The sequence below is a fragment of the Amaranthus tricolor genome, chromosome 2 (genome assembly GCF_026212465.1).
Source record: "Amaranthus tricolor cultivar Red isolate AtriRed21 chromosome 2, ASM2621246v1, whole genome shotgun sequence".
In the NCBI taxonomy this organism is placed as follows: domain Eukaryota; kingdom Viridiplantae; phylum Streptophyta; class Magnoliopsida; order Caryophyllales; family Amaranthaceae; genus Amaranthus; species Amaranthus tricolor.
In genome coordinates, this window is record NC_080048.1 from 27,100,731 (window position 1) to 27,172,819 (window position 72,089).

Consider the following 72,089-nt stretch of genomic DNA (forward strand, 5'->3'; position numbering starts at 1 on the left):
AAATGTACCCACTGTGGAGGTATAAGGCATACAAAAACGAGTGCTTTAAACTCGTAGGGTACCCAGAGTGGTGGCCAGACACAAAGAAAAAAGGGGAAAAGAAGCCGGCACGATTTTCCGATCAGCACCGGACCGGTAGAGCAGCAGTAGGTTGGGGTATGGAAGAACCCCCATTCATGGAGGAAAGGGAAAACCAAGGAGGAGCCATGCAAGTCACAAGTATCAGAGAAGGAAAGGGAAGCAACAGACACGAGGAAGAAGATGGAAACGACGCTCCCCCACAGAAACACAAATCAGGTCTAGGGTTAAAGGGAGTGGGGAGTGAAGACAAGTGGCCTAAACCCTTTATAAAGGGGGAAGGGTCACGTGCCTCACAAGCCACAAATCCTCCCATTCAATTTTCGACTCTTTTAATAATTTATCTTATCTCGAAGGAAATTGAATTTTTGATTGTGGTGCCACAGATACAATGTCTTTTGACCTGAATGATTTTTTGACTCATGACAAACCTAGGAAAGACATCATTAAAACTGCGAGTGGGGAAGGGATTAAAGTGAGCGGAGCCGGAACTATTTCTTTCACAAAAAATCTCACTTTAAAAAATTGTTTATTTGTACCTGACCTGTCACATAAATTATTGTCAGTGAGTCAACTTACGAGAGATCTTGATTGTACAGTTCTCATGAAACCCGAGTGTTGTATTGCAGGATGCTCAGACAGGAAAAATTATTGGGCGTGGTATTGAGAGAGATGGACTGTATTACTTGGAAGAAGAGACTCAAAAAGGCAAAGCGACACTTGTTTGCGGGCCAGAGGAAAGACAATTATGGCATCGACGTCTGGGACATCCTTTTATAGGGTATCTAGAAAAACTTTTTCCCAATTTTATAGGGTTAGAACCTGAGTTTAAGTGTGAAACATATATTCTTGCAAAGAGTCACAAACACTCGTATTCTAATAGTTTGAATAAAGTTGATGTTCCCTTTATGCTTGTTCATTCTGATGTTTGGGGCCATGCTCCAGTCGTAGGACTACATAGTTTTTCGTACTTTGTTACATTTATTGATGATTGTACCCGCATGAGTTGGATTTACTTCCTTAGACAGAAATCTGAAGTCTTTCATGTGTTTGTTGAGTTCTATAATATGATTTGTACCCAATTTCAAAACCAACCCCGCATGCTCCGAACTGACAATGGTAGAGAATACATCAATTCTAACATGGACCTATTCTTTAAACAAAAAGGCCTCATACATCAAACATCTTGTCCTAACACACCCCAACCAAACGGAGTGGCAGAACGGAAGAATCGCACACTTCTTGAGATGACCCGTGCTATTATGCTTGACTCTCGTGTTCCCACTCATCTTTGGCCGGAAGCCATCGCTACTGCCAATTACCTTACCAATAGACTTCCCACAAAGAGTCTCCAATACCATACCCTCCAAACCCATTTCCCTATACCCTCTACGCATATTCTACCTCCTCGTATATTTGGGTGCATAGTATTCGTTCATTTTCCAGCAAGGGTACAAAACAAATTTGAACTGAGAGCAGTGAAATGTGTTCTTATTGGATATGGTCGCAATCAAAAGGGTTATCGGTGCTATGATCCCTCGACTAGAAAAGTCTATACCACCATGGATTGCGAGTTCATCGAGAATGAGTACTACTATCACCATCTTCGCCGTCAGGGGAAGAAGTATCATGACGACGACGATCCCAGTTGGCTAGTTAGTCCCTGGTTGCCCAACCTTGACCCAAAAGATCAAGTTGACAATGCTACAGAGTCACCTCACCAAGATATTATGTGCACTCCTCTACCACTACCAATCCTGTCTGACCATCAGGTAAGTCATACAGCTCTTGATAACATTGTTTCAGCAAGCACTAACAGTGATAATGTGATAGTTGACACTTTGATCGAGGAAATTGCCATAGGCAACACTAATAGTGATGATGTTCATGTTGATGCTTTTACTGAGGAAGTTGCCACAGATACAATTGAAACAAGGGGTCATGATGCATCATATATGTTACCTCCTCGCTCCACTCGAGGGGTTCCTCCAAGAAGATATGATCCTGAGTATGAAGCACAACGTTCGAGATATCCCATTGAGAAGTCGTCCGGATCAGGAAATTTGTCACAGAGTGCCTTAGCATTTAAGGTAACTTTAGATACAACCAAGAGCCCAACCACAGTCGAAGAAGCCCTAATGTCTACACATTGGAGAAAGGCTATGGAGGAAGAGATTAGCGCTCTTAAGAAGAATGGCACATAGGAAAAATGCATCTTACCGAATAAAAAGAAAGTCGTCGGATGTAGATGGGTGTTCACGATCAAGTACAAGTCAGATGGCACGATTGAAAGGTACAAAGCTCGACTGGTGGCGAAAGGGTACACTCAGACGTATGGAGTTGATTACTCAGAAACCTTCTCTCCAGTTGCTAAGCTTGATACAATTCGAGTTCTGTTCAACATTGCAGCAAACTTAGACTGGCCCCTTCAACAATTTGATGTGAAAAATGTATTTCTGCATAGAGAGCTACAGGAGGAAGTGTACATGGAAGCCCCACCAGGGTTTACATCAGAGTTCTCAGAGAATGAGGGGTGCAGATTGAGGAAGGCTTTGTATAGATTGAAATAATCCCCTAGAGCGTGTTTTGGAAGATTTACCTCTGCAATGAAGAAATTTAGTTACAGGCAAAGCAATTCAGATCACACCTTGTTTCTTAAACGAAGAGGAGGCAGAACAACATGCCTGATAATTTATGTCGATAACATGATCATTACCGGGGATGATAGAGACGAAATTGCAAATCTGAAGGGAAAACTATTTCAAGAATTTGAGATGAAAGACCTGGGTAGGCTGAAGTACTTTCTGGGGATTGAAGTTCTTAGATCAAACAAAGGAATTTTCATATACCAAAGGAAGTATGTTTTAGACCTGTTAAGTGAAACAGGGATGCTGGACTGCAAGCCCATCGAGACACCAATGATAATGAACCATGGACTATAGATGATTGAAGGAGGGAAATTAGCTGATCGGATGCAGCATCAACGCATGGTAGGGAAACTAATCTACTTAGCTCACACAAGGCTTGATATTGCATATGCAGTAGGAGTAGTCAGCCGATTCATGCACAGACCACAGGTTCAGCATATGGACGCAATTCATCGAATTCTCAGGTACCTCAAAGGATGCCCTGGAAAGGAAATTTTATATCAAAAGAATGGTCATCTTAATCTTGTGACATATACAGATGGAGACTAGGCAGGTGATAGAGATGATAGAAAGTCAACTTCAGGCTACTTTACTCTGGTGGGAGGAAATCTAGTCACCTGGAGGAGTAAGAAACAAAAGGTGGTTGCTATGTCTAGTGCAGAAGCTGAGTTCAAGGGTGTAGCAAAAGGAATCACAGAAGTCCTGTAGCTGAGAAAGTTACTAACTGACTGGAATTCCCTCCTAAAAGGAGTTGCGAGCTATACTGTGATAATCAAGCGGCTATCAACATTTCAGAAAATCCAGTTCAACATGATCGCACCAAACATGTAGAAGTCGACAGGCATTTCATAAAGGAGAAATTAGAAGCCCAAATAATCAAGCTTCCACATGTTAAGTCCAAGGATCAACTAGCAGACATTCTTACAAAGACAGTTGGAACTCAGTTCTTTGAAGAGGTTTTATGCAAGTTGGGTGTTGGTGACCCTACGACCCAACTTGAGGGGGGGTGTTAGATTATGTATAGCAGTTACATGTATTACGGTTATTTAGCATAAGTAAGTATTATAGCAGTTACCAAAAGCAGTTGCTTATTAGAAGCAGTTACTTCAAGCAGTTTCTTTGAACTCTTGTATAAATAAACACCATTACAATTGAATGATAACAACACAGAGAATTATTAATCCAATATTAGGATTAAACCAGTAATCAATTAAACCAGAAATCATCTTTGTCATGTGCTTAATGTTTGCTCATCCACAAACTGATCAAGTTTTTGTTAAGTTTCTTCTTGACCCAATCTCAATCTCAATCTCAATCCCAAACCCAAACCCGATCTCATTCCCAGACCCGAACCCGTTCTTAAACACAAACCCGAATCAAATCTTAATAAACCCGTTCACAATCCCAAACGATGATTTTGTTTCGTTTATTTAGGTTTTGACGAAGACAGCTGTTAGTAAAAATTTATCGCCGTTCCGAAGACGTTAAGAGAATACATTTTTTTCACTTTTACCTCAAACATTATCAAATGGAATCTTATTGTTCATTGATATTCATGGTAAAATCTGGGAAATTATGTTTGAATTAAAAAAGTATTGTAGCAATACTTCGTTCCCTGCGCTCACTCATTGTTGGATTGATTTTGTTAGAGCAAAAAAAACTTAACACCAGGAGATTCTATTGTTTTCATGCTTAAAAAGTCAACCCTTCAGTATTATATTGGAATTCGTAGGGCTGTTGTTAATACAAGAATTCTCCCTGAAGATGTAGAAGATGCGATTCAGAAAGCACGGGAGATATGAAGAGTTTTGAGGTTGTTTATTATCTAAATTTGTGCTTGCCGGAGTTTGTTGTGCCCAAAGATAAAGTGGATGCTGCTTTGCATGTTCCTTGGAGACGTGAAATGCCGGTAATGATTGCGTATGATACGACAATAGCGAGGCCGAGAAAGTGTTGGCATAGTGGAAGACTTTTGAATGACATCGATCCTAAAAATGATATGATTAATTTGCCCGATTATAGGTGGCGGCTGCTTCAGGTATATTATTTATTTTTAGTAAGGTTTGAATTTAGGTTGACAAAGAAAAATCATTACCCCAAAGCCGCATCCAGGGTGGGGTTTGATATACCGCAACCTTATCCTTTATTAATAGTAAAACTAATTAATAAAGAGGTAACATGTTAGAAGTATATTATTAGTCGAAATAGTATCATACAATCTTTATTTATTTTTTTTACGTTGAAGTATTTTGCTAATTAATAAAGTTTTTTCATTAAAATTTTAATTTCGGAAATATTTCATAAAGCAATGAAAGATACATGATAATTAAAAATTATTTTGAGAATGACATAAAATCATTATGAGAATGTTATTGGAAGATTATCCAAATATGTCTTAAAGAGCTTTAATTAATACTAATGTAAACAACCAAATTTTTTCATTTAAAGCATTATATATACTAAAATTCTGAATCTATTTTATAAGAAATATTTTAATTTTATACTTATAATTTGTTTTTGCATCTCTGTTTAAAATTTATAATTATATGTACTTTTATACTAACAACTTTGTGCAATTGCACGAGTTATACTAGTAGTATATATATTTGTTATATTAGAATAGCATTAGTCAATTTTGTTTAATTTTAATTGTATTAGTATAGTGTACTATAGTCGCATAAGGTTTATCAAGCTAATTAAAATGAAATAATAAATTTTAATTCATAATTGATTAAATATTATTTGATATAAACGTCAAAAAATTAACTTTTAATGGAAAACTGAAGAAAAAGAGTCATAAATATTTGTTCCTATCAAAAAATGGTCAGAGAACACTAAGAATTTTTCCGACCCGAATATGTTAGGAAAAATAGACGGAAAATATTTTCCTATCAAAATATGGTCGAAAAAACATTTAAGAAATGAGGGCCGGTAATTCCCATCTCTTTTCCATTTTAAATTTCTCAAAAATCCCGACTATGATTGTGTTAGTTTGAAAAAGTTCGACTATTTGATTGTGCAAAAGGAAAATTAGTCGGAATTTCCAACAAACATGGTTTTGGTCGAAAATTCTGACGATCACAAAGTGCTAGTAAATTTAGTCCAAAATTTTCAACTGTCTAATTTAGTCGGTGTTCCAATATTAATTTAGTGTGTGTTAATGATAAAACTAATTAATAAAGAGGTTGTTTTCGATGTATTGACCTTATTTCGACTATTTTCCTACTAAAATGAAATTCCGACCATTTTGAACCGACTATCGAAAAATAATCGGAAATTAGTTGGTATAGCTCTATACTGACCGATTTCCGACTGTTTTGGGCAGTCGGAAAGTTGTTGTGTTTAAGGGGAGTGGATATAAAATGCAGTAAACTTCTTTGACCGCTTCTTCCCTTACTTCTTATTAACTTTCATAATATTCCCTTTCTCTTGTTTTACACATATAAAAAAAAAATTTAAACATAAATTTGTTTTATAAAATTACTTTCATATGATCCCATAAAAATATTTAATAATAACCTGGGAAATTTGCAAAGAAACACCTTTTAAAACCCCTTTTTTGTAAAAAAACACCTTTTATAATTTTTTTGTAAAAAAACACCTTTTAAAAGACTTTTTTTTAAAAAAAAAACACCTTAAATCAGTTTCCGATGACTTTTGTCAACTTTCCGGCGTTGACTATGCCAGTCAACGCCGGAAAGTTGACAAAAGTCACCGGAAACTGATTTAAGGTGTTTTTTTTTAAAAAAAAGTCTCTTAAAAGGTGTTTTTTTACAAAAAAAATTATAAAAGGTATTTGTTTACAAAAAATGGGTTTTAAAAGTTGTTTCTTTTAAATAATAAAAAAAAAAATTTAATTATTTTTTTTTTATTTTTGTTTTTATTATTATTATTATTATTAATTTTTTTAAAAAAAAATTTTTTTTATATAATAATAAAAATAAAAATTTTTTTCAAAAAATAATATTAATAATAAAAATAAAAATAAAAATAAAAACAAAAATTATAAAAAAAGTTAAAAAAAATTAAAAAAAATTAATAATAATAAAAAAAATAAAAGTATAAAAAAATATAAAATAACAATAATAATAATTAAAAAAATAATAATAATAATAAAATTAAAATTAAAATTAAAATAAAAAAAAAAAATTTAAAAAAAAAAGAAAAATTATTCTTTTTTTTAAAAAAAATATTTTTTAAATTTATATTTATTTTTAATTTTATTATTATTATTATTATTAATTATTATTATTGTTATTTTATATTTTTTTATACTTTTTATTTTTTTTATTATTATTAATTTTTTTTAATTTTTTTTAACTATTTTTAAAATTTTTGTTTTCATTTTTATTTTTATTTTTATTATTAATATTATTTTTTTAAAAAATTTGTATTTTTATTATTATATAAAAAAAAATTTTTTAAAAATTAAAAAAAATTAACAATAATAACAATAATAATAATAATAATAATAATAATAATAATAATAATAATAATAATAATAATAAAAACAAAATAAAAAAAATAATAATTTTAAAAAAAAAATTTTTTTGTAAAGAAACACCTTTTATAATTTTTTTTTTGTAAAAAAGCACCTTTTAAGAGACTTTTTTTAAAAAAAAACACCTTAAATCAGATGCCGGTGACTTTTGTCAACTTTCCGGCGTTGACTGGTTTTGCTTCACCCCACCAACAACAACCACACCTGCTTCACCACTTCCACGCACTTCACTACGTCTTGGTTTTGCTGGTTTTTCTAACCCTTCCTCAGTTCCTACAACTTTTTTAGACCCTGTCCTCAACAAACTTCAGCATCTTCAGTCCTTGTTTTACTCCTTCCAAGATGAAGTTCGTGTCACTCTTGCATCCATCACTGATCATCTCACTCAAATGGAGGCACGTCTAGGTGCTAAGCTTGATACAAAGGAGGTGCAGACCGAATTCGTGGACGAAGAAGAGCCTGCTGTCTGATCCCTCTCTTTATTAAGTTTTTCTTTTGTTGGTCCATCTATCAAACAAACAATTTATTTTGGTTTTTAATGTACCTAGTTGGGTATAAAGTTGTATTTTGATAGCTTTAAACATTGTTGCTCCTTCATTTTGCTATGGTCTGTGACATTGACTCATTGCATACTTTTGATTGCATTTCTTAGTACTTACTTTACTTTGCTGCTTCTTGCTTACCTTCTTTTACTATACATACATTGTTAGTGTTGTGGTTTGAATGTTCCTCTCCTTTTTAATTGATGTCAAAAGGGAGAATAATTTCACAAACTTAAGAGGCATGCTTGTATATGACATAGTTCCTAATTCTTCTTTAATGTTTTGCCTAAGCCTAAGAACCCAAGGAAAGTAGTGTATATGCTCTGATAATATGCTCTAATACAATTATGCTATAGTTTAGAAAATTAATGTCAGTTACTGTTTCGAATTGGTTAATTAGTTTGTCCCTATAGTCGTTTGCACTTAGTATCTTAGTAATTTATGTTAATTGTTTTTTGTATTATTTAAAAAATATATGTTTTGTTTTTTGTTTTAATAATTATGAATACTAGAGTAATCTGTTTTATTATATGTGCTTGGTAAATTATATTGTAATGAATTAATTTGTTAAGTTGTATGTAGAGTTGCATTAATATCTGGTATGCTCTATGACATTAGATTTACTCTATTTTATTTAAGTTTGTTTATAAGTTTGTCATCATCAAAAAGGGAGAATTTGTTGGCCCTTTTAGGTTTTGATGATGACTATACTTATCATAAACAAATGTGTTTTAGAGATTGTATGCAAGACGATATCCAGTCTTGATCAAGATTATTGATAGTGCCGATGACTTAATCCATGAACGTTGTACGTGTCAAATATATCCAAGGAAGTTAGATAAGGAAGATCACTTAGGATGTCAAATGTAGACATGAGGTCTACTGTTCCCAAGTTTGATGATCTGACGATACTTGTTGATGGAGATAGTGCTTTGTTCCCAAGATACAAGTCTGGAGAATTATCGTCAGCTGAAAATTACGCAGAATATATTTTTCTGATTTTTAGTTGATGTATTGGTTAAAATTAATTAGTTGCACTATTTATTTAATAAGTTAGTTGGCAAAATATTTTTATAACCATCTTAAAATTAACCGTACACTTTCTAAAAGTGGAGAAAACTTCTTATTTTTCTCCACAAAAATAGACTTGCAATATGGGTTTAATTAAGAAATAACCACTTTGCCTATTTTTTGGAAAATTAACCGTGGCTCTTTTACTTGCAAATCTAGCTTCCACTTATTCCTCCTTAATTTTAGGATTAAGGATGTAGTGGGTACACTACTGGAAAAAAACGTATCTGCTGCGTGTCATTTGCTACGGTTTTCCTGAGACGCAGCATTAAATAGAAAAAACATAAAAAAGCAAAAAAAAAAAAAATATAATACAAATGTTGCGGTTCAACTGATGCCCGCAGCATATAAGCACTTATATGCTGTGGTTTTTAAGCTCTTTTTGGACTTTCGCGTCTAAAGTAACTCAAACTTGGTTTGTTTTGCACGAAACATGGCACACAACACTTTTTGGTATATATTATTGTATTGAAGTGGTTAGAATTGAAAATAATAGTCATGCTAGAAATTACGTGCTAAGTTGTGATTTAATGGGTTTTTAAGCTTTTTTTGGACTTTCGCGCATAAATTAGCTCAAACTTGGTTTTGTTTTGCACGAAACTTGGCACACAACACTATTTAGTGTATATTATTGTGTTGAAGTGGTTAGAATTGAAAATAATAGTCATATGCTAGAAATTACGTGCTAAGTTGTGATTTTATGGGTTTTTAAGCTTTTTTTAAACTTCTACGCATAAAGTAGCTCAAACTTGGTTTGTTTTGCACGAAACTTGGCACACAACACTATTTGGTATATATTATTGTGCTGAAGTTTCTATAATTAAAAATAATAGTCATATGTTAGAAATTACGTGCTAAGTTGTGATTTTATGAGTTTTTAAGCTTTTTTTGAACTTCTGCGCATAAAATAGCTCAAACTTGGTTTGTTTTGCACGAATTTTGGCACACAACACTATTTCGTATATATTATTGTGTTGAAGTTTCTATAATTGAAAATAATAGTCATATGCTAGAAATTACGTGCTAAGTTGTGATTTTATGGGTTTTTAAGCTTTTTGGACTTTCGCGCATAAAGTAGCTCAAACATAGTTTGTTTTGCACGAAACTTGGAACACAATATTATTTGGTATATATTATTTTGTTGAAGTGGTTTGAATTGAAAATAATAGTCATATGCTAGAAATTACGTGCTAAGTTGCGATTTTATGGGTTTTAAAGCTTTTTTTGGACTTTCGCGCATAAAGTAGCTCAAACTTGGTTTGTTTTGCACGAAACTTGGCACATAACACTATTTGGTATATATTATTGTGTTGAAGTGGTTAGAATTGAAAATAATAGTCATATGCTAAAAATTATGTGCTAAGTTGCGATTTTATGGGTTTTTAAACTTTTTTGGCACTAACATCTATTTTCTCATAGTGCTTTCGACAAGCTGATACTACCGTTGAATGCGACTACTACTAGGGGTGTTTAAAACCGGATACCAGGTCGACCCGGTTCCGAAAAATCGGGTACTCGGTTTTCCAGATACTTAAAATCTTGTTCCGGATCCAACCCGGTTTTAAACCGGATCAGATACCGGATACTCGGTTTTGTTAAATTTTTTTTTTCCTTATTTCTTTTAACATTTTTTTAATATATAATTCAAATACTAAATCTCTATAAATACTTAACTTAATTAGTCATAAACTATTGAAATACAACCATTAGTTAATTGAAATACAACCATAATTTCATAAACTCATAATTCCATAAACTAAAAGCAAGCGATTAAAATTTATAAGTTGAAACTTCAACCTCCATTAATAATCTTCAACGACGTCAAGAGTTCAGTAACATTGACGAGCTTGCACAAGAAAAGCACCAAGATTATTTTAAAGAACATTGCAACACTTTGTTCACCAATAATTATACAATAAAAGAAATCCTACCAAACTGCAAAAAGATAAGACATCCAAAAGTCAGAAAAGAGAATGAGTGAGCAGCTTACACTTGATACATTTTTAAGCCTTTGAGCTTCATCAATCACACTATAATGCCATTGAAATTGCGTGAGAAAATTCTGGTCAATAAGTGCGATATCATATGTTGTCAAGAGCACGTCAAATGGCAACATAGATACCTGCATTATTCAAGCTCTAAACTCAACCATCATAACAAAGAACTAAATAAGTGTATATACTGTATTAAAAGTTATAAGATGTTCGATAAACATAGCTTGTAAAAAGACTCGTCACCATTCCAGCTGTACAAAAAACATAACATAACAAAACATACATCAGAATGTGAAGATTGTGCTTGAACGTGCTCATACATTGTCCTCCTTAGTAAACGCTTAGTAAACAGAGTAATAGGCTTATGGCAGTTATATCATATAAGCATGAATCATTACCAATTTACCATCATCAGTTCATCATCAGTTCATTCATGACCTTTCAGCTAAGATGGTCACAAGTCACAAGTCACAAGTCACAAGTGTTTGCAACTATATTCACCCCAGATTCCACAGAGATATGGCAGTTATATCATATAAACATGAATCATTATCAATTTACCATCATCAGTTCATCACAATTCACAATCAATTACCAATCTAGTGAATCTACCATCATCAATTCATCATATACAAGCAGAATTTTGTTATATATAATCTACCATCATCATATACATCAAAAACATTGAACAAGTTGAACAAATATCAGAATCAAATATCAAAGATAAATGGCAAAATAAAAATGATAAATAGCTACCGAAAATCTAAATGGTGGTGGGTAAGAATCCATGTAGATCTTCAATAAGTACCGAAAACGGCTAAATAAATCTGTGACAAAATCGAAAAAATCAAAAAAAATTAAATAAGTACCAAATAACTCACCCAATGGTTAAATCTGTGACAAATATCAGAAATAGGTGATGAACTAAAAATGCGAAAATGGTGATGAACTAAAAATAAGTACCAAAAAATTAAATCTGTGACAAATATCAGAAAATGCGAAAATGGCTAAATAAACTTACCCAATTAAATAACTGAAGAATTGAAGAAGAAGAAGATGACGTCTCAACGTGAATGGTGAAGAAGAAGCAAGATGACGGCGTGAAGAACTTAAGATTGAAGAAGATGACGGCGTGAAGAAAAATGAAGAAGAAGAACTGAAGCAGCAGCCAGCAAGAATGAGTTAATGATGGGATAGGCCCACGGTAGATTTAGGGTTTTTACTTTTTAGAATAAATTTTAAAAAAATTACAAACCGGATACCGAGTACCCGGAATTCCAAAATTCGCGATTCGTATCCGACTCGAATACCCGGTTTTAAAACCGGGTACCCGACCCGAATTATCCGAATTTGGTAAACCTGGTAATTTACCCGTTTTTAAAAATCGGATACTGGGTTTTGCGGATCAGGTTTTTCAAACCGGATATTTTTTAACACCCCTAGCTACTACACTCTCAAATACATGGACGATATCTTACAATCCGTTAAGGAGGTTGGAGTCGAAAACATTGACGTCGTAAGTATTTGTTACGTTCTTAAATTATAATATTATATACTCCCTCTTATTCACCACTAAAGTCCTATATTGGTTTTGCACGGATATTAAGAAATGCATTGGAGACCACAACAAATGTAAGGAATATATGTAATTAGATAAAGTAAACCAAAAGTTAGGGTTATTTACTTACTTTAGTAAGGGGTAAAGGGTTATTTATTTACTTTAGTAAGGGTAAAATTGGAAAAAATCATTACTAAAATAGAAAATGAGACATTAATGGTGAACTGACCTAATATAGAAATGGGACATTAGTGCTGAATTGGAGGGAGTATTTACTATTGGTACAATCTAATAATGTTTATGTATCATTTAATTTAATATTATATTATAGGTTTTATACGACATTCCAACGGAAACACGCCCTTTGAGAGATGGAGAAATGCGCCAATTGAAAGACAAGATTATCGCGTATCTTGCTAATTTTTGTTCTTGATTAATAATGTAATTAGTTTAGACTTAGGTCTTTAATTTGTATATGTACATATTATTATATATACGATCGAGAGTTTAAAAAGAGATTATTGGTGATAATTGGTGATTATCATTGGATTATTGGATTAATCATTGTTTACATTGTACATTATTAGATTATTTATTAGTATTAACCGAAAAAAGTAATATATATATATATATATATATATATATATATATATATATATATATATATATATATGTATAAATATATATATATATATATATATATATATATATATATATATATATATATATATATATATATATATATATATATATATATATATACATATATATATATATATATATGTATATATATATATATGTATATATATATATATATACATATACATATATATATATATATATATATATATATATATATATATATATATATATATATATATATATATATATATATATATATATATATATATATATATATATATATACATAGACCTGGAAAAATTTGATCCGACCCGACAAAACCCGAACCCGACCGACCCAAAAGCGACTTAATTTGAAACATGACCGACCTGATAATTACCCGACCGAAAACCGACCCGTTTTGACAGATTTAATATCAATTTTTAGAGTAATTTCAATGTTAGAATTCATTTCAAATAAAATTTTAGTTTTCAAAGTATCTCAACATATTGAGTATATCACTTGAACCCTAAAACTCATCAATAGATCTCAAAAAACACGTATTTAACATCTTTTTAGCCATCGTAATTATTTTTCTTTAAAAACAGGACGTTATAATCATCTTAATTGAATACATGTATCTTGTTAAATCAGTCAAATGAGTTTTTAATTCTTCTACATTTCAGTAAGCAAATCAATATAATTTATACGAACGTTTCGCACGTTTGAATGAGCTTTTCAAAAAACGAATGTCGCTACCCTAAATTATAAAACACGTATCTTATAAGACGAAATAAGTACTTAGTTAGTTGTATATCTTTCCAACATGAAAATTGTGAAGATAATTTTAACGTCATTTCTATCTAACGTTACAATTATAATAAAAAAAATAACTTTTATAAAGCGCGTATCTTACAAGTCTTTCAAAATAAGTATTAATTCCCCTATTTTTCTTGCACTTAAATGAATCTGACATATCAACTATTTTTTGAAAATCGTACATGTAATTTCTCTAATGATTTTTTTTAGACATTTTAATGATTTTTTTTTATGTTGAATTAGTCGATTGGATATTCTAATGTTTTATGGTAACCCGTTGGGTCAATCCGAACCTACCCGAAACCCAGAGTGATCCGACCTGAAACTGACCTGATCCGAAACTGACCCGACCCGAAAATGACCCGACCGAAATTGATCCGACCCAAAACCCGACCGATCGACCGTTTTCCCAGGTCTACATATACATATACATATACATATACATATACATATACATATACATATACATATACATATACATATACATATACATATACATATACATATACATATACATATACATATACATATACATATACATATACATATACATATATATATATATATATATATATATATATATATATATATATATATATATATATATATATATATATATATATATGCTGCGGGCCTCCACAAAACCACAGCATATAGTGCAAAACTATATGTTGTGGTTTTGTGGAAGCTTGCAGCATATAGACTTGCACTATATGTTGCGGTTTTAGGGAGGCCCGCAGCATATGGTTCACTTTTCTACTGCGCTATTAAACCGTAGCATTTACAATAGGCCATCTGCTGCTATCACTAATGCTTGGGGCCAAAACCGCAACATATTATGGCCAAAAAACCGCAGCAAATGAGGTTTTTTCTACTAGTGGAAGTTACTTCTTTTAATAAGCTACGTGAGCTCTTATATAAAAGGAGTTTAGTTTTTTAACCGGTTTTTTTGAGACGTGTCCATACGTGAGATCAAATTAACAAGAAAATATTTTGCTCCAAAAATTGCCAATTAATTTATGATATTTTCTTGTACAACTCTTTAATTTTATCCTTAGAGAATTGAGCCTTTGTAAAGGGTATCTGAGAGAATTGTTGTAACTAGACTTGGGGAAGTCTAGGGGAGAAGAGAGAAGCTTCGAGTGAAGCAAGAGAAGGAGAAGGAGAAGGAGAAGGAGAAGGAGAAAGAGAAGTTGGCCTAGTTGTCTTTATTGTTTTATGTAATTGTAACTAATTGACTAAAACATAGTAAGAGAATTTTGAAATCCCGGGGGGTCGTGGTTTTTCCTTCTATTTAGGCTTAGACGGTTTCCAAGTAAAATTGTGTTGTCTCCTTTTACTTTTTTGCATCAAGTTTAAGTTTTGATTCCGTAATCTAATTCCGCAAAAACAGGGCGAAAATACTTAAACTTATTAAACAACAATTAACCCACCTCTTTTTGTCATTCACCATCTCTAAACGTTTCTACAACGAAAAAAGCTTTTATAATGATATTATAGTCTTTTTGTTATTTAAGAATAAGTTTTGGTTATGGTCTTATATTATTTTTTCAGAAAATATACTATTTCCTAAAAACAAGAATTTCAAAATTTTACTTGAAATTATTAGGTTATTTCTAAAATCATTTTAAAATAGTAAATGAGTATATTTTGACCTATCTTTTACCATATCATCCACATGCATGTTATTGAATATACCTAAACAGTAGATTGAGGTAAATTGTGGTATAATGAAGGATAAGAGTGTAGATTTGTACAAAGGTTAGATTGAATGATAGTTTTACATGATTTGAAAGATACCCTAATTCTTAATACAATTTATATTAGTGAACATGTAACTAACTAATACTCCCTCCTATTCACCTTAAGAGTCCCATTTGACTTTTCACGGATTTTAAGGAGAGTCAAAAGTGGGACCCTAAGGGTAGGAAAGAGAGTGGTATTATGGGTTTTTAATGTAAGGGAGGAAAATTAGTATGAGTAATGAAGGGTATAATTGAAAATAGGATAAAGCTACTAAGGGCATAAAAGTCAAAAACTCATACCAAAAATATAAATGGGACAATTAAGGTGACTTGACCATAAAAGAAAATGAGACACATAAGCTGAATAAGAGGGAGTATATTTTTATATTGTTGTAATAAAAATATAGACGTCCTGTTATTTTAAGATGAACTTGGTGTTCTCATGATTGCTAGGTAAATTTTTTATTTTCAACCTGAGTGCACAGTTCAACATAGATAAACATAACATACATGTTGTATTCATATAGAAACATGATATATGATACAAATGTGCAATGGATTGATGTTGAGTAAGTATATAAATTCATTGCTTAATTTATGTTTATTCGACATTCATGCATCCATTGGTCAATTAAGGTGACATTCTCATTATATTTTGCTAGCACTGAGTGAATAAAATAAAATAATAATTATACTTATTTTAAAACTAGAAAATAAATACTTACAATACTTCAAATTGTAAGTTAACCACCAAACAAACACAAACCTTGCATTAAGTGAGCACGTATAATAGTTCATTAAAATTGTCTAAATGACCTTTTCTAAAGTTTAATGCATTTAATCGCTTTTATTGTGGAAACCTTTATATAAGGTAATAATATAAAATTTCTTTTTAACCTTATTTTATTCATTCCATACAACAGTAATGGATTGTTTTATTCTATTGTTTTAATCCATTATTTTCTTGGTAAATATTTCATAGATACTGACAAACCGATTAAATTTCGAGTATATATTAAGAAATCAGTTAGAATTATTTATAGGTGTGGAATTACACTATATAAATTTTTCAAGATTTATTCGAAAATAAGAGCATAATAAATGAACTAGTTGAAATTGAAAAGTAAGGGAGTAATGTAGTGGTTGTGACTTGTGAATTGTAAGAATAGAAGTTGTATTTGTATGAGGAAATGTGGCAAAAACGAAAAACATAGAAGAATAAGTGTATTTGTACAATACTCGTAGTCCAACAAGAATAGATAGACAAAATTTAGGTTGCCGAGAAGAGAGAAGGGAGAAGAGCGCCTGTATCTGTGTCTGTGTTTGCCATAACCAAGTTTGAAATCTTCTTCTCTTCCCTTCTCTTCTCCTTGTTACTACAGTGAGTATCCCTAATTTCGTCCCCCAAGTTTGAATCCTTTCGATTTTTGTTTTTTCATGTTGGAAAACCCTATATTTAGAGCCAAAGTATTTGATTTTTAGGGATTTGAAAACCAAATCAAAATCAAAAATGGATTTGGACAAATGGATCGCTAAGGTTAAAGAAGGTCAGCATTTAGCCGAAGATGAGCTTCAGCTTCTCTGCGAATATGTCAGTATTTTCTTGTCCTTTTTCATTTTCTTTGATATATACATGTATTACTCTAGCAAAATTTAAGATTTTAAGATTTAAGATTAGAGGTTGAAGATTAAAGATGTAAGATTTGTTTCTATTTATTTTTATTAGCCCTAATCAAATTGAACAATAACATGCTAATTGGTGAATTACTGACCATATGTTTGTCTGAATGTGCGATTGGAATTGGGCAGGTGAAAGAGATACTTATTGAGGAGTCAAATGTGCAGCCTGTGAATAGTCCTGTCACTGTCTGTGGTGACATCCATGGCCAATTTCATGATCTAATGAAGCTCTTTCAGACAGGGGGTCATGTTCCGGATACTAATTACATTTTTATGGTACTTTAATGCTTCATGGTTGATGAATGCTGTAAATTAGCTTGAATAACATCCCTCTTTGACCTTTAATTTGTCTAAATCTTTGTCAGGGGGATTTTGTTGACCGGGGCTACAATAGTCTTGAAGTCTTTACCATCCTTTTGCTTCTTAAAGCTAGGTGTGCCTTTCTTTTATAATGCTCTCCATTTCGGTTTGGATCCTTGTCTTTATTGCTGATGTGTGTGTTGAATCTTTAATCGAAAGAGGAAAAATCCCCTCTAAAAAGGATGTATTTCCTGTCACTGGAATCTGGATTACTGCTTCTACAACTGCACGTCGAATGTCCATTTTGAATATTTTAGAAGCTAAAATATAATATAAAAGAATAGAAATTTCTAATTAATCTGCAATGCAATGGTGTTTTAGTCTCTATATTTTATATTTCTAAAAATTCTTAAATCATTTCTGAGCTGGATAAAAAAGATTGAGCTGGAAGTTTCTCTGCTGTTTGCAGAAAATTGCTGTTTGCACATAGATTTCCTGATTGGAAACATAGTATTAGCCTATAAGGTGCTCATTTTGTGACACCAATATCCAATCCTGTTTCATGTTTTACTTTTTCAAAGATGTTAACTGATAATCATTTAAAAATCATGTTCACTTGACCTGTGCATCCCTACCGGATAAAGCATTCTGCTGCTTACCATTTCCCTTTGGATGGGTAGCCAAATTTGTAGACAAGAAAGATATTGTGGGTCTCAATTGTTTTGATATAATGCTTCTTTTAGTGAGTGCATTCTAAATAACTTTGCTATATTTCTGCCCTATGTGACTTTGACCCTTGTTATCATATTTAGTATTCAGACTTTGCCTCAATTTTTCTTGCTGTGATTTTTATACTCTTCCAATAATGCGTCAACTTTTGTATCTAGCTGAAACTTTCCTCATCAAATATGTACTTTCTGTCACGATTTATGAATATCAGATGGACTTTAGTTATTATGATGTTTTATGTCTAGTATTCTGATTTTTAATAAATATCTACATTATTTATATTGTTGTAACAAGGTATCCTTCTCTTTTGCTAGGTATCCTGCAAACATAACCCTTTTGCGAGGGAATCATGAAAGCAGGCAGCTTACTCAGGTAGATTTCTCTATTGTTATCCTAATTTCTTTGATTTCCTTTAAATGTTAGCTCTTGTGCACTATAATTCATGTATTTTATCTGCACAACTTTTATTCTCTGATTTGATTCTTTGAAAATTAAAAGTGGTTGATGTTGTGCCTCTGTATTTCAAAAGGTATAAATTTATTAAGTTCTAAGTATAGTTTATCTTTGAAGCACTTTATCTAGAAATATGTGGAATGTCGGACGAACTTCTTCCATAATTTTTTTGTCTCCCATTTGCCTATCATATGGATTCAGGAGATGGTTTTTTTGGGCCAATTGTTATTTTATTATAAAAAGTTGATGGCATTAGCAAGTGGGCGTTTTAATGAAGAAATATATGTTGAGGAGAAAATTGGATGATGGAACGTATTAAGGAGAATAACATTGGATCTATTTTTGGGACTGTCCCACTGGAGTATTGTGATCATTTTGGGACAAAGGAAATATTTAGATGGGATTGAGGCCTATTTTTGTGATCTTCAAAAAATAAATTTCAGGCTTAGCATTTGAAGTTTTAGAAAGGGATTGTAAGTTGCATGTTCATTTCATGTTACTGCTAATTAAGCTCTCACAGGATTGATTCACTTGCATTAGTATAGCGATTTATGGATGAACATAGTACAATCGAAAGTCTACTTTCTTTTTATTTCCTAATTTCAACTTTATATTGTCTTCGGCATTGTTGTTGTGTTTGATATAACTTGTATCAAGATAAAAAGTATATGTCTCTATCTCTGAAAAACTTACGTCCTTAAGTCCTTGTAAGATTTCACGATTTCTCATTTTCCTTTGAAGATGCAGAATCTCTCTACTCTTCTAAGTTCCAAGTTTAAAACTCTTTTGAATTGATCATTCATTCTTGTCGAGATTTGTTAATGAATTGAACTTCAACTATATAACTTGTGTGAAGAATTCATTTTTTGGTGATTAATTGATATTTTCTTTTCCTTTGTTGAGATTTTGTTCAAATGATGTTATTTTAAGTTGTTGACTTAGAAAATATTAAAGGCATCAATTAACTAGACTTTGGAGTCTTTGGAGGTTGGTACTTGTGATGAAGAAGTTGCAATTCTCCTTTTTATCAATAATTTGGTATTTGAGAGAGCTGTTTGTATGGGATAGGATTTTTTTTAGAGAGGTTGAAGACTTGCTTTATGGCCCTTTCCTTTGCCTCCATTAAGTGCGTATGGCCATGGAATATCATGTTCCTCTTTGAACTTGAAGCGATATGAGGACACTTTTGGTTGCTATTTCTTTGTTTAATTTATTAAAATTTTTTGTGGGAATTGTAGATTGAAGTTTTCCACAACCAACCATTGATTGTCAGCTGCCTAATAAAGGTTTATTTGGGATAGGTGTTTTTTTTTTTTTTTTTTTTTTTCTGAGAGGTTGAAGACTTGCTTTTATGGCCCTTTTCTTTGCCTCCATTAAGGGCTTTCTTTGCCTCCATTAAGGGCGTATGGCCATGGAATATCATTTGCCTCTTTGAATTTGGAGCGATATGAGGACACTATTGGTTGTTAGTTTCTTTGTTTAGTTTATTTACATTTTTTGTGGAACTCACGGCGGGTCTAGAAAAGAGCTCAAGTGATGTCACTAAAAAACTTACATTCAACAACATTATTATTAGAACAATTGTCCACGTCGAGTTTTCATATTTTGTAAGCGATGTATAATGTAACTAGTATAATGCCTGTGCAATGCACGGAATTTTTTAATTTTTCATATATATAAAGAAGCTTCCATTTGCCATTTTGGGGTGTTCCAATTATTGTTTCCATAAGGAATCTTCCTATTTATATTACAAATTTTGGACAAAAATAACTTTTTTTTATCCTTGTTTTAATATTTTAATAATGGTTATAGTCTCTATATATTTTCCACTGACTTCATTTTTATATTTTTTATGGCCCCCACATGTTTTCCGCTAACTTTTTAAAACATTTTTTTATTAAATCTGGTCGCATATTTTTCCCACTAACTTTCTTTAATAATTTTTTTTAATGTTTATGATCCTCACTTTTCCTCTATTAAATTTATATAATAAAATATTACATCCACTATCTAAAAGATTCGAGTTTTCTTAATTCTTGTGAACATTTCTTGTGGGAACTTCATAAGGGAACGGAGGGAGTAATTTAACTATTTTGATAACTAGTTCAGATTTAAAAAGACATTTAATAATCATATTAAAAAACTCACATACTCAATTAAAGTAGATATTATATATTATAATGTAAGTTTTTGACATTGGACCTCTAAATGCAACAATAGTAAAAATATATTTAATATATATACAGGTATTACTACATTTTGAGCTACTCTTGTAAGAATCGTCTCTCGATGAGACGACCTAAAAAAAAAGGAGTCCATATGATAATAATTATGATAATTGGGCTATCAATCTATGTATAGAAAACGTCTCACGGTGAGACCATTTCACACATAAACTTGTGCTACACTTTATAAGAAGTCCACTTAAATTACGTAATTTAAGTGGACTTCTTATAAAATGTAATATCTATATATATTATATGTATATGCATATGAAGATGACAAAATTTAATTCATTTGCAAAACAAACAAAGAAACACTTAATCTAGTTAGTAAACAATCATGATATTAATGCAAAAACTTTTTCAATAAAATATAGTTGTATAATTTAAAATATCTCAAATATTAGAGAAAACATCCATGTACACAACATAATCAGTGGAAGATTGTGGTATTTTGTCTTTGTTAATATTACTTAGTTGTGATAATTAAGGCTTGATTGTTAATTAGGTTTTGAAAATAAGGAAATAGGCCGAGATTAGGAAGATATTTGCAAGCTCAATTATGTAATTAATACAAATTAATGAATGGAGAGAATTATGCCTTTAATTAAGGTTATTCTTTCCCATTATTTTAGAATTTGAGTATTTAAAATTAAAGTATTTTAGGTATATTTTTTAAATCATGCCTAAATTGAGGTTATTCTTCCCCATATTATTAAAATATTGGAATGGAGAGAATTAAGAAAGTAATAATTTTTCATTTATGTGATAATTAGGCAAGAGGTTGAGTGGAGGAAGATATGTAAATTACTTAAAATTAATGAAGATGTTGAGTGGAGGAAAATACTTAAAATACTTAGAATTAAAGATATCTGCAATCTCATTTATTGTAATTTAAATTTTTTTTATAAAGATAATGGTGTTGAATAACAAAATTTTGTTAGTTTAGTTCAATATATTAAAGAATTGTAAAACTATAGTGAAAATTTGTAAGAATTGGAGATAGTACTATGCATGTTATATGTTTGAAAGACGAGAAGAGTAAAGAATATGAATATATTGATTTGAAAGAAGATATTTTTTTTAAATGAGGAATAATAATACTTAATGGCCAGTTAATGTATAAAAGATGATATTTTTTTAAATGATGAATGAATATGCTTGAAAGGTGAAATTAAGGAATATAATACTTGATAACTAGAAGTATTGTAGCTTCTTAGGGAAGTTTTAGACATTTTTTTAAAAATAATTTGTAGTTGGGCCACGTGGCAAGATGTTATGCATTTCAACTCTAATTCTCCAACCGCCATATGACAAGGTGGTTGTTGTATTTAAATATTACTATGATATATTGATAATTTTAATAACAAAATCACATGAAAAGTACCATAACAATTTAATAATAATTAATTATTAAAATAATAATCGACTTAGAATACAGTAACAGTTTAATAATTATAAGAATTAAGAAAGATGAATTATGAATAGAAAAAATAGGGACACTCTAAACTAGTATGACGGTGAACCATGGAGGGCAGGCTAGGCCGGGGCGGCTACTAGTGACCTGAATTTTCAGGGGCTGGTGGCATGGCGTTGGAGCAGGGGCATGTTGCCACGTAGTCATGGTGGTTTGGTTGTAGTTGAAATTAACCCACCACTAAGAAGAGCATGTGTTTTTTTTTTAAAAAAAAATAAAGTAAAATGGGAAAGTAAATTCTGCATGCTAACAAGGCAAGGAGTGTAGATGAGTGATTACACAACCAACTCAACCAAGTTTATTTTCTACTCTCTATTGTAGTACTATCAGTTTTTTTTAACATATTTTAAGTGCTGGCACTTATCTACCCGGACCACCCCTTACCTCCGCCCCTGGTGGGACTTGTGGATTGAAGTTTTCCACAACTAGCCATTGGTTGTCAGCTGCTTAATAAAGTTCCCGTGTGGAGTTTATGTACTAACCTACCTTGTATTTTAAGCCTTTTTTTAATGTGCTATAATTGTATCTATACACCAGGAAGAGGGAGTTTATGAAGAACTTAATTGTCTTAAATAACGTTAGCACCAGTTTGATGCTGTTTGGGGATGTCAGAACTCAGAAGGATGGTTTTATATGCTGCCCCCAGCTCCATTTATTTTTTGTCTCATCAAAGGATAATTCAATTTCTTTTTGAGAGCATTTATTTACTGCTCTGCTACTTATGAACAAATTAATTATGTTTCTTAATTTAAGCCAAAAGAAAAAATCTCTAAGGGTTCAGGGCTGGAAACCTTTAAATTAGCATGTCTGTTCTATTTGTTCATCTAGAAGATGGTGATGCGTTGAGTGTGACAATCTCAAAAGAAAGAAGGCCCCATGTTCCCACTATTTGATTTTAAAATTCGAGTTCGATTACCATTTAGTCATTGATCTGGAATTTAAATAGTAATCAGTAAATACTATATTCATGTGTTGCAGGCTTTTTAAACATCAGTCTCCAATGATAATGGCTAAAGCTTTCGTTAGGATTTGTGTCCTGTAAATTATCTCCTGGGTTGATTCTTGGGGGTAATAGTATATTGTGACCTGATCAGAATCAATGTTCCATACGTAGAGTAGCATTTCGGTGATTATTTGAGAAGTTTGGTAAAATTGACTTTGTCTTTCAATTCTACATAGCCTGTAAATATACTCCATATAATTTCACTTTTCTTGTTTGTAATTCTATTGTGCTTTTGCGGTCGATGTGTTTGGTTTCACGGAGTCTTCGTAGCCCACCATTATAATCGCGTCTTTTAGAACCCTAACTCACTCCACTATTAGAAACAACAAACACATCCACTTATCTCTCATTCTCACCTCACACCACAACCTTCAACACTACAAAACTCCGAAATCTGCCACAATCATGACTAAAAATTGCCAATAAAAAAATTAAAATCTCAAATTTAAGAAGGAATTTTCAATTGGGTGCGGGACTTGATCTATTTGTCCACCGAATTCCAATAAAGGAAAAAGAGGGTTTGACTATAGGTGGTTGAATTTGACCATAAGCTGAGTTTGGAGCTTTAATGGTATTGACTTTTCTAGTCATCTCAACCTGAAAGGTGGTCGATGGAGGATGAGATGGCTTTGCGGTATCGCTTGACATGGTAATAAGGAAGATGAGATAAATGAGAACATGGTAGGTTAATTGATTGATGAACCATGTTTGGCAGTTATAATTTATATTGGGTATGAGGGACATGGTATGAGAGGGTTTTGGTTTAATTCCATTCTTTCATCATATCTTGTTTGCATTCCTTTTTACACTCAAATCAAACGGCCCCTAAATTAATCTTGAATTGTTTTTCATAAATTCAAAATACAAAATTTTCATCTTTGATGTAGATAAGCTTTGAAATTTAATTTTACTCTGAAAATGAAAAGTCTGCAAGCTCATGAAGATTTCATCATACTTGTTTCAATGTTATAAAATTTAAAAAGTTATGTATGGAAGAACAGCCTTTAATTCATATGTTCAAATGCTGAGATTCTGATTTTTCCTTAAAATTGGTTATTGACTTCATGCGCTGTTTTCTTACTGTGGTTGTAGATTTGCTTGATTTTTTCTTACTTTTTTTTTTCTCAGGTATATGGATTTTATGATGAATGCCAGAGGAAGTATGGAAATGCCAATGCATGGAGATATTGCACAGATGTTTTTGATTATCTAACTCTCTCAGCAATCATAGACGGAACTGTAAGAATTTAATTCTACTTTACGTCTTATTTCCTGTAATGGGTCGGCTTCACTTTTTGGTTTTTTTTTGGGCGAGGGGGGGGGGGGGGGGGGGGGGGGTCAAAGCAGTGTAGCCAAGATCGTTCCCCTAGCCTGCGAACCTCAATCCAGATCGTTCGACCCGAATCGCGGGTCATTTGCAATCTGGATCACTTGGGTTCACGATTTGGAACGTGATATCAATCGACCCATTTTAATCCTTGAGTGGAATTTAAACTCCAAAAAAATGGAAGCAATTGCTATTAGGTTTACATCAATGGTGTGGGTATTCTTGATAAAGATGGAAGCAATTGCAATAGACCGGTAGCTATCAGCCGCCAACATATTGCTTTTGTCCCTTTTCTTGCTTTATTCTCTTTATTAGGGTTTTTATTTTTGTTTTTATATAATGCTTACATTTTAAGTGATAAGTTGTACTATTAGGTTTTGGGATGCTAATATTTAAAGCGCAATTCTAACCACATATTTAAAAATTTCAAAAACAAAACATGTCATTCAATTCTAGTATTTTTTCTCTTTTTTCTTTTTCCTTTTTCTATTTCTTTTCTTTTATTTAATCCCTTGTTTCTATAACTATTTATTTTAATTTAAAGTAATCGATCCCAAATTGTACTTCGACCCAATACAATTATAGACCCCTTAAATCTCGAACCAACATTTTTTTTATCCCAACTCGAAATTATTAAATTAGTGAATTGCGATCCCGATTCCGTTCGCCCGAATCGTACCTCGATCCTGGTAACAATGGGTCAAAGGTTTACTTTTGTACAAAGTTTGTATCTGTCTTCTTTTGTTTGGAGAATCATGCAGTTCTTCTATCCTTTTCATGTTCTCCTCTATCTTTATGACCTTGTGACTAACAAGAGTCTGTATGTAGTCACCTTTGCTATTTGTTGTAATCATTTGATCCTAAAAGTTTGATGGGGCAAAAAATTATAGTTTTGTGGTTTTGGATTTAAAATGGACTATTGTAAATTGACTAATTAAATTATGTGCAATTCTCATCTATAAGAAGTTGGAAATGATATTTACTATCAAGGGTCAATTGTTTCTCTTTGTTATCGCAAGGGTAACGTAGTGCACATCCAACCCGCAAAACTCACCTAGGTGTGTGCCACTCAATGGCTTTCTGGTCATGGAATGTTGTATATGATCCTGAAATTGATGTCAGGATCCTTTTGACTTGTTAAAATATTTCAAATCCTTTGATTATCTATTTTCGTTTCCCTCTGCATTTATTAATTTTACAGTATGACACTGCAGGTGCTTTGTGTTCATGGTGGTCTTTCTCCAGATATCCGAACAATTGATCAGGTTCCGTTTGTTGTATTCTACTTTCCAAAGTTATACTCCCTCCTATTCACCATAAGTGTCCCATTTGCTTTTTGCACTCTATCCAATGCACTTATTCAATCCTTAATATCTCTAATTATGTATAATTAAAAATTATGAAAAGTTGATATGAAGAATCCTTGCATTGAGACGAATCAAACAAGATCCCACTTGACTATGTTTTAACTTATAGGTTAATAATAAAATACAAATTAAGAGTAAGAGATGAATAGTATTCAAAAAGTAAATGGGACACTTGTGGTGAATAGGAAGGAGTATATGACAATCTGGTTTCTTAGTAATTTATCAAATACTGTGCCTTGCTTCTTTTTTCTCTTTTTGTTTTGACTCGTAAGAATGAAGCATTATTCTGCAACATAAGTTCATCAACCATTTGTATCAAGTACATGAGACCTATGGCATTTTTGAGTCTCGTGGAAAATTGTATTACTCTGTTGTGTAGATATGCATGAATCAATAGTGCTAAATTGTGGTTTGGTGAAATCAATTTTCATTTCTTTACGTGTCATATGACAGATAAGGGTTATTGAAAGGAATTGTGAAATTCCTCATGAAGGACCATTTTGTGACCTTATGTGGAGTGATCCTGAAGATATTGAAACATGGGCTGTCAGTCCTCGTGGAGCAGGATGGCTATTTGGATCAAGAGTTACTTCAGAGGTATTTATATTTGCTGTGTCTTTAACAGCCTTTTTAATGAAAGGACTAAGCTTTGAGCCTTTTTATGCAGTTCAACCACATAAACAATCTTGATCTAGTTTGTCGAGCTCATCAACTTGTACAAGAAGGTCTCAAGTACATGTTTCAAGATAAAGGCCTTGTGACGGTAAATTGCTGCTAACACTGTCTATCGTTTGGAATTTGTAGAACCTCATTGATATGTTTGTTTTTGATTTTACACAGGTGTGGTCAGCTCCAAATTACTGTTATCGTTGCGGGAATGTTGCTTCTATTTTGAGTTTTAATGACAACATGGTGAGTTTACACAGATGCATGATTCAACAGATTTGACTTGATGTGATTTTGTGAGGCAGTTGATCTAGATGACTTGATTAGACAATCTTGAGTAAAATAACCTGACTGCTTGATGTTGACTTGTGGTTATTATGAATGATGCTGCTCCTCGCCTTGTTTTATTTTCTATCATTTGACTGTATTATTGACAAACTTGGCCGATAAAATCATTTACTCTGATCAGATGTATGGTGAATATGAAATATTCTTTAATGTTGAATATCTCGCTCTTATTTACTTCCTGGGGAAGTTAACTTTAATTGGAAGTCTATTCACCTTTTGACTGGGTTTTATATGCATTTCATTCACCCGAATCATCTTTTTTGTACGGACTCGCATCCAAACTCCATAAATAGTCAGTGTTTCCTGGTTGTATGTTTAGTTTCATGGTACGCCATATCCTTAAAACCTTTTTCTGAGGTTTTGGGTGCTTTTGTTGACTAAAATGGCTTATATTATATCTGATCCACCCTCCATGAATAATTGGGTCAAGTTCATAACTCCTCAGTTAGCTCTGAATAATTAGTGTCAATTATGGTTTTAAATGTTTTAATGTCATGTTTTTACAGGAAAGGGAAGTGAAGTTCTTCACAGAGACAGAAGAGAACAATCAGATGAGGGGGCCAAGAACAGGGGTTCCATATTTCTTGTAGGCATTGTCATTCAGAATCTAAAAAAGACGGTTTGTATAATTATTAATTGATGTGATTTTTGAAATTCAAAAGTTTTAGGTGAGGGTGAATTATTGGTAAATGACCTTCTGCTGGCTCGCTCATGTTGTCTCTGTCGGTAAATTGCTAATACGCCAGAAAAAATGCCCTCTTTTTTAGTCTTGCTTTGTGACTACTCGGATCATAAGTATTTGTTTATTTCTCATGTTATATTTCATCACGCTCCTAATTTTATTGACAAACTTTCTGAACTAATGACGCTCACTTTGTAAAGTTTTCCATTGGTTATAATGGCGGAAATATGATCATTGTGTGATGGCATGATATAACCATAGTTATTTGTCAAACTTTACTTTGATACTTGAATGCGTTGATCCCTTCTTCATATCCTCAAGTTCATTGACATGAGATTAGACAACTAATCTTTTCCCCTTGTATATACTCAGCAATAGATTTAGATTACAGTCCAAGATTGCACTTACAGGAATGTAGTCGTTGCTTATAGGTTGATAGAACATACTTCCTCTTTAAGGTGTTTTTTAAATTTCTCCCAAGAATCTATTTGGTTCCTACCTTCTTTAGTCCTTTGTTTTTGTACACCATCTAACCAAGTTGTAGAGGACCTAGTTAACGTTACTTGAAAATTTGAAATGATTAAGACAAATTATCAACAAAATGAACTAAATAAGATAAGTTTCAACTTATTTTCAAAAGTAAACGTGAAATTTTCAAATCTGTGGTTTGGGGCTGTTCGCAGTTAGTACTGCGAACAGGTCAAAAAAAAAACCACAATAGTTGTTTGCAGTTACTAACTGCGAACAACTTTGACTTTTTTTTGACATGTTTGCAGTTTAACCTGTTTACGGTGGAAGCTACTATGCGTATTTGTGGAGCTAGTTGTTTGTAGTTACTAACTGCGAACAGGTCAAAAAAAGTCAAAGCTGTTCGTAGTTAGTAACTGTGAACAGCTATTGTGTTTTTCTTTGACTTGTTCGCAGATTGCGAATAGCTCTAAACCACAGGTTTTGAAATTTTACGCTTGCTTTTGAAAATAAGTTTAAACTTATCTTATTTGGTTCATTTTGTTGATAATTTTTCTTAATCATTTCAAATTTTCACTTTACCTTAGGCCAAATTATATTGTACAACAAGAATGTCCTTTAACTCAAAATAATGGCCAAAACTGTTTTCCCATTCTAGGTAATCTTTTGGGTTTCAATGCATGCCATAAAACTCAGAATAAGGGATTTTTTTGTGATTATCTCAATGGTTATTTGATTAAAAATCATGCCCTGCAAAAAGAGGAAGGAGGCTTCTTTTTAAGGCACCTTGAAAACAGAAATCATTTTGAGTATAAAGAAAAACGCAGATAGCCAACTTGGCAATCCACTCCAAAGAAACTTAACTAACTATGATTGGCTCTGATGTTGAACACTATGCCTACAAACAAATTTGGTTATTAAGTAAAATACACGTGCAAAAATAAACAAGGTCCTGATGTACGTAGTCCATGGATAATAAATGATTGAGCTTGTAGTTGTAGGGCTTCCATTTCAGTAGGCAGGACTGATAATTCGGTTAGGTCAATTGTATCGACTTGTGTCCCTTTTGATGTAGGGTGACTTGAGCTGATGGAGACCTTGACTTGATTGCTTCCCTTGTGGCCTGAGATTATATGGGTCAGTTTCCTTGTCTTCTGTTGGTTCTAGGTTTATTGTTCAGTTAAGCTCTAGACTTTTAATGTATTACTTGTTTGTATTTTTGTATTCTTAGTTTCACACTGAAATCTTATAGCTTAATTGGATTAGATTAAGAGTTAGAATCAAAGGTAATTAAGGTACATCGATTGTCATAAAAGAGTTTTGCAAGTCATTCTAATGTCTGATGACCAAATTTTAATGATATTTTAAAATTTACGGCTATAATTTACAAATTACCTAAATTTCAAGGTTATTTTTAATAGATTATTCTATTACATATGCTCTTCCTAATTGCCTTATCGCCCATCGTACACTAATCATTTACTTTGCCTCCATTATCAACTGTTAAACTTAATTAGACAAACACTTATATCTTGAAGGCCGAGGTGCATGCATAAGTTGCCTGCACATCAACTAGTATTTAACAAGTTACAACCACAAAGGGGCCAAATTGGCAGTGACCTAGAATGAAATAACAAGGAAAGATAATGGGGGCAGAAGTAACTCCTTCAAACAAAACAAAAATCAAACTACTCAACCTGATAGCTAAAATTGATCATAAAAAAAGAGAAAGGAACCGCAAAATTGTGACAGCGCTGTAGTATGAAATCAAAATGCAGGTCGAGCAGATTCATTTATGTTTTAAGTATCAACATCAACTTCTGAATCAGATCCAATCATCTTTTCAAGAGCTTCCATGTCTCCAGATTGAGAGAGTGTGTGTATACGTAGCGTGTCTGCGTCTTCACTGTATAAATTAACAGCAGAAAAATTAACAAATAGAAGCGAAAAGGGCAGTCAGCTACAACATTAAAGCACAAGGCTTACTCTGTAACTCCAAAGATTTCCTTCACAATTAAAGAGCCGTCCCTTGAACAGAACTCCGGAAGCTGCATCAAAGTAAAAGCATAGATATTTGAACAATCAAGGACAGAAACATGAATGTTCATTTTCTGTATAACTGTTGGTCTTAAACTCCTATCAGCTATCACAGATAGGGAAGACATATATTGAGACTTGAGATCAATGCAATAGAATGTGTAAAAAAAAAAAAAAAAAAAAAATCACTTGTCAATTTATAATTACTTTCGAAGTTGCATTTATCACTATACGGGCTACAAACAAGCTTTAGGGCAGTTGCAAAGATGATTTATAACATTTTAATAAGAATTTACAACTTGACAAACAAGTCAAAACTGAAAACACAATTATAAAAAAATGAGGAAGGCAATTAGCTGAAAGATGATTTGGTAAACCAAACAAAATTTGACATATGATACCGAGTTAGAGTTACCAAGACAAGTGATAACTGAAATATATTTCAAAATGGAGAAAATTTCAGCATCATATTTACTTGAGGTAGACGTCACATGGACAAGTAGAATTCCAACTAAAGTTAAAAACATCCAAGGCTAATTTAGCAACTACAACAAAACCTTCAATCCCTGCATTTGGGGTTGGCTAAACTAACCAAAAAGAATCAACCTTGGAAATGGTTGGTAGAAAACATCATACTTGAGGCAACCCCATCTGATACTATTCTACAACCAAGAAAAAACATTCCAACGATCATAGACATATATTCTACTCCTTCATTCATTCCCATCTATTTTCATATGCTCATGCAAATCTCAAGACTTGAAGTCATTCTTCACTCCTTTTATTCAAGTAATCTTCGGCCTGCCTTTTCCTCTTTCAAGTTCCTCAAATTATCCTATTTTCCATCTTTGTAAATGGTGCAACTTCAGGTGTTCTTTGCACATGACCAACAAATACATTGTAAAAGATTTTTTTTCATTTATCGTCAATATCTACGACACCAAGACCATTTTCTCATATTTTCATTCATTAAGTCTACCCTAGTTTTTGACTTTATAAACATATAAACTTTCAAGAAGTAATTACCTCTTCAATACTAATAATGACTATCACTATAGCAAGAGTTAATATCTTATCAAACCAAATTAAAATCTAAGTTCAACTAACCAAATGTTAAATGATTACCTTTTCCATGTGCATTTTATCTAAATTTTAGATTAAAACTCATAATAAACCCACAAAGTGATGAAACATCAACATTATTATATAAAATTCAATGAAGTATTTAGTATCCATTGCCCAAATCTATTTGCAAAATCAAACCGCGGAACGAAATTAATGCTAAAATAGAAAGGAAACTACCAATTTGAGAACTGGTGAGGGAGAAAAATGAACAAAAAAGGTTGACACTATAGGCTATGTAAATGCATTCATGTACGTAAGGAAATGTATTGAGAACTCGCATCAAAATTCCCTAAATCTTGGTTGCATCAACCCTTTTTTCTCTTGGGAAATAAGTATCTTACACAAGGTGATTAGGTTACTAGGTGCACCATTTTTTTGTTTAGATGAGAAAAAAAACAAGGCCAAAGGTTGAGGTAGTGCATTAGTGCATCATCTTTAGCAAACACAACATCCAAGGGGTTCAGGAAACAAAATGACCAAACAACTAAAAAGTAATAGTAGTTAAAAGAAATGAGGAAAACTTAAACCTTATCTTCAAGAAAAGTCAATCACCACCACCAAGAGAATATCATTAGCCCAAAGCCATTCTTAACTGACCTCTTAATGCACCGCTCATAAAATAGAAAACGATACCTATATATTTGTAGGATTAATCTCGCATCCATATTCACTTAATCCTCCCCCATTACTAGCGCACACTTTTAAGTATGCGGTAAATGAAGTAATTAAAGTTCTAGACATTTAAGATCATATTCCGCCATACTATTTTAGCAATAGTATCGAAACCACTCGGATAAATAATTTAGAAGTAAGAGCAAGTAGATAGAAAAGGGAATCGATCTATATAAATCTGTCTTCCAAATGCATCTACATTAGTCTATGTTCTTTCTAATGACCTTTGCGTTTCACCTGTCAAGGCCTTAGGCAGCTACGACCACAACGATCGGCCAAAATATTCAATATGAAAACTTATTATAACAGAAAACTAGTAAAAAAATGATTTTAATAACAATAATCTCACCTCAGATAAATAGAAAACCTTTCCAAAAAGTGCTTGTACTGCTAGCTTTCTCTTAAAACCCCTTTCAGTATAACCTGAAGCGTCCATGACAACAGGGCCTGAAAATAACAAGTCAGGATTTTTAATAGAAACACAGTTCTAAAAATACATGGAAAGGCACTCTTAACAAGATAAACAACATAAGACAAAAGCAGTTGTGTCCTACTAAGGGTAACACATACACAGTTATAGCGACATATAAACAACAAAATTAAGAGTCGTAATTGCGGATTCTAGGCTTATATAAGTCCACATTATGCTCACAATGAGTTCCTTGTAATGTTGCAATTGATGGGATGATTATAATGCAAAAGCATATTAATATATTGTATATTTCAAGATTTGAACTAATTATTAAAAATGTTAAATGTCAATCCTTTTGCAATATGACTTGCACTTTAGAGTGTCTTTTCACTTAGAGGAACTTAACGCTTGTTTGGTTTAAACTAACTAGTATAGGAATTTGAAATTCCTATGAAATGTCAAAATAGATTGTGTTTGGTTGGTAATTTACAATCCAAAGGAAGTAAATTCTTTAAGGAATATAATCACCATGGTACCATCTTGGTAACTAGAACTTCCTATGTCAATTGGAAATTCGAAGTGTTGCCAAACACAAAAGTCAATTTTCTAGAAATTTTACGAGAGAAGTTATTTCCAAGGAAAATGTACTTCATGTGTCAACTAGGTCCTTCGAAGAGGACGTTGGCTGAAGATAACATGGACAACATGCATGATGAATAATAAGAAAAATTGGAGTTTTGAAGAGGCCATGAAAATATATAGGAATGCTCGAGGAGACGATATGTGGACGAGCACTTGAATAGATGTCCCTAATTTTGATGGGCCACAGATTCATAATTCGTTGGTTTTGGATAATAATAGACTGTATCAAAAATGCTCTTTCAACCATGCGCACTCTCCCCAAACCCCTTTCCCCGCAGGTGGGAGCCATGAAATGGCATTGGAGTTATGGAATGTTATATTGTAGTTGTAGATTAGTATTTGATGGGGTCGAACAAAAAATAGTTAATTACCAACAATCATTCAATCCATCCATATTGACCAACCATATCTTGCACAAACCCCACCCATTGACGTTTGAACAAAGGCAGCATCACATCAAAATCCTTTAGATCTAATTTTCTTTTTAGCAATTAGTAAATATCATATGCTTCCTCTTGTTTTAAATAGTTCGTTACACTTACATAGTAGCCACTATTCATAAAGTAATATTGTCTTAAATCTTGTTAAGTGGGATCTTTTTTATACTAAAAATATTGAGGGTCAAAATTAAGCAATCAATAACTCAAATTACTTAACAAAATATACATTATATCTAAATTTAATTCAAGTTAATATCAACCTTATACATGAAAATAAACTTTATTGACCCTTTAGGGCGACAACCCACTATGCCCTTGTTAAGCGATGTCCAGGGATATGTGTCCAACAATTGCAAGTTTAGCACAAAATTTGAAAATCATGAACCGTGTAACAAAAATCACAACCCTGATGCCAATATTGAATAATGCCACTTTGAGAATTAGGTTATTAAGCACATCACCAACATCCCTTCAGGGTAGAATAACATTCTCAAACATTTGGGATAGGTAACCTCTTGTCACATTCCTGTGCAAATGAGAAATCGGTAATGCCAAACGCTGCACATTCTTAGTCTAACTACACCAATGATATAGGTGAGATTTGCATCCAAAAACCACAAACTACGGGTGTGTCACAAATAAGTAGGTAGTCACCTATATTCTTGTTTACCCCACTATTGACACTAAGAAATACAGCCATTCCTCTGGAATTATAAACATCCACATTCCCTTAGCAACAACAAAAAAAAGAAGATACTGCTATATCTAACTCCCAACAACGATCAAAAAGTCTTTAACAATCCAAAGACAAGAAAATCAAAGGATGTAAACATCCAACATATGCCAAACAACATCAAGTACTAAACTAGGGAAAGAAGCCAAGACTAGAAATAATATATTGAAATTGATGGTTTCAAAATTCAATTCAGGGAGGAAATGATCAAGAAAGTAGCAACTAACATTAGTACCATCAAGTATAAGTATCAAACAACAGCTTATTATTACATGGAAAAGTAGGGTAAAATAATTAAAAGCAAGAGAACATTCTACAGCAAGTACCTTTGTCCTTCACAATTCGTCTTGATATCTCATTTAAAACTTCAGCAACCTGGGAATCAGTCAACATTGAGGCTTTCCTTAGTTGAATTAAGTCTGCAACTGTGTCTCCGTTGAATGGTTTATCATTCAATGCATAACGTATGTACTTCCTCACAATATCCTCCATGGAAAAACCTGTCTGGATGGTATAAAAAAACATCTTTCAGCATAAAACACAAAACGTTTTAGTATGCATAATTACCACAAAAGTTCTTATCAAAATTATAGTATAACAAGTTCACAACATATGTAATTCCAGACACTATCTACAAGAATCAAAATGTTAACAAGAAATTTTACAAAGCTAACAGTTATCATAGTGCTGATTGTCATAATACTGAGTCGCAGGTTTTATAACTTATTCTACTAAGTAGTGAGAGTGACACCTTAAAGCTCATTATTCTGATACAAATTTTGAATCAGCTGAAGGCTAATTCACATTAATCTAGCTTTCAGTCTTACATTATAGCAAAGTATTTTTAGCTCCAACCAGTTTATTTCGCTGCCACTATGTTCCCTTATTTTCAAACCTAGTTCTAGAGATCTTCCGTCGAATTTCAAAACCAATACATCCATGATTGCATTCTTCTGTGTTAAGTTCACAAAATTGTTATCATTATTACAAAATTTAGCTAAGTTCACAAATTATCAATTACTTTTACTATCTTTTCCAACACTGCACATACTATTTAGCAAGTTATCCTGTGTACTTACAAGTCCTAGAGATTAAAAAAAAAATGTTTGATAAAAGGTTTGAGCTTATCGCTGCACAATGTCTTTATGGAACAAGTGGTTATGATTCAGATATGAAAGGCCTACAACGCAAAAACAATATCAAAAAGCCTATTAGCAAATTAAAATAACAATTGGTGTTAATTTATGGGTAAATCTTTAGTTCATATTTAACTAAAACTACCTCAATTTCTTTTTGTTAGGCCATATGTACTAAATCAACAGTCCATTACCTCAATGTTATACCTTGGGTCCCACTTAGGTGGAGTTTAAGGATCGGATGTATCCAATATTACTCTTGTCAGTGAAAACAAAAATGTTGTTTTTAATTAACTCATGGTATCAAACATCATTTACCACACATAAACAAGCATAAGTGATTTGATGAGTCATTTTAATACACTTCATTATAATTTGAAACCATAGTTACATGAAACGTGGAACGTAGCCACGTTCTTGCGTCCCTAATCACCACAAAACTGGCCCCAAATCGCTCAAGGTGACGTCTCGATGTAGAAGACCTATTTTAAAAGGTACTTTGGCATTCATTTACAAATTAAAGAAAAAAGAAGGGAGAAAAAAACGAGATGAAACCTAGAACACTAAAAAAATTCCACTTCAAAACAATTTCTTTAAGCAAAAAAATCCTTTTAAATTAAATTTGTTTTCAAATATATTTGTTATGCATAAAATATCTCGTACCCAAACGTTCCAAAGTCAATCTAGATCACGTTCCTTGTTTTCGTTCCCGTTTTGCATTCCAAACCGAGTGTCGACTCTAGGTCAAAGTGTTTGAAACCATAGATTTTTTTTATTTTTTGCTCTATCGAAGAAAGAAAATAACATGTGTAACAAATAAAATTTTGTCCATATTAAAACTTGTTAAATTAAAGAGGATGTTAGGCATGTATACCTAAAACTGGATAAGAGAAGATAGGAAATAAGTGGGAAATATAAATCATAAATGGATTAGAGGTGAGAAATATACGGCAACCAAAAGTGGGAAAAATATCGGTATATTATTGGGTGAACTTGAGTGCTATATAAAAATATTGTAAGAAGTGGGCTAAGAAAAATAAATGGACCAAAATGGTAAGGTTAACAAACACAAAGGTAGTAAATGAGCTGCTTGTACTATGTATACTCACGTGTGTTCTTATGTTATTATCATGGAAAAGATCAAGTGTGCATACATAATGGTCTTTTGTACAACAAGATGGTAGGTAATAAGCATTGCTTTGGGTTTTATGAGACATGTGCAGCATCCGATTCATATCTTCCTAAAGGCAAGTATACCAATTTCTAGTTGGTTCTTTTGTATTTGATTTACAAGAATGACTAATTTTAGGAGTCAATGTCCCTTATTTCGATGAGATTAAAGATTTAAATTTTTGTTATCAAGTGTAATGGTCAATACAAAAATTGCTCACCAAATCATGTGCACTTCTTATATATGTAAAGTTACAATATATGTTTCCTACCAAAGCTCAATTGAAACCAAACTATTTGTTATCACAAACAACGTTAAGGTTGCTTACATCCAATCCCTAAACCCTACTTAGATGGGAGCCACTTAAAGGCATCATGTAATGGAATGTTGTTATTGTTGACTAATTCAGGAGTCCTATTATATTTTGTAAGTAAGAATTTTCAATAGTTCTTATTTTTATTAAGGAATTGATTAATATGAGTCCTAATGATATCAAAGTAGTGACTAGTAGCTTATGCTAGAGACTCATTAATTTATTGATACTTAAGCAACACTTTAGGTCAACATAATGTGTGATTCTTCCAACCACCTAATCATTAGTTGTTCTAAGCAAACCTAAACAACGGCCCATCAATTGCATCATTAGTTTAAGCGACAAATTGAAATTGGATTGGGTCACTGCCTCCACAAACTACAACTATAAACGATTCTTTCATGGCCGTCCTAATCCATTAATAAAAATAATGGTGTGTATTGAATTGATGGAGTTTGCATGTAAAAAACCATTGGACTCAAAATGTAGTCACGTAAATATTTAGCAACCTTTATTTCTATATAAAGTTAAAAGGTTTCAAGAAGTATATGTTCATCTTTTTAACTATAATCCAAAGAGTTTTTTAAATTGTTCAAATTACAATGATTAAGTGGATATTTTCTTGTTGTCACTTCACCCCGTCGTGGCCACAAAGTGAGCTGTAAATTCGAACTCATGCAAGATGCCCCCTTTAGGGTCACTATAATGACTGTTGTTTGCTTTGAATCCTATTTTCTATTGTTTGATAATCACGTGATCAAGGACGAAGGTCAATGATGTCAATAGCATCATTTAAATTGTAAAAAAGAATAGTAAAAATGAGTTAGAGTTTGAACCCAAAGGTGAATTCAAAAACCTACCTAAGTGAGAATGCCATTATTTTTAATCCCTTTTATTTTAAAAATTCTGGTGTATTTTATAGATTTAGGATTTAGGCGTGGGTGCGTCTATGTGTGATTCGTCTTCGTTTTCTTCATTAATTCAACAGTCATCGCATCCCATAGATTTGCCAACCTCTGAGACTTCGTTAAAGCGATATGATACGAAAAAGCACAATGGTATGTTTATATAATTTTTACAAATTCTCAAATGAGACAGTCTCACAGTGAGACTATTTCTATTGGGCCAGCCCAATGTATAGTTATTGTTTGAAAATGATTATTTATAATTTTAAAGTGATCACTTACAATTTTAAAGGATCACTTACAATCCTAAAGTGATCACTTTTAATAGTCTTAGAGTGATCACTTATAACTTTAAAGTAATTACTCACAGTTTTAAAAGTGATCAATTAGAGAAATAGGTTGATTATATAGGATCGTCTCATGGTGAGACGGTCTCATACTAGACTTGTTGTATACTTTTAAGTTTATTTTTTTGTACGTAGAAAGGAGCACCGGAGGTATGAATTCAGATTAGTAAAAGTTTATATTATTTGGGTCTTTAATTTTTTTATTATATTATGCTACTCTTAGTATAGTATTATGTTCTAAGTGAATTTGGTATTGAATACCTAATTATACAAGTCAGTATTTTGAATAAGGATTATGGATTTGATATCGGAATGTTGGATTGGTGTTAAAAGCGGTGTTTGGAACTTAAAAGGGGAGTTTATCCTAGTGGAATGATTGGTATTCAAAATTTTGATTAAAATTTTAAAAAAATAGATGTGTACTGTTTTTTGGTTATAGGGTGGGCTAAGGGAAGAGGATAGGCTAGCCAGAATCAAACCAATGTTGTTTCTCGGGAAAGCGTTACATGCTCCTACCGAGAAAAGATTTGGTATGCATGTACAAGTTGTGTAAAAAATTAAATTTTCTGCCCCATTACTCAAACTTTCATATTCATGCTATCTAGAATTCCTTAACATCATAAATGATCTTTGTTTAGTTTTCCTTTCCCTCCTGTATCAGGCATGAATTTACAAAGAAGCATGCATCTAACCTTCTTCTGAATATCCTCCAAAGCTGAATATTGAATTGTATCTCTGCCTTTCTCAAAGAGTTCATCAATTGTCTTGTTCAATGAAGCATTTTTGTTAATCTGCATTAAACCGAATAAATCATGACTACTATCTTCAATCAAAATATTTTTAAAAAGACCTGTATGCATCTGGTTAAATTCATCTCTTGGTGCATAAATCATAAGCATTGTATCAAAAGTTACCAATGCAGATCAACAACTGTTACTATTTATGTGAACCAATTCATCTTTTCCATAAACCCCCAATACCCAATTGTATTATTCTACAGCTCGTTTACTAGGTGATAACGGTAAGTTCACAAGTAAATTTGAAGGTTTGAAGATAATTTCACCACCTCAAAGTATGTTCTTTAACATAAACTTTCAATATCACCTACTCGGACATAGTAGAATCAAACATTTAACAAGGCTATAAGCATGAGAATCAAAAGGATGACATCTCTTGCATTTTGTAAAAAACAGTCATTGCTATTAGTAGTGGTGAATCAAATAAGCGGGCAAAGACCAAAGCAAGCCTAGACCTAAGTTGTCTCTCTTGTTTCTATAAACAAACTCTACAGGATTTAATTGCATTACATTTGATAATTGATATGTCTAATGTTGACAATAATTAGGATGCGAAATTGAAATTGCAATCAAAGGGAAGGAATTGAACAAATAACATAATACCAAATTAAAATTAAAATTAAAATTAAAAAGATGAAAAAGGAAAAATGGGTACCAAATTACGGCGGCGTTGTCTAGGGGAATTCATCTTTTTAAGAACCTTGATAAAACTTAAAACAAAAGTTATACCAAGATAAGCTAAAGGCACAGCAAGAAACCAAGGCAAAGAGGTTTGCCCAACTCTTGGTCCAGGAATAGCCTGTGTAACTGAACCACTAAATTCAACCAAGTCCAAAGCTTTCTCTTGTATCCATGGAACTTCTTCTTCTTCTTCTTCTACTTCTACTTCTTCAGATTTCTTCTTATTCTCATTCTCTGTTTTATCAAATGCCCTGACCCTGACCCGTAATGATATTGAAATGGGTAATCCAGGAGAAGGAAGCTGGAAAAAAGGGCTAACCGACACAAACGGCGGCTTTCTGGATGTTAACAAGCGTTGATTTTGATAATGGTAAGAAGTCGATGGTGATAGAGACCATGTTGAGGCTGAGCTTGTGCACTGCATTTTCGCCCCTTTTCGCAACTCCGCTTCACCCTTACTCTCGAGTCTCGAGGACGGGGTTTTTCGTATTGATGTTGGCATTTCTCATGCCTATTTATATAATAATAAAATCAATTACCAACTAAAGTCATAAATTTTAGTCATTGTAAAATAAACAGTAAGTTTTTTCAAATAAATAATAGCTTTTAAATTACCAAATACGATATCGACACAGCTACTTCATTAGATGACATACTAAATGATCGTTGACCAAGGTAAATGACTTTTGATTTTCAATTTCATTAATCCTACATATTTACCCAACTACCCCTAATTAAACCCTTCTTACCCAACTTGTCTCTACCGCTCCCCAATCACCACCATTCTCCTACCCCAACACCACCACCATTAAAACCCCTCCTTTAATAACAACCCATCAAAAGGGCATTCCTTCAGAGTACTATATAATTGGATAAGAATCAACTTTTAGGTTTTATACCTTATCAGATAGGAGAACTTAAGTTTTTGTAGAGCTTTTTCCAATGGGAAACGCGGTGTCTTAGACGATTCTTGTCGAGTTTGGGAATTATTGTGAGCCACACGCTTGATCTCTCGAGGAATAAGATCACTGGTCGAATCCCAGAAGAAATCTTAGGATTGAAAAAGCTCAACAAGTTGTTGTTATTGGGGAATGCATGCATTGAGGGTTGTCACCGGCTATTGTAAATCGCGAGTCATCGGTGAGATTGAGGCTGGAAGAAAATCGACTTTCAGGACAAATACCAAAAAAGATAGGGCGGTTGCAGAATCTTGTTTTTCTTGACTTGTATATTGTTGTTAATGGTGACTCAAACTAGCAAGCACCATTGAAGAAGGTGAGTATGGGTCAAAGAGGAGGTCCGCGGGGCGCGGAGAAGCTGCTGCCTCAGTCTGCGGGGCGCGGAGTGCGTTCAGTCTCCATTTCGCGGCTCGCATAGTTGTACACGGCTCGCGAAATACAATAGTTTCTTTTCACGAGAGGAGTCTTTTGGGACGGTTACTTTGTGTTTATTATGTAATAACTTCCTTTTGTTGGGCATTAGTATATAAACTCCTATTTTAAGATTAATATATGATGATTCACAAAACTGAGAGAGATCACAAAAAAACCATTAATTTGTGAGTGTGATTGAGATTCATCTTGTAATTCTTTGCGATCATAGTGAAATTATTTGATCTTGGTGCCGGTGGATGTAGCTATCACATTGATAATGAACCACGTTAAATCTCTCGTGTCAATTTCTTATTTTGCATTGAATTTTCTTATTGTTTCATTATTGTTCAACGAACTTGCTTCCGTTGTCGCACAACATATATGAATCAATTTTTGGGTAATCTCACTCATGATATTAGTAATGCCACAGTGCTTGAGCTGCTTGATCTGCACAATAATCATTTGACAGGAGAAATCACATATGAGCAGGCCCGGTTTTTATGGTAAGCAAGGTCTGCAAATGCCTTGGGCCTAAAATATAAGGGGCCCAAAATATATAAATACTTTAATATTAAAAAAAAATCTAAACTTAACTTTTCAGTTTTCACATGTGATTAAATGCACTGTTAATACCGCCTCATCCCATTTACTGCTCCTGAGTCCTTAACTTTCCATCTTCTAATTAGCATTTTGCGACTGATTTCTTCTTCTCGGCTAAATCAACTCCTTTCCCAATTTTCATGACTATGGCTATTCATATCACATCTAACTTTCAACTCTTTAATTTTTTTCCCAATTTCATTTATTATCATCATTATCCCCATTTTTCAATTAAAAACCCACCGATCCATTTTGCTCTGGCTCACTGGCTGCCGTTGTCCTCTTCCAATTTTTCTCCGATATGAATCTGTCCTGATCTATCATTTTGATTGTTTTTTTTTTGACTATTTTGGGGTTTTTGATAGATTTTTAATTCGAATTTATACTTATTTTGAAATGGTTTGAATTAAATTAAGATAAAAGATATTCACACTTACAAGTTACACCGATTACTAGAGAAATTTAGTAGATCTTCTGGAAATTGGCGGCCACTCACAAAGGTTTAATGTCTACTTTTGTTGTTTGATTATTAACAGATTAATTATTTTGGTCTTAGTTAATTTTGCATACTCATTTTAATGTATACTAATTTATTATGCAGAATTTTGAAATTTGGCAAAATTTCAATGCTTATCTGAATTTTGAAAGCACATATTCCGTAATTTATCAGGTCTTATTGTTCTTTACCCATTTATACAAGATGTTGCTTAAAAAAAAAACTTATTTGGGTGTGAAAAAAGAAAAAGGAAAAAAAGAGAAAAGGAACTAAAAAAAACACAACAAGGAGCTCTTCATAAATTTATTTTTAGAGCAAGACCTTCATAATTTGAATATAAATGAATCTTTACATGTCTTAGATTTTTGATGTCTTAACCTTTTGCTTTTCTCGTTTACTTTCTATTAGTTCTATGTTTTCTTTTTGTAGTGGTTTTGCTTTTGTTTTATTTATAGGCCTTTAAGTTTTTTCCCGTGGTTATTACGTCTACTTATCTTCCTTGAGCCGGTGGACTCCTTTGGCCGCGCTCTCTTTTATGGGTATGAGTTGCCGCCGTCTTTCCCTCCCCAGACCCTGTCCTCATTCTATAAGCGGGATACACCGGGTAGGATGATGATAATGATGAAATGAATCTTTACATGATGATATTGGTAAAAATGTTAATTTGGTTGATGATGTTAATGCTAATGAATTTTTGAATAATAATGTTAATAAAGATGATGTGAAGGCCAATGAATTTTTTAATAATAATGTCAATGAAGATGATATGAATGCTAATGAATTTTTGAATAATAATGTCAATGAAGATGATGAAATTGATAATTTAAGTGAGCCTCTTGATATGCAAGATAATGTAAAAACTACCTCACCTATGGATTCTTATGATCCCAAAGATTTTGATAACACTTGATAATAAATCAAGAGACATTATTATGGAAAAGGGACCTATTAGAGAACTAAATCTTAATTTTCCTTTTGATGATAATCGTAGACATTTCTCCTATTTCTATTTTGTTCGAAAATTGAGTAATGGTGAGGTTAGTGATCGAAAGTGGTTAATTTACTCAAAAAGTGTTGAGAAAGTGTTTTGTTTTTGTTGTAAATTGTTTAAGTCCGCAAATAATCGAAGTTTGTTAACAAATGAGGGTTTAAGTGATTGACAACATATTAACATTAGACTAAAAAAACATGAAATTAGTGTACAACATATGACTAATATGAAAACTTGGAATGAATTGAAAGAAAGATTGAATAAAAATCAAACAATTGATAAAAGTTTGCAGGAAGAGATTACGAAAGAAAAAGAACGTATGAGACAAGTTTTTTTAGGATATTATGTGCTATAAAATATCTTGGTACACATAACTTAGCTTTTAAAGGATCGAACGACAAACTTTATCAAGATAGTAATGGCAAGTTTTTGGGATTGGTTGAAATGATGGTCGAATTCGATATTGTAATGAAAGATCATGTTAGACGCATTCAAAATAATGATATTCTTGATCATTACCTTAGGCCCGAAATTCAAAATGAGTTGATTTCCCTTTTGGCTCAAAATGTTAAAGGTACTATCGTTAAGATCATTAAAGAGACTAAATATTATTCTATTATTCCTGATTGTACTCCAGATATTAGTCATAAAGAACAAATGACTTTAATTATACGTCTTGTAAACATGTCAAATCTTAAGATCGAGGAGTACTTTATAGAATTTTTGAATGTTGATGATACTTCTGGTTTGGGACTTTTTAATGTTTTACAAGATGTCTTGAAATCTCTTGATCTTAATATGAATGATGTAAGAGGTCAAGTTTATGACAGCGACTCAAATATGAAAGGAAAATATCGAGGAGTTCAAAGTCGATTTCTTGAAATTAATCCAAGGGCCTTATACATGCCTTGTGCTTGCCATAGTTTGAACCTTATTGTGAGTGATATGGCCCATTCTTGTGAAAAAACTATCTCATTTTTTGGAATTGTTCAACATGTATATTCTTTATTTTCGAGCTTTATAAAAAGATGGGATATTTTACTTGAGAATGTTCCTGGATTAACCGTGAAGTCTTTGTGTAATACTCGATGGGAAAGTAGGATAAAAAGTATTAAGGCTATTAGATATCAAACTCCCCAAATAAGAAAAGCTTTGTTAAAACTATTTGAATCTTGCGAAGATGCAAAATAAAAGAGTGAAGCTAAGAGTTTGGCTAATGCACTTAAGAAATTTGACTTTATTCATGGTATGGTGATTTGGTATGATATTTTATTTGTTGTGAATATGCTGAGTAAAAAATTGCAATCTAAGTCCATTTGCATTGACACTTGCATACAACAAGTAAGAGGCATACTAATGTCTTTCAGAAATTATAGGGAAAAAGGTTTTGCTACTAGTTTAGAAATTGCTAAAAGTTTTGCACTAGAAATGGGTGTAGAGGCAAATCATCTTGCTGAACGTCGTATAGTTAGAAAAAGACAATTTGATGAAATTGGTGAGGATGAACAAATTCAATCTCCAGATGATATATTTAGAATTAAGTACTTTTTTGTAGTTGTAGACATAGCAATCTCTTATTTGGAAACAAGATTTGAGCAATTGCAAACATTTGAAAATAATTTTGGAGCTTTGTTTAATTTAAATAGGTTGAAAGCATTAAATAACAATGAATCGAGAGACTTTTGTGTTAATTTTTCACCCCACATTTTCTCATGTTGATTCGTCTGATGTTGATTTTGATGATTTTTATTCTGAATTAAAAGTGTTACAAATGACACTACCAAATGAGTAAATGTTTGCTCTTGATATTCTTAAGGTTTTAAAGTATGCGGATTGCTATCCAAATGCTTTAATTGCTTATAGAATTTTTTTAACTTTGCCTGTAACTGTGGCATCAGCAGACAGAAGTTTTTTTTTTCGACAAAAGATTTTCTATTACTAGAATAAGGAATATACATCCTAAATAAAAAGGAGCCTTCTCAAACTTAATGATTTTTGGCAGAAAGAAGTTTTTCTTGCTAAAACTGATTAAAAGCTACTTGAGGTCACAATGTCACAAGAGAGGTTGAATGGTTTGGCCATATTATCAATCGAAAAAGATTTATTAGCGAAAATTGATACAAATGTTATTATTAATGATTTTGCTTTCAGAAATGTTCGTAGAAATAAGTTTTTGTGATTTTTTTGCTTTATCATTGTAAGTGATAATGATACAAGGAGATTTCTCTAGGACTGATGGGGTCGATAAAGATTGAAGGAAAATGATTATAATTTGCTTTACTGCTTGGTTTATAAAGTATTTTAATACTTTATGAATATTACGTATTTTATGTGAATTTTTTGTACTTTCTTGATGCGAAATTATATTTTGAAATATTATAGAAGGGGCCCCATTTTTATATTTTTCCTAGGGCCCACGAAATGTCAAGAACGACACTGCATATGAGTTGGGACAACTAGTAAACCTTGAGCAACTTGATCTAAGTAAGAATAGCTATACTGGGAAAATATCTTTGAGTTTGGGAAACTTCAGCTACCTAAATAAACTTATCCGGTTAGATGGTAGTGGTGGTGGTGTTAGTAGTCCTAAAATTAAAAAAGGGTTTTTAATGGTGGTGGTGGTGGTGATGTTGGGGTGGGGAAATGGTGGTGATTGAGGAGGAGTAGAAAGAGGTTGGGGAAGAAGGGTTTAATTGGGGGTAATAGGATAATTTGGTTAGATTAATGAATTTAATTGAAAGTGAAAGGTTATTTACCTTGGTCAACGGTCTTTTAGTAGGTCATTCGGTAAAGTGGTTGTATCGATGTTGTGTTTGGTAATTTGAAGCTTGAGTGTTTTGCGAATTATATCCTTGAAGTTTAATTTTTTCGAATTACAACCACCAAAGTTTAATTGTTGACAGTGTTCAGGCCATATGACCAGATCTATACATATTGACCTGTTTCTTCTTATTTTTATCTTTGGCTTTCTCTTTGACTCAACTACCCAACTCCCTCATTGAATTTAAAAATAAATTACCCCCAACCACTGTAATTAATTCCTTGATGTTTCATTTTGGCGTACAAACCCATACATCAAACTCCATTGCCATTGAAGCTTCATCTTCGTCTGTCATTAATAACCATCGAACAAGGTAAGTTCTTGTACTATTCCTCCTAATTGTTATAAGTTTAGGGTTTTTGATACTGCTGATGACTGTTGTAAGTTTAGGATTTTGATTGTAAATGGATTTCAAATTCGTTTGCTCTTTTTTACAATTTCTTCCCATTACTTTACTTTAGGGTCGTTTATTGAAATGGATTGTTGTTCTATATGTGTATTGAAATTCCAGATGCCCATTTCTAATAACTCAGTAATGTTAAAGTTCTTTTATGGTGGTAGCCTGGTAGGTTTGTAAATGTAGGTAATGCAGTAAATTATGCTAATGGGTATGTGAATACTGAAATTGTTGTTCCTATAATTGAGTGGTTCTTTAAATATGTTTATGGTACTGTTAGGAGAACATTGAATATAAGGTGTCCATTTAATATATGGTACAAAGATGGTATGAGTTTAGCTGACGGAAAGAAAGTGATAAAAACATAAGACTATGCAGTGTTTGTTTTAGATACATTAGATGAGGAAGGTTTTGTCACTTTGTATGTGGTGATGGATGAATGGAGCCCACAAAGAGGACCATAACTGAAGTTAAGAGGAGCCCTAGGAATTTGACCAAACCAGTAAAAGATTCTCTTAGTTGAGCACAACTATATAAGTCATCTTCTAGTTTTTCCAACCATGTCAAAACTTACCTATGTGTGAGGTACTTAAGGTATAAAACATTAAACCACTTGCAACATAACCACCCCAACATACACAACCACATAGATCCATTCCAACCCAAGTGCCACCACCTCTACCTAAAAGGCAAAAACCTCCCATTAAGAGGAAGATAGCTCCTCCTCCACTGCTACCACTTCCACCTCCACCTTCACAACCATAGCCATATACTAAACCTAGAATAAAGCATGTGGTAAGAACAAGACCTACTCTTCTTAAAAAGAAAATAGTTTCAGCTTCAATACCACATCCACAACCTTCTGACTCATGTCCACCACCTCCTCCTGAAGCAACTCCTCATTCATCTTCACCACCACCTCTTCTTTCTGAAGTAGCTTTTTATTCATCTCCACCACCTTCACATCCTCAAGCACCTTCTGATCCACTCCTACAACTAGTTACACAGGAAAGCACATATTCACTTTGATCCTCCCCCATCTCGCATTATTTAATTAGAACACAATTACACAGTTCACCTCTACCTACACTGCCTCCTCCTTCTCCACCACCAGAAACACACACTAAGCAATCTAAATTAACAAAAAAAAAAGAAAAAAAAGCAGAAAAAGCAATAGATTAGAGTTGGTGTCCAGGTTAAAGGCAAAAGAAAGGTAAAGGTAAGCTTAAGGGTAGAACGACTTTGTTTGTGGGTTATTCAAATGATTCTGATATTGATTTAGAAGATGATGACTTTAATGATGCTATATAGGCAGATCTGTTCTCAAAGCATATTGGTGAGACTGTCCTCGGTGATATGGACAGAACAATGGGTGGTGGTGGTAAATCTTCTAAGGAAGTCCCAAAAAGCTTGTAAATGATGAAGAAAAGGAGTATGAATATATCTGAGGTGTTTCATTCTAAAGTCGGTATAGGTATCTAGTCTTCAATCCAAAGACTGATTTCCGTGGGAAAATAATACTCAAACTGTGTTGGTTTTTCCGAATATTGAAATTTTAAGAGCTGTTGTGCAACAACATGCCATAGAGAACAAGTATGATTATCTATTCTCAACACAACAATACAAAAATATTTGATGCAATTTGTGTAGATATGTGTAATAAGTGTCCATGGAATAATAAAAGAGCTGTGAGATTTAGGTGTTTATGTGAGAAATACACTTGCAATTTTTATATTCATGCTAGTCAATTAAGAGAAGGAGAAACCATGCAAATTAATACATGTAATTTAGAACATCGGTGTAGGAATAAACATCACACTAGGAAGTTGACTTCCAAGTTCCTAGCTTTTAGGTATTTAGAGGTATGGAGAAGGTATCTAGAGTGAGATTTAATTAAGGGGTTACATAGTAAAGTAAAAGAGGATTATGGAATAGTTGTTGGTTACCACAAGTGTTAGTATGCTAGGGCTAGGGCTAAGGTAGTAATGTTGTAGGGTGATGGTGTAGAACAATACATAAAGGTTTTCAATTGGTAGTAGTGTCTTGGTTTGTGTAAGGTCTACATGGTTAGACACACCTTTGTCTCAGAGTATGTTCATGTGCTTCAAGCCAGTAAATGATGGTTTTATTTCTTGTTTCAGACCTATTATATAGGCTTAGATTGATGTCATCTAATAGGGGCATACCCTGGGATATGTTTGACAACATCGGGTAAAGATGGGAACAAAAAATTTTACCCAATAGCATAGGCTATTGTTAGGACTGTTCATAAATACCCAAGCCGCCAGACCCGACCCACTGACCCACAACATAAATGGAGGGTTAATTTCAAAAAAATTACAACATGCGGGTCGAGTACCCGACTCGCCTTAACCGGGTCGAGTCATGGGCATATATTAAATTTTAGCGGGTATTGGTGACCCGCTTAAATGAGAAAAGACTAGGTTTTTAGGATTTTCAAAAGGCACTTTCCTTCAAACAAAAATAAATTACTAAAATGAGAATAAGTGCACTCTATTCAAGAATCTCTTGATTAATAGTTTTACCTCCAGAATTAACTTTTTCAATAGTTTGATTTCTTTGTGACTAAGGTCATTTTAATTTCTAACACTGTTTTCTATTGTTTAAACACATGTTGTGTTGTCTACTGCTTTCTACTGTGAAGTTGAATGGTCATGAACAAGGTTATTAGGATCAAGATTCTACCTAGCATCATTGAGGAGACAGGATCAAAATCGGTAGAATCGGATCGTTGGATCATGTGATCCTATAAATATGCATTAATGTGCTTTAGATTACTGATTATCAATTATCTTTGTTCTCTTTTTTAAGTTCTAGTTAAGGTGTAAGTAAACACTTATTTGACTTCATCTATTAAGGTTTTGTAAAAAAACTACTTTTAATAATCATTTTTAAACTGCAATTCAAAAAAAACTTAAAATTTATAATGGTATTGATATAATTATTTTAAATATAAATTTATACATAAGTGAAATATGTATTATATGAAAATATTTTACGATTCAAACTACCCATGTAGGATCGGATCGTTGGATCGTAAGATCGTAGAATCGTGTTATGATCCTACCACCTAAATCCTTGAGCTAAGTAAGATCGCAGATTCTACTTGATTAAGATCCTACCTACGGTCCGAATCGATCGCCTATTTTTGAATCGTAAGATCGTAGAATCGTAGATCAGAATCGGGACTATGATAATTATGATCGTGAATATATCTATTGCATTCTACTACTCTGATATTATATTGATCAATTTGGTTTAATTTTTCAGTTGCCATTTATGATTTATTCAATTTGAACGTGTTTTGCTGTAGCTGAGGAAGAGAAGGAGCAACTTGTAGATCTACAACGCTTGAAGAGCAGATTACCATATTCTGAAGTCTGATGATGGTCACTTGTGCTCTATTATTAAGTGTCATAGGTTGATATTATATTTTAGAGGTAACCCACTGTCCCAACCCGACTTACCGTGTACCTAAAATTTGAGTACCCACATTAATTGTGCTCGAACACGGGCCTTTAAAATAGGTACCCGACTAACCGGGTACCAGGCTTTTCGGATACCCAAAATGTCGGATGCCCGCATATGAACACCCTTAGCTATTGTGGATGTGGAGGATCATCATTCTTGGACTTGGTTTTTGACACTTCTTATTAAGACATTGAGTAATGAAATGGTGAGGGCTACACATGCATGTCAATCAGACAAAAAGGTCTAATAAAGGCACTTGAATATGTGGTTCTAGAATCTTTTTCAAGATATTGTTGGAGACATTGTGTGGAACAATTTTTAAGAAAAAATGGTTTAAATACATTTTGTGGTAAGTTTCTAAGGCTACTATTAAGGTATACTTTTAAATTTGAGACTTTTTGGCATATATATTGAGTTGTAGAAACTGAACGGTGAGGCTCATACATACATGGCTTCAATACGATCCCATCAGCTTGCAGTAGGCATGCATTTGACATAGTGTGCAAATCTAATATGTTGCTCAACAACATGTGTGAATCCTTCAACCATGTTTTAAACCAGCGAGGGACAAAGGCATTTTGACTCGTATAAAATGGATGCTAAGTTATATCATGCAAAGGCATCATAGCAAAAGGGAAGGGGTTACCACATTAGAGGGTGGGTTGATGCCTCATGTTAAGAAGTAGTTTGATTGGACCAAGGAAGCTTACAAGTGTTGTGTTGTTAGGATAGCAAGTAGTACATTGTTTGAGGTTGACTACAAAGATCAAACATGTTTAGTTGACTTGGATACGAGGTCTTGTACTTGCTATAGATGGCAACTTATTGGAATCCCATGTCATCATGTTTATGCCACTATAATGGAAAGTAGGGGTATCTAGAAGATTTTGTGCATGATTATTATAGGAAGGCAATATATGCAAAAGGTTTTTTCACCTGTAATTAAGCCCATGCCTGGACCTGTTGACAGGGAAAAAACCCCCACACACCCAACCAAACCCACAAAAAGCTTCCTGAAAGACCATCTTGAAAAAGAGGAAATTGGAACCTGATGTGAAGAAGAGCAATAAAAAGTAAAAAATAGGAGCTGAGAGAGTTGGAAGGGAGGTTAGAAAGAAAAATAGATGTTCAAAATGCAAGAAAATTGGACATAACAAGAGAAAGTGCACATCTAAAGAACCACCTACACCCCCAAGTCAAACAAAAGAAAAGGGAGGCATGCCACAACAATAAGATCCTTACATTGCTAAAATAAGAGCTCAGAGGCTTAATAATCAATCATCTACTATCAACACTTCTCAAGCTTTAACTTCAAATGTTAACTTGTCTCAAACTTCCACTATTATTGATAGGCAGGAGTATCTAGATACCTAGTCCTTGTTTGTGTCTGATGATAGGAAGGAGTATGTAGGAACTATTGTAGTTTAAGTTAGTCTTGTTTGCTAATTAAGCTACTTTTATGTATTTTGATGCTTTGAAATAATTAATCTTGTATTTTGATGATGGGTAGAACTTAATGATAAGATAAAATTGTGAAAACGATAATTCATATATATTGATTGCAAAATCGCATCATTGGTTCCCTTACATAACTTCAAAAACCAAAAGTAGGGGAACACTAACAAGGTTCCACAACCAATAGACTTAGCACATTACAAACTTAAACAAAGTAACTAATAAACCAAACAACAATAAGAACAAGGGTACAATTGATAAGGTATCCACATCTCCAAACCCTCTGTGGATACATCATAAACACATGACTCGATCAGAAGTTGTCTTTTTCAACTTCTTGTTAACTAGCTCCAACCTCCTTCTAAAAGTATTAACATCTTTTTGAAGCATTTTCTTTTCTTCAATTAGCATCAAGATGACATCTTTATGTCATTCAATCATGCTTATGTCTACCCACCGAAAGCAATTCCATCCCCTAAGGTTATTGAGAACATCATAATCAAGACAAGCAACTTTTTTTTCTTCCAGTGTTATCATTAGTTCACCCTCTTTGAACACAAACATCATATCCACAAAAGCACTCCATTCGATTGGCATAGGTTTGAGAGAAATTCGACATCTGCAAATTAATTTAGGGTTTAATAGAAGAGGATTTGGATAGTTATAAAGTAACCTTAAATTCAAATTGTAAGACCCATTAAAACGTAGTGAAATACAATTTCAAAAAAATTAAGCTTTAAGAAAAAGCTTACCTTCAGTAGCAATGGAGAGTGTTGAGAGAGAGAGAAACGTTTGAAGAAGAAGAAAATAGAGACGTTGGGGCTATTTAGGTTTAAAGGTAGAGGACGTTGATAGTTGAGTTAATGAGTTAACTATAGTACTTAATTGAAAGGGGAGAAGGTAAAGTCAAAGGTAAAAACTGAAAGAACCAGGTCAATATCATATGGCTTGAACACTATGAACAATTAAAAATTGGTGGCTGTAATTCGCAAAAATTATACTTCGAATCTGTAATTCGCAAAACACTTAAACTTTCAAGGCTGTTATTCGCAAAGTATTCTAATAAGAATAGAATTTCTCGTAATGTCTCTAATACAATAATGACTAATAAAATTGTATTCTCAAATATCATTATGTTAAATTGATACTCCAATAATAATTGTCTCATTTAAAATTTAACATTCTTTATTAATCGCTCTTAGTTTGTTATTTTTTATAAAAGAAAAAAATTTATTATCAAAAATATCTCACACGCAAAGGCAGGAAGATAAATCAAAAGGGAGGAAGACAAATCATCTAAACTAGAATCTTTTCCAAGCCCTAATGGACCAAAACTACAACGACTAAAAAATATATTACGCAAAAACTAATAACAAAAGTACATGCAAACAATAGCCAAAACATGAATCTTAAAAACAACCATACTAGTCCAGGAGACATCCAAACGCTTTAAGAATTATAGTAATCATATAAAACAACTTAATTAGATCCCAACAAATAACCATACAACTAGAGAAGAAGAAAGTAAAGGAGGAGCACAAAGAATAAGTCTAACCAAAAACCTTTGCCAACTTCCTAACATCACATTATCAACTTAAAAGAAAATGAGAGAAACCATAAAGCTTGAATTAGAAAAAGAATAATCTGTCAAGAGAAAAGCCTAAGAGCTCAAAAGATAACAAATATAGACCAAAAAACAACCAAGCCAACATAAGTAAGGAGTTAGAATGATATTTTAGAAATAATTAACCACGTAGTCAAGAAATAAATCTAAGAGCTCAAAGCATGTATATCAAGACCAAGCAATGATCTACAAAAGAACGAAACCATCCAAACAACACTAGAAAGGATCAACTATTGTGGCTCATGCAACAGAAGCACTCGAGAGCCAAATAATTAACAAAGCTACAACATAAAAGAAGTCAAAGCATGAAAAATGTAAGAGCAAAGGCAAGAAAGAACTGAATAATGAAACATACTAGGCCTAAAGTAAAACAAACCCAAAAGAATGAACATAAAATATAGTAAAAGAAAAGTTGCAATAGGACATAAAGCTTAGAGGTTATCCATGCATTTAGTCATTTAACATTATTTCTTACAAAGATGAAGAATTTGAGTTTTCAACTCAAACTTAATAAGAGATATAAGTCTAATAGGAATCACAACTTGAAACTTCCATAAAGAATCATTCCTCTTCTTTAAAATATGATACCATACCACTGATTTCAACATAAAGATACGTTTTTTCGAAAAGAAGAGACCTTCAGTCTCTTCACTTTCTTGTAAAGGCAACTCATACAATCACAAGAGGTATTAAACTCCAATTAATTCATTATATTCATAAGGTAAACCTTACTATAACGACATTTGAAAAACAAATGTTCAACATTTTTCTTTGCATTGCCACAAATGGAGCGATGTTCTTCCATAGTGAAGTTGAGGTGAGCCAAACTAACTTTAGTCTTAAGTTTATTAAGAGTAAAAAGTCATTCCGTTTTTGGTGCTAAGGGATAATATATGTATTCCAAACATACTCGTAGAACTTAACCTCATCAGATTTAGAATAAGTGATCTTTAAATACGTTATGTAAACATCATTGAGCTTGTACTTCACGGATAAATCCCAAGAATCCATACCCGACTGGGATCTATAAGTTTATACATAGTCAAAAAACCTAAATGTAATTTTGTTAGTATTAACTTTTTAATAACGTTTAATTTTTCATAATTAGAGATATTAAGGATTGGATTACTATATTGACAAGTATGCAATCCCCTAATGGGAAAAATAGTATAGATTAAAGGGAGTATTTGGGTTGCATTTTTTTCATCATCTAACTCAAAACTATTGAGGTTTTAGTGATTGTATTATAAGAATTATATAGAATTCCAATAGTTTTAGGTAAGGACTTAATGAGCAAATGAAGCTTTGTTCTTAGACTCTTTTCTATTGTAGTCTCTTAATAGGTAAGGACTTCATGTGCCAGTCAATTGTTCTAGGTGGATATAATTCACTGGTGTCTTATATTGATTTGTTGTAAGTTAGCCTTGAATGCAAACTACGAGGTTAAACCTTTGTTGATCGACTCATAGATATTGTGTTAGCAATAATACTTATTTTGTTGGTATTGAATTTGTTATTGGGTAAGAATTTAATATAGCACAATTTAAAGATCTAATTAAGACGTATTAACCTATAAGAAACTATATATATATTTTGGGTTGCTAAGATTGATTCTACAAAGTATATGTGGAGTTTAGAAAAAATAATCATTGTATTGTCCATTGAGAGTGCATATAACAAGACTTATAATTAGCAACCTTCAACATTGTGAAGCGTGGTAAGCTGATAAACGGATCCTAAATCATTAGTAAATTCACTAGGACCTTTCTAGACAAACAATATTTATAACATATGAAATATCTTCTAATGGCTAGCACTACTAGCAAGTAAGGGTGTAACACCCCAGAATTTCCGACCCGACTCCTTAACAAAACCAAAACCGTAAAGGACGGGAGGAAATTCGGGTGTTACAAAGGGATTGTATCAATAGAGATTTTCTTTGTAATTAGGCATGTGGATTAGAAATTGCATAATTTTGATTTTTGATATATGATTTGCAAAACTAGTAACTACATGAAAGCAAGCAAACAATTGACTAAATTCTAGAGCTTTGGGGCTAACACATTAATTATAAGATCTATAACTCACAGCAAAAACATACAATTTTGGCTAATGACTAGTTTATAGAAACGTTACCTCAATTTATTATATTCCGACAATAAAGAGCGAGATATCTTGAACTAGAGTCGTAACTTTCTCGGTCTTAAACTCATACCATTACTAGAGACTCATCATATAACACCAGTGATAATCAATCATGAATTCAAAAGTACATAAGATGATGGCCCTAAATTTATCTTTTAGGAGTGACTAAGGAGTTCACGTGGCTTTTAGGCATCCAAACTAATAGTGTAAACATGACTTTGAGAGCACAAAAACTTCATCATGCATGATTAACCATCTATGGTTATCAAGGAAGGTTAAGCACACCTTAAAGGGCTAGATTTTCGTCCTTTAAGATCCATGCTTCGAGGCTAAAAGTCATAAAGTTATTAAGAACTATCCAAAGGTCACAGACAAGCCAAAATTAAACTGAAACACCCTAATTATTCCGTAATCATGCTAATGATCCATAATGCCTCTAAACCTAGAGACTATTTTCTCATGAATCATGGAATAAAACAATACAATGCAAGAAAAACATAAGTATATCAAGTAGCTAATTAAAAATCTTATATAGGATCAACACCGATTAAGCCAAATTAACAACTAAATCACTAAATAACAAAACTAAGCATGGAATTCCAAATGACTCAACCACAAAATATTACAATAATCCAATGAAAAAAGCATATAGATTGAAAACAATGAAATTAGCAAATAAAAGATTAAAGATGTGATGTGTGTGTAGCACACTTTATGTCGTATTTCATCACCGTTGTTCTATTAATTTTGTCCCTGTGTGCTATTCTTATATGCATTTCACTTAAATTTGGTTTTATTGTAGATTTTACCTCAATATGCTTTCCATTTGTGCCCAAGTTATTTGAAATAAGCACAGCAGCTTTAGGAAGGTCTACGATGATTAATAAAGTATCGGACCAATAGGATTTAAGTAAAAAGAAAAACAGAAAGACAATGAAGTTGCTTGGGCCTCCGAGCAGCATATGCGGGTCTAGCTATTCAAAAATTCAAGGTCTAGTGTAAAATAGATTTAGTCACATTTTATTTTTCTAATTTTGTAGTTAGAGAAAGCATATACAGATGTTAATAGTTTTTTAAACAAAAACTATGTTACAAAAGAAAAACTATATTAGAGGCCTAAACTCTTAGACTCGCTATACGTGGACAAGAACACAATGTTATCCACGCAAACTATATAACAAAAGGACATAAAACTTAGTTCTTTAAGATTGTCCCAATGCATGAATGGATATCCCAAAGAACTTTACATGACTTTACTAACTATGTTTATTAAAACTTAGTAACTTAATACATTTTACTTGGACATTATTTTACTTGCAACTCTTCATTTAAGCCAAATTAAATATATGTTCATATAACTATTGCTTGGGAAGGAGGAATAGTTGTATGTAATGGTTCATCTTGTTGTTGCTAAAAGAACACACAGGCTTCATAAAATGCTATTCACTCTTTTAGTTAAGGTAATCCACCAAAGGATCACTATGCTCAATCATTTTTGTAGACTGAGTTAGAGATCGAAACAACAACAGGGGGGGTGAATTGTTGTTGTTACAAGTTTAAGCGTTTTTGCTCTGTTTTTGCGGAATTAAATAAAATGAATAAAGCTTAAACTTAGAGCGAAATAATGAAAGAGACAACACAATTTTTACGTGGAAACCTTCTAGGCTTAATTAGAAGGAAAAACCACGACCCCACGGGATTTCTAAACTCTTCACTATGTTTAAGGCAACTCATTACAATTACATTAAACACCTTGCTTCACTTGAAGCGCATCAACTAGGCCAACTTCTCTTTCCAATTGCTTCACTCAAAGCAACTAACTTAGCTTCACTAAAAGCTAATCTATTCACTAGTTTCACTCGAAGCTAACTAATACCCCTTAGACTCACCCGAGTCTAATTACAAATATCACTCAAAAACCCTTACAAAAGGATAAAATTCTCTAAAATAAAATCAATGAGCTGCACAAGAAAATATTATAAAATTAATTGGCGTTTTTAAAACAAAATATTTCTTGTAAATATTCCAAAAATATCGCATGAATTAATAAAGCTCATACGTTGGATACTCTTAGGAACAACCGAATAGATCTCTATTTATAGAATTAAATTCCCTAATAAAAAGGAAGAAACCAACCACTATTCCTTTATCCCAAATAATAAGGAGAATAATGTAGATCTTAATATCCAAGGACATCCTACGGTTAATATCCAAAAGTAGGTATTTATTTGACAAATTCAAGTCCACGGTTATCCTAATAATAATCGTTGTTCCCATATACTAACAATAGGCAAATCAGCTACTGTTCCCTTTTACTAATAATAGCAGTAGTTCCCATATACTAAAATTAGTTGCAGTTGCTTTTTTTCAATAATAACCACAGGTACTTAAAACTAATTATAGTCACGGTTATACTTTGCTAATAATAGGGACAGTTACCTATTTACTAATATTAGGAAAGGTTACCTATTTACTAATATTGGGGATGGTTATTCTAATAATAGCTAAAGCTTCCTTAATGTCAGCTCCTGTTCCTATATTTAGCCAATTTAATTTTTCACTAAATATAGACCCTTAAATAAAGGCTTATAAAAACGTTAGATATTTTTGGAAAATACTTTGCCAATTAACTTTAACAATTTATTATGCAACAAATTAACTTTAATTAACACATCAACTAAAAATAAAAAATATAACTATAATCAGAATTTCAATGGACGTATTAAGCTGACTCCAATCCAGGAACAGTGCGCTGTCTCTAATTTCCAGTTTTGTTAGAACATCAAACTTGGGAACAGTACACCTCATGTCTACATTTGACATCCTAAGCGATATACTCTTCTAACATCTTTTGGGTCCTTTTGACACGTACATTTTCATAGACCAAGTCATAGTAACTATCAACGATCATAGTTAAGACCGGATATTTAACCTGCACACAATCTCTAAAAACATATTCATTTAAATATAGTGTAGTCATCATCAAAACTCAAGAGGTCCAACAAATTCCCCCTTTTTGATGATGACAAACTTTTTAAACAAACTTAAATTAAAATAGAGTAAAACTAATGTTATAGAGCATGTTAGAGATTAAAACAACTCTACATAACTTAGTAAATCAATTTATTACAATATAATTTACCAAGCATATATTAAGAACAAATAACTCTAACAATTCAGAATTATTTAAAATATCCTAAGCATAATCAAATCGTCGGAAGTAGTTTATAACTTAAGGCTTCAAATAAATCTAAACATAACTAAACTTACCAAGATTTTAAGCAATGTCAGAATTTTATCATAGCATTCATATAATAATAAAAATTAGAGCATAGAGCATAAGTAATCAAAGTAATATCAGAGCAAACATCTAATAGGAACTTACTGACTTAAATAATCAGAGTTAACAATAATCAGTTTCAATTAATCAGACCTAAATATATCAAGAACATACACATAGCAGTAGTTAGATATTCATCTCAATTATATCAGAGCATGTAGATAAGCATATAGATATTCATATCAGAGCATATATTATTAGAGTATAGCCACAATCCTAATGTACAACAGAATACATATTGATATAAACCAAGCATACTCAAGCATCCTTTAAGTTTGTGCCAAATATTCCCCCTTTTGACATAAATCAAAAAGAATTAGGATAATCAAACCACAGCAAAAAACATATAGTCAAAGATAGAATCAAGATATAGTGATTAAAAGTAAGTACTAAGAGATGCAAGCACAATAAGCAATGATAAATAGTCACAGACAATGATTAGCATAAAAGAAAATAAGATGTTCATCAAAATATCAATTACAAAGAGTGTACCACAGCTAGTACAATTGAAAGATATAAGAACAGTAATGTTTGAGTAGTTGATGGTTAGAACAATTAAAACATTAAAATGCAGTAGGAGAAGGGATCATGGTGCAGGCGCTTCTTCATCAATGTATGCGGTCTCCACCTCTACTATATCAAGTTTAGCACCTAGACGGGCTTCCATCTGGGTCATTTGTTCAGCAAGTGAGGCCAAAGAGACATAAAATCTCATCTTAAAAAGCAAAGAAACGAGATTGCAAGTCATTAAGCTTCAGGAGAATAGAAAATAAAGGGGCTGTGGGAACTGTAGTGTGATTAAAGCCATGGTTTGGTGAGGTTTGAGTGGGAATTGGTGGTGGTGAAGATGGTATGGGTAACGGTGGTGGTGATGGAAAATGATGGGATGATGGTGTGGTTGGCTTTGGTGAGGAAGGATTGCTTGGTTCAGCAGTTTTGTAAGAGGTAGAGTCATCATCAAGAATTACAACCGGTCCTTTCCCTTTGGAAGCTAGCCTTCTACTCTTCCTGGATGTTGAACTAGGCTCCTTCTTATTAGGCACAGAGACCTCCTCATTACTCACTTTATTTTCCTCTTTGTCCTTCTCCACAGCTTCATCTTCTTTCACAGCTTCCCCCTGACTAGTTACTTCCTCCTGTTCCCTTTCAAAACATCCTTCTGCCTTCCCAATGGCAAAGGGAACAGGCTCCTGTTCCTCCTTATCAAACATTTCCTCCTTCTGTTCTTTCGTTTCTTCATCAGCTTTATTGGTTTCTTCTTCTTTGTCAAAATGGTCATCAATTTGTTCAGTAACATTCTCTAGGATCCCATTTTCATTTAATTTCAAGTGCAAGTTATTCAAACACTTTGCACCAATATTGTTGTTAGGACCCATAGGAAAGTTTAAACCTTCAAGAGGAACACCAAATTTTCTAAAAATCCAAGACAACAGGCCTCCATACCGTACCATACATTTCTTTGCAATACAATCACTCAAATGGGAAATCATCAAAGAAAGAAAGTTAATATTAATGTGGTTGGCCATACAGTAAATTAAAGTAGCATCTCGTAAGTTTACTTCACTCCGCTTGGAATTGCAAGGTAAAATAAATCTACGTGCTATGTTGTAGAGCAACTTATGTAATGGGGACAGTGCATTATGGCTAATTTTTCCTCCTTTTTCATTTATTCCCAAGAATTTCCACACATTCTTCTCATCGATACCCGAAAAAACTATTTTAGACCCAACATGGTACACACCAAAACCAGTGGTCGGCACTCCAAGCCACTCACCCAACATTAAACTATTGAACTCGATTTTTACCTCCTTGACTTTACTCGTACAAATTCCATTATCAATTGAAAAATTTGAAATAAACTCACACATCAAGTCTGGGTATATGGGATTACAACAATATTCAACCATTATAGATTCCCGGTACTGATTTTCCAAAATTGCGTGGAGTTGAGGGAAGAGAGTAGATTCATACCAGTGTTTGTCCAAACCGAAACCTACGGTCATTTCTTTTGAAATCTCTTCTACGATGTTTGGAACAACAATCTTTGCCCTTTTGACTGATTTTGATAGTGATTTGTCCATGGTAAAGTCAATGGGTCTTTTGCTACCCACATGCATCTTGGATACACTTGGTGTACCCGGATGTTCTTGAGATGATGGCTCAGGTGCTGCAATTTGTGGGGATGGGTGAACCACCTTTAATGGTTTAGGTTGTGTGATTTTAATTGTTCTGTTGGATTGTTTGCTAGATGATGATTTTGGGGATTTCATGGTTGATTATCTGACTTGGAGACGAGGAAAAAGTAGGGAATGCGAGAGATTTCTGGTTTGAAGATTGTTGGTTTGGAATGATGAAGTGCTTATGGTGTGACATGAGGAAGTGCTTATATTGATTATGAGGGGACGGATACTAAAGGGTTTCAATACACTTTATTTAATTTATGCGTGTGTACACAAAGTGTGAGAAAGGGAAGTTAATAACGGTTTTACGAAGCGTTACGATGATCCGACTCCCACCTTTTTTAATCAAATTGCGTTAACCATCAGAAAGTTGCTGGAATATAAAAATATAGAAATTGAAAATATGAAATATTTTTACGAGTATAAAATAAATAGAAATTTTATGCTTCTTTAGTCTGATCAATTTAAACATGCAAACATGAAAGCATTCACAGTATATACTTTTAAATAATTGCGTACCTGATCCTTTCGATAATTGATTTTTCAATTAAGATTTTTGTGGATGATTGACCTTTTCAATTTTCATTTTGCCTCTGAGGATCATGCTTGTCACTTACTTCAATGTAGCTTAATCATGCCAAGTTCTAATCTCATTTTTTCGTGTTGTTCCCTTGGAAGTGGTTTTGTCATGATGTCAGCTATTTGCTCGTTAATATCTATATGCTTGACGATAATATTTTTATTTTCAACATTGTCCTTAAGAAAATGATGTCTAATGTGGATATGTTTTACTATAGAAATGATGCACTGGATCTTTAGATATACAGATGGCGCTGGTATTATCACAATAAATAGAAACACACTCAAACTTAATACCAAAATCTCTTAGCTGCTGTTTTATCCAAAGCATTTGGGAACAGCAAGCTGCTGCTGCAACATATTCTGCTTCCGCAGTGGATAATGCAACGAAATTTTGTTTCTTGGAACACCATGTTACTAAACATGAGCCAAGAAATTGTACCATTCCTGAAGTACTTTTTTTGTTCACAAGATCTCCTATATAATCTGCATCACTAAAACCTTTTAAGTCATAGACATCACTTTTAGGGAAAATAGGGACAAGTCATCTGTTCCCTTCAAGTATCTTAAAATTCGTTTTACTGCCGTGAGATGTGATTCTTTAGGATTAGATTGAAATCTAGCGCATAAACTAACACTAAAAGCGATATCGGGTCTACTAGCAGTTAGATATAGCAAAGAACCAATCATGCCTCGATACATAGTTTGATTAATATTTGTTCCATTTGGGTCTTCATCTAATCTAACATTTGTAGCCATAGGTGTATGGTTAGTTTTAGCATTATTCAAGCCATATTTCTTGAGAAGTTCTTTTATATATTTTTGTTGGTGAATAAAGATTCCATTTGCCGTTTGTTTAATTTGCAAACTAAGGAAGAAATTTAGTTCTCCCATCATACTCATTTCAAATTTAGTGCTTATTAGGTTAGCAAATTCTTTACACAACAATTCATTTGTGGCACCAAAAATAATATCATCAACATATATTTGAACAACTAAAATATCTGAACCTCTATTCTTAAAGAATAAGGTTTTGTTGATTTTACCTCTAACAAAGTTATTTTCATTCAAGAACTTTGATAGTCTTTCATACCATTGCCTAGGAGCTTGTTTTAAGCCATAAAGAGCTTTATCAAGCTTGTAGACATGATTAAAACAAGAGGTATTTTCAAAGCCTGGGGGTTGCTCAACAAAAAACTTCTTCATCAACAAAACCATTCAAGAAAGCACATTTCACATTCATTTAATATAATTTAAAGTTCATGAATGCAGCAAAAGAAATTAAAATTCTAATAGCCTCTAACCTTGCTACCGGAGCAAATGTCTCGGTATAATCAATTCCTTCTTCTTGATTGTACCCTTTGACCACGAGCCTTGCTTTGTTTCTTACAATTATTTCATGCTCATCTAATTTGTTCCGAAATACCCATTTTAGATCAATTACCTTTTTGTGTTTTGGTTTGGGTTCTAAATGCCATACTTTATTTCTTTTAAATTCATTCAATTCATCTTGTATGGCTACGATCCATTCGGAATCCTTTAGAGCTTCTTCGTGATTTTTGGGTTCAAGTGATGATAGGAACGCAAAGTGTGCACAAAAGTTTCTCATTTGGGATCTAGTTTGTGTTCCCTTATTCAAATCACTTACAATCAAATTAAGTGGATGACATTTTTGATATTTCCAAGGTTTAGGCACAAATTCTCTTGTGGGAACAGTAGTATGCTCTGGATCATTCGTTTCATTGTTGTTCTGTTCAGCTACTGGATCAACTTGCTCATATATGGGAATAGCTGGATTGGGAACAGTCTGCTGGTCCTGATGTACTGGCAGTTCCTGATCTTGATCAAACCTTTCTGCAATTTCTTGAATAGGTTGTTCACTTGCTATTCCTGGATCTTGCACTTTCATTTCTTCTTCATCGTCCTCTAGATTTGCAAGACCTATTTTAAAATTATTTATATCCTGTTCACTTGTCAAAAAGTTAGTTTCTTCAAAAATAATGTGAACGGATTCTTCTATGCTCATTGTTCTTTTATTGTAAACTCTGTAGGCTTTACTATTTGATGAATAGCCAAGAAATACTGCTTCATCACTTCTTTCATCAAACTTTCCTATATTTCGTTTTCCATTAACATGAACAAAGCACTTGCATCCAAACACATGAAAATAGGAAATATTTGGTTTTACACCTTTAAGCAATTCATAGGGTGTCTTTGAGGTGATGGGTCTTATTAATACACGATTTAATATATAACATGCAGTATTGACAGCCTCGGCCCAAAAATTTCTGGGTAGACCACTAGCAATTAACATGGTTCTAGCCATTTCCTCTAAAGTTCTATTTTTTCTTTCTACTACACCATTTTGTTGTGCTGTTCTTGGTGCGGAAAAATTATGACTTATTCCATGTTCATTGCAATAATTCATGAAACTTGAATTTTCGAATTCTCTTCCATGATCTGACCTTATGTGAATAATTGATTATTGGTAGATTTTTGTATTTTGTTAGCGAAAGAAACAAACTCAGTAAAAGCTTCATCTTTACTAACTAAAAATAAAATCCAAGTAAATCTACTGTAATCATCAACAATAACAAACACATATCTTTTGCCACTACGGCTTTGTGTTCTCATAGGTCCACATAGATCCATATGTAATAATTCAAGTGGTTTAGTTATGGTCACAATATTCTTTGATTTAAAAGATGACCTCACTTGTTTTCCTTTTGCACAAGGATCACAAATTTCATCCTTAAGGAATTTTATAGCTGGTAGTCCTCTAACTAGGTCTTTTGATCTTAATTTATTAATCAATGTATAGCTAGCATGACCTAGTCGCTTATGCCAAAGAAGTGGGTCGTCTTCTATAACACTTAAACACGTTAGACTAGATTTGGGAACAATGTCCAGGTCCACAACATAAGAGTTCCTTTTTCTGATTCGTTCGAGAACAGTGTCTCCTGTGTTATTCCTAGAAATAATGCACTTTTCAAAAGTAAATTTTACAAAGTTACCTTTATCGCAGAACTGAGAAATGCTAAGTAAGTTATGTTTCAAATTCTCGACTAAAAATACATTATCGATTACATGGGAACTTGACCTTCCAACTTTTCCTTTGGCGATGATCTCATCCTTCATATTGTCACTGAAGGTTACAGTTCCTCCATCATAGGCTTCCAGTGAGAGAAATTTTGATTTGTCACCTGTCATGTGCTTGGAACACCCACTGTCGAGATACCATGAGTTGTTCCCCCTCACTTAGACCTATAAAATAAATTAATTGTTAGTTATAGGAACATAGGCTTTCTTGGGTTCCTTGTCGATTTTACATGAATCAGCTTTCTTAATCCATATGTTATCGACGTAGATTCTGTTGGAGACAGTGTGTTGTTCCCTTTTGGTACACTGGTCCTTCAGATGGCCAGTTTTTCCGCAAAAGGAACAGATTCTGTCACTAGGGAGATCAACGTAAACATGCTTCTTCTTGTTATTCTTAAAGTAATTTAGGCCTTTTGAATTTTTACTTTTGGCATCTTGAATCCATTTGGGAGTAATTTTGATTTTCCCTTTTTCTCTTGAATTTAATTCAAGCTCTTTCTTATCATTGATGATACGATTGGATTCCAGATTTATTTTCAATTTTTGAAAATCATTACACGAATCTTTAGTAGATGCATCATTTAATTCCTTATTCAAACCTAATAATTTGTATTGCGTTAACTCAACATTAAGAATAACATTTTGCTTTTTAAATCTTTTCATATTTTCCTTTAAAATTGTGTTTTGGTCCAACAAACCGAAAAATCTGTTATGGACATTGGATCTAAAGGTGTTTATGTAGGAAATATGGTCTTTATTTATCTTGAGCTCCTTTTCCAATTGGAAACACTTATCATTACATTTTTCTAGTTTAACTTGTGTCTCCTTTAGCAACTCCATTAATTTATTTTTATTTAATTTAGTTGGATGGACAGAAAATGAGTTAGAAGTATTTACCTGGTTTCCTTTGGATTTCTCCTCCTTGCTTTCGTGCGTGGCCATGAGACATAGGTTTGCTGTTTCTTCCTCTTCGGGAATTTCAGTTTCATTATCACTTTCAGATTCTCCCCATGCTGCAATCATGGCTTTGCGAAAGTCGGTCTTGTTAAAATTTCCTTTGCTTAGCGGTCTTCCTAAATCCCTTGCTTTTCCCTTGCCCTTTTCATTTTTCCACATTGGGCATTCCTTGATGAAGTGTTCGGTACTACCACATTTGTGGCACTCAAGGTTGGATTTTGTTCTTCTTTCTTTGTAGTTTCTTTGATTGGAATACCTGCTGTTCCTCAAGAACTTCTTGAATTTTGGTACCAGCATAGCAGCCTCCTCCTCATTACATTTGGATTCCTCCTGTTCTGCTGCTGCCAGGGTCAGTCCCTTGTTTCTGGAACTGTCTGCTGTTCTCAAATGTAATTCATGAGTCATAAGGGAACCTGCCAACTCTTCCAGATTAAATTTTGTAAAATCTTTGGACTCCTGTATGGCAGTAACCTTGGCTCTCCAGCGCTCATCTTGAGGGAGGCTCCTTAGGATTTTTCTTACTTGTTCATCGGTGGGAATTATTCTTCCAAGAGAGACAAGTTCATTTGTGATGTTAGTGAACTTTGTAAACATCTCTTGGATGCTTTCTCTTGGTTCCATAACAAATATTTCATATTTAGACATTAACAAATCTATCTTGGAACGTTTAACTTCACTTGTTCCCTCATGGGTAACAACCAGCAGGTCCCCAATCTGCTTGGCAGATTTGCACCCCATTATGCAGTTATGTTCGTTTGGTCTTAGACCACAGTGAAGCAACTTAATGGCAAGAGCATTTATTTCCATTTTTAGAAAATCTTCTTTTTCAAATTCGGTTATGGGTTTGGGAACAATCTCATTATTGGAGTTCGTAGTAGTTACCTCAAAGTCTCCAATTTCGATGACTCAACAAACTTGATAATTTTCCGCTTTGATGAAGATCTCCATCGTATTCTTCCAATAAGTGTAGAATTTTCCATCAAACATGGGTGGCCTTTGAGTAGAGTACCCTTATTCCATTCGCTCGTTCATAATTAACATCTCTAAGAACACCAGAATTCTGCCCTAAAGGTTTCCTGATCAAATGAGAATAGGGCTTTAATACAAATTGTAGACCGAGTTAGAGATGGGAACAGCAACAAGAGGAGGGAGTGGGATTGTTGTTACAAGTTTAAGCGTTTTTGCTCTGTTTTTGCGGAATTAAATAAAATGAATAAAGCTTAAACTTAGAGCGAAATAATGAAAGAGACAACACGATTTTTACGTGGAAACCTTCTAGGCTTAATTAGAAGGAAAAACCACGACCCCACGGGATTTCTAAACTCTTCACTATGTTTAAGGCAACTCATTACAATTACATTAAACACCTTGCTTCACTTGAAGCGCATCAACTAGGCCAACTTCTCTTTCCAATTGCTTCACTCAAAGAAACTAACTTAGCTTCACTAAAAGCTAATCTATTCACTAGTTTCACTCGAAGCTAACTAATACCCCTTAGACTCACCCGAGTCTAATTACAAATATCACTCAAAAACCCTTACAAAAGGATAAAATTCTCTAAAATAAAATCAATGAGCTGCACAAGAAAATATTATAAATTTAATTGGCGTTTTTAAAACAAAATATTTCTTGTAAATATTCCAAAAATATCGCATGAATTAATAAAGCTCATACGTAGGATACTCTTAGGAACAGCCGAATAGATCTCTATTTATAGAATTAAATTCCCTAATAAAAAGGAAGAAACCAACCACTATTCCTTTATCCCAAATAATAAGGAGAATAATGTGGATCTTAAGATCCAAGGACATCCTACGGTTAATCCAAAAGTAGGTAGTTATCTTGACAAATTTAAGTCCACGGTTATCCTAATAATAACCGTTGTTCCCATATACTAACAATAGGCAAATCAGCTACTGTTCCCTTTTACTAATAATAGCAGCAGTTCCCATATACTAAATTTAGTTGCAGTTCCCTTTTTTCAATAATAAGCACATGTACTTAAAACTAATTATAGTCACGGTTATACTTTGCTAATAATAGGGACGGTTACCTATTTACTAATATTAGGGATGGTTACCTATTTACTAATATTAGGGATGGTTATTCTAATAATAGCTTAAGCTTCCTTAATGTCAGCTGCTATTCCTATATTTAGCCAATTTAATTTTTCACTAAATATAGACCCTTAAATAAAGGCTTATAAAATGTTAGATATTTTTGGAAAATACTTTGCCAATTAACTTTAACAATTTATTAATGCAACAAATTAACTTTAATTAACACATCAACTAAAAATAAAAAATATAACTATAATCAGAATTTCAGTGGACGCATTAAGCTGACTCCAATCCAGGAACAGTGCGCTGTCTCCAATTTCCAGTTTTGTTAGAACATCAAACTTGGGAACAGTAGACTTCCTGTCTACATTTGACATCCTAAGCGATATACTTTTCTAACATCTTTTGGATCCTTTTGACACGTACATTTCCATACACCAAGTCATAGGTACTATCAACGATCATAGTCAAGACTGGATATTGACCTGCACACAATCTCTAAAAACATATTCATTTAAATAAAGTGTATTCATCATTAAAACTCAAGAGGTCCAACAATTTCAATATTTGATTAATGTCAAATGGATGCTTGAATGGTTGCTTGTAAAGGACGAAAGGTGGCTTTGTGAAGGGTACAACGCAATTCCTTGATCTTTTCGTCTAAGTAGACATTTACCCCTTTTTTTAATTATTTAATCATAAAATTAAGATCTTTAAAGCTTTAATATTTTATTTTTAATGTGGGTTAACGTCGCTTTAGTATGATTTGGACAAATTTCTTGATGATCACCGAAATCTTTGGATTGTTATTGACCTTTGAACCTCATGAATTTCCGAGCTCTTATGGTGGACTTTGTTGGATGATAATTTAGACTTCCAAACTCCCTTTTGTTCATGTTAGTTTGTAAACGAACCTTAAACCTTGTTAGTGTTGTTATACACCTTTGAAGTGTTGAACATTTTAAAATATGGACTGACTTTTGACGGGTTGGAATCACATCACTCGTGGAAAAAAGCGTACATGTTAAATTTGATGAAAATGACAACGAAAAATTGGTTTCATTCTCACCACCTAAATAGATGTTTTATATAAAGTTTATCAATTCCATGTTACTGTCTGATAAAGTATGTCGAAGTAGTTGTTAATGGCAAGGAAAAGGTGTGTGCAGCTCAAGCTATGTTTCAGAAGGTCTCAAGTTTTGTCCCAACTGCAGGATCACAGGTATTCTGATCCTTTGCTTTGTTTTACAGAAGGCAGACAACAGTTGGTCTTTAGTGTGCCTTAAGAAGCAGCAACACAAGTTTTATTATTTACCTTATTCCCTTTTCTGTTATAGTTGGTTTAAGATAGTTCTTGTTAGTTAGTTAGTTATAGCAAACTCGGAGTTTGTTATTAGTTTGTTTCATATATTTGTTTCTATTTTTCTTCTCTTGTATTGCTCCTATATAAAAAGTGCAAATATCACATTGTAATTCATTCATTTTGATTTTAATAAAATCATTCTTTTCTATCCTTTGGCTTGTTTTCTCACATGGTATCAGAGCAGCTCTTGCTTTGAATACACGATCCTAAATTCTTTAAAGAATCTAGTTCTTGTTTCTTTTGATCATCCCTTTCTATCCTTCTTCTATCCTTTCTTTTCTTCATTCTTTTCTCCTTTTTTCCGGAATATGCCGGCTAGAGAGATGACTAAAGATAATCATATCAATCCCTCAATGAATCAAGCAAGTCCTTATTTTCTACACCCAACTGACATAGGTTTGGAGATTGTTACAAATCTCTTTACTAGTGTGGGTTTTAAGGGCTGGAAAAGGGCCGTCAATATAGCTTTGTCAGGAAAAAACAAGCTAGGGTTCGTCGATGGTTCTGTGAAGCGTTCTACAACAAGTATTTCCCTTGGTAAAGCTTGGGATAGAGTTAATGATGTAGTTATAGGATGGCTTCTCAATGCCATAGATGAAAAAGTAGCAGCAGTGTTCTTTATTTCAAGACTACAAAAGAAATTCGGGATGAATTAGCGCATAAATTTGGTTATTCTTCGAGTGCACAACTCTTTTCTGCGGAAGAACATATCAGCAAAGTTAATCAAAGCAACAATACATCTATTGAGGGATTTTACACACAAATTAAAGGATAGTGGGATGAGGTTGATGCCCTTGACCCATTTCCTGTTTGCACTTGAAATTCGTGTGAGTGTCACATTTCTTCCAAGATTCTCAAGAGTCAATTAAGGAGAAGACTTATTCAATTCCTTATGAAATTTGACATTAAATATCAGCAGGCTCGTAGTAGTATTCTTATGCTAAAAGATGTACCCACAGTCTCTGAGGCTTATGGAATTTTGCTGCAGGAACAAACACACTGAGAGATCCGCAAAGGAGGGCATGTTCCTGTTAGTGAAAAAGGAATTGTGTGCAAGGCTGATAAAAGGAAATATGTGGATAAGAAAGGCAGCAAATCAGAACATAAAAAGCCTAATACAATTTTTTACTGTGAACATTGCAAGATTAATGGTCATACTCTTGCTAGGTGTTGGAAGGTACATGGGTACCCCCCAAATTTTTTATGTCCAACACTTGGAAAAAAGAAAATTCCTCAAATGGAAGAGCAAATTCTGCCATGAATAATCAAGATGCCAAGAATCAAGGTCTTGTTGATGAAAAGTTACTCCAGAGCAATTTCACAACTTCTTGCACTACTAGACAAGCTCAAAACCAATGATGAGAGTACACCCTTAAATTCTGCTCACTTTACAGGTAAGTGCTTAGCTACTAATAATCTTAATTCTTGGATAATAGATAGTGGGGCTTCAAACTGCATATGTTTTGACGTAAAACTCTTCCTAAAACATCAATCCTTAATGGGAAAAAATCATTACATCATTGTACTAGATGGGAGGAAGGTTAGAGTAGCTTATAAAGGGACTGTCAGATTAAATGCAGGACTTATTTTGAAAGATGTTTTTTTTGTTCCTGATGTCAAATTTAACCTTATATCTGTGAGTAAGCTTGTCATGGACATGAATTGCAGACTTTTCTTCACTAATAATGAGTGTGTCATACAAAAAAATTTGACGAAGGAGCTTTTACTTCTCTAATGGCCTATACTATGTTCAAATAATCATAGGGGAAAAGCCTCAAACAAATAAGCATGGATGCTATAATACCTACTGTGCTCAAGAAGCGTAGTGTGTTAACAAAACTTCAACAGTCCAAGAAGGAAAAAATGATTGTAATATTGCCAAATTATGGCATTTGAGATTAGGGCATTTTCCTTTTAAGCAATTACACTTTCTTTTTCCTAGTTTAATTAGTAGGAAGGATGGACTGTAACACCCCGATATTTTTCCGATATATTTAATGATTTATTAGTAATATTATTTTATATAAATAAAGTTTTTTTTAGAACTATAAATAAAGTTGTTATTGATTTTTTTTTTTGGGCTTGAGCTTATATATTTCAGTCCTTTTAACAATCTAGCTTTTCGGGCCTTTCTTATTTCAAAAAAAAATTTAATTTGAGGGAAGTGAAGGGTGGCCGGCCCTATTGGAGGAATTGTAGAGTTTGTAACTCCCTTGTGGGAATATTGGAGGATCACACTAATTGCCTTAATTTTTATTTCTTTAATCCTTTATTTCCTTAATCTTCCTAATTACCTTAATCTTCCTAATTACCTTAATCTCATTGCATTCTATCTTTCAAATTTCTTAGAAAACTCAAGGAAAAAAAGAAAAAAAAAACTCCCATAAACTCTAGCTATTTTCCCACGCCTAGTACTCCTTTTTGCAATCTTGATTTTGGTATTCTTTTCATATAAATTGTAAGTATAATTCTCCATTTATTTTTTTTATATATTAAGTTAAATTAAATTATGTGATTTGTGGCTTGTGTGATTTTGATCCATGGATAGTTCTTTCATGATTTAAAGAGATATTATGAATTTCATATATATGCCTTGTTAATTTTTTTTTTTTTTTTTTAGTGTAGGATGTTTTGCTTTAGAAATTATTTTTTATATGGGTATGTTAAATTAAGATGATGGGTGTATATATATAAAAAAAACGGAAAAAAATAATTATATTAATATATATATATATATATATATATATATATATATATATATATGTATATATATATATATATATGTATATATATATATATATATATATGTATATATATATATATATATATATATATATATATATATATATATATGTGTATATATATATATATATATATATATATATATATATATATATATATATATATATGTATATATATATATATATGTATATATATATATATATATATATGTATATATATATATATATGTATATATATATATATATGTATATATATATATATATATATATATATATATATATATATATATATATATATATATATATATATATATATATATATATATATATATATATATATATATATATATATATATATATAAATTATGGTTATTCATGGAGAAACTTGTGTTGTAGTATAAGGAATTATTTGGTGTGATATGTAAATTCTAATGTGTTGATGAATGGTTCGTTTAGGAAAAATTGTATTTGTAAGAAATGAATTATTTTGGAACTATGAAGGTGATTTTTAATATGTGGACATGAGTTTATGATTTTGATGGTAGGGATTTAATAAGAAATGTGAACATTTGAATTTGTATGTATTCGTAAAAAACAATGACAAAATCCCGTAGGTTTTGAGAATGGTGAAAAAAATGGTGTTTTTGGAGCATTTTTGGCTTTGAA

General features: G+C 32.7%; 3 protein-coding genes and 1 pseudogene across 6 annotated transcripts in view; 3 read left to right on the forward strand and 1 right to left on the reverse strand.

Moving 5' to 3' along the window:
- The window catches only part of LOC130805685 (uncharacterized), a 9,582-nt gene extending 1,770 nt beyond the window's left edge, over positions 1-7,812 (forward strand). Inside the window, exons 2-3 of one of the 3 annotated variants that reach the window (XM_057670468.1) lie at positions 4,459-4,764; positions 7,516-7,812. In XM_057670468.1, coding sequence (XP_057526451.1) covers positions 4,525-4,764; positions 7,516-7,632 — 357 coding nt within the window. In that variant the 5' untranslated portion in view covers positions 4,459-4,524 and the 3' untranslated portion in view covers positions 7,633-7,812. Of the gene's footprint in view, positions 1-4,458; positions 4,765-7,497 lie in introns of all 3 variants that reach the window. The other 2 variants (XM_057670467.1, XM_057670466.1) reach the window with 2 other exon arrangements.
- Positions 7,813-16,673: 8,861 nt separating this feature from the next.
- LOC130805687 (phytochrome-associated serine/threonine-protein phosphatase) lies at positions 16,674-28,083 on the forward strand. 2 transcript variants are annotated; one of them, XM_057670470.1, is made up of 11 exons: positions 16,674-16,958; positions 17,060-17,168; positions 17,387-17,533; positions 17,623-17,690; positions 18,601-18,658; positions 24,570-24,680; positions 25,983-26,033; positions 26,589-26,732; positions 26,803-26,898; positions 26,976-27,047; positions 27,656-28,083. In XM_057670470.1, exons 2-11 carry the CDS (start codon positions 17,088-17,090, stop codon positions 27,737-27,739), a joined length of 912 nt encoding a protein of 303 aa, XP_057526453.1. In that variant the 5' UTR covers positions 16,674-16,958; positions 17,060-17,087; the 3' UTR covers positions 27,740-28,083. The 2 variants fall into 2 exon arrangements, with proteins under 2 accessions (XP_057526453.1, XP_057526454.1); XM_057670471.1 differs by having other exon boundaries at positions 16,674-17,168.
- A 1,556-nt stretch (positions 28,084-29,639) lies between these two features.
- Positions 29,640-40,192, reverse strand: LOC130805686 (uncharacterized). Its single transcript, XM_057670469.1, has 6 exons — positions 39,685-40,192; positions 38,925-39,023; positions 34,687-34,864; positions 32,483-32,580; positions 30,286-30,347; positions 29,640-30,205 (listed from the first exon to the last, which is right to left on the reverse strand). The coding sequence occupies exons 1-6, from the start codon at positions 40,132-40,134 to the stop codon at positions 30,100-30,102; spliced, it is 993 nt and encodes a 330-aa protein (XP_057526452.1). The 5' UTR covers positions 40,135-40,192; the 3' UTR covers positions 29,640-30,099.
- Positions 40,193-41,751: 1,559 nt separating this feature from the next.
- LOC130805654 (uncharacterized) lies at positions 41,752-44,361 on the forward strand (annotated as a pseudogene).
- Positions 44,362-72,089: the final 27,728 nt, after the last annotated feature.

Bases quoted from the DNA above. Each gene is read 5' to 3' on its own strand.
- LOC130805687 (XM_057670471.1), top strand. From the start codon at position 17,088: ATGGATTTGGACAAATGGATCGCTAAGGTTAAAGAAGGTCAGCATTTA. The intron at 17,534-17,622 runs GTACTTTAATGC...AATCTTTGTCAG, and splicing joins ATACTAATTACATTTTTATG to GGGGATTTTGTTGACCGGGG. The intron at 26,034-26,588 runs GTTCCGTTTGTT...GTCATATGACAG, and splicing joins ATATCCGAACAATTGATCAG to ATAAGGGTTATTGAAAGGAA.
- LOC130805686 (XM_057670469.1), bottom strand. From the start codon at position 40,134: ATGCAGTGCACAAGCTCAGCCTCAACATGGTCTCTATCACCATCGACT. The intron at 34,865-38,924 runs GTTAGATGCATG...TATACCATCCAG, and splicing joins TGGAGGATATTCAGAAGAAG to ACAGGTTTTTCCATGGAGGA. The intron at 30,206-30,285 runs GTAAGCCTTGTG...TAATTTATACAG, and splicing joins GAAATCTTTGGAGTTACAGA to TGAAGACGCAGACACGCTAC.